Raw genomic sequence first — 72,089 nt, 5'->3', positions numbered from 1 at the left:
AATGATCTGCTGAAAGGAAGCAGGAGCCGGCCAGAAATCCCTCCGGAGGTGAGAGGTGAGCTGTGGGAAATCCGTAATGGGGAATCAGGCTTCGTCCCCAGAAAGAGACGTATATGGACTCATAAAGGGTCTTCTAGTCAGATCAGGGAGTCCGTGCCTCAGTCTCCTCAAATGGTGACCCCTATGGTGGTGTTCCCAAGCCTTGGAAGAATAAGGACGGAAAAAAGACAGCTCATGGGAGAGGGCTGCGTTCCGGAGGAGACGGCTTGGCTGAACGATCGTCTTGCTGTCTGGACCAGGCGGACAACCTAAACCCCGAGGATAACACCTGTATGCATCGAGACAGGTGAGCAGCCAAGAAACTTTAGAGACTTTGAAAGAATGAAAGTGTGTACAGACAGCAGCCAATTGTATGATGCTGCCGCGGAGGGGAACACCGTGTCGGGAATGCATTTAGCACCTTGGTGGCAAATTCTGACTCCTCTTTGCCAAGTGTGGACTAATTCTACTAACGGTGCTAAACCAGAGGAAGCTGTAAATTCCACCGACAGCACGACTCTTCTCAAGACACCGTCAGCGATGGCGATTCTGTCCACACCTCCTCTGCCCCCAAAGCTTCTGTCACTGACTGCAGCGACCCTCACAACACAGGACCAAGCACGGGAACAGGACAACTCGGACAATGATTTTATTGACCCTGAGAAACCTTTTGATCCAGGTCCTATAGATCTGGAAAAGGAGCTAGACCTTTCCCCCACCCCCTTGTCTCTCCTGATGCATTGATTGTATTTTGGGGGAGGGAGAAAGGGGGTCTGAGGGACTGGTGGCAGGAATGCAAGTGGGAAACACTTCAGTGATGGGTTTTGGGAGTCGCTAGGGCATGTTCAGTATTTTGTCAGACAAATCAACCTGCAGAGCGGCAGCCTGTGCAATACGAGGCTGTTAAAGGGTTAAGCAAAGCAGTGCGGGAAGGGAGGATTTATAATACATTTGCTGTGTCCCTTCTTGAAGTGATGGCAGAGCCTTATACACTCACACTGCATGATTGGAAGTCATTGCTTTGTATGGTACTAACTGATACAGTATATGATGTGGTTATCTGATTTTTGTGAGCTATGTGTAGTGGCCTTGACTGAAAACCTTAATCGGGGAATTGCTGTTAACTATGAGCAGTTGGCTGGAGCAATTAACTGTGCCGATTCTGTGACTCAGGCAAGGTATGCCAAGGACAGCTGTTTGCAAATGAATGAGACGGCTATTAAGGCAGTCAGGATGGGGGAGTCTTGCCACAGTCTTGCAGGGTCCTAGAGAGTCACTAACTTTAATACTAACTTGATTGATTGGCTTCAGAATATTTTGCAACAAGTCGAACATCAGGAAGCTCAAGGGTTGCTTTTAAAACAACTAGCTGTGATAATGCCAATGAAAATTGTAAACGGGCAACTTTCACAATCGCAACCCCAACATGTGTCAAATGATTGTAACGCAGAACTCACAGCAGACTGTAATTCTCAGGCTGAGTTCTGGAATGCAGCATAACACATTTTTGCTTCTCTACTCTCTTCTGTAAGAATAGTACACGCTTTTAACTTGCTTAGTAAATTAGGCTGCTAGCTTGCTAAACAAAGTAATACTACAAATACTATTATTTTTTTCTGGCTTATTAACAGATGTTGATTCTGTCCATCATATGTTGCTACAGAACCGAGTTGCTATTGATTTTCATTATTAGCACAGGGACACAAGTGTGAAGACTTTGATAGGATGTGTTACGTGAATCTGAGTGACCACTGTGAATTAATTTACAAAAGTATACAAAAGTCAAAAGCCTTAAAACAAAGCTCTGCAACAGAGCCAGGGGCGGGATGCCTTTGGTCTCTTCTCACGGCTGGGAAACTTTGGGCCATGACTCAAAAGTATTACAGCTTTTATTATCTTTAACCACCTTATTGATGTTTGCCTTATGTCTCCCATACCTTTTTTTCCTGTATTCAGTGTTTAGTTGATTGTAACATAAATCAGGTCATGGTCACCCAGCTACACACAACCATTGCCTTGTTAATTGCTTGTTAATTACAAGCAAAAAAGAGGAGGATAGAGAATGTCTGAAGTGTAAAACTGTACGGAACAAAGACAGTGGGTTATTTTGACATTGATAATATGTCTTAGTTGGTTTTTTATTTGTTCTATTTCTTGTGCCTTGTTTTTGCTCGGTTTCAGGGGTTCTTTTGTGCAACAGGAAGGGGGAGATGCAGGAGCAGGCTGCAAACTAGGACCATGCGTGGCAATCAGTTAACTGAGGGGAGTGTGCTCGAGCTTGTCTAGACAGCAATCAACATGATGAGCTTGTCTAGACAGCAGTTAACATGATGAGGCCTGTTTGCAGAGCACAGGGGGGCGGGAAACGGATGGCGCCAACGTTGGAGCCAAGGAAAGGCAACACCTTGCTGTTAATTAACCACCAATCAGGGATTGGCTAGTATGCAAGCCTTAGCCTCAAGAACCAATTAGTTTAAAACGCGCAGCTTCTGAAAGTGTATATAAAGTCGTGCTCCTGTACAATAAACCGACATTTGCTTGCATCAAGCTGCGTCCCGTCTCCTCATTCGCCGCAAATTGGTGACCCCGACGTGATGCGTTTAAGGATCTAACGTGAAGGGCTCTCGAATCGCCTATCTGAGCGACATGCAGCGAATCCCACAGAACTGTGAATGATCTGCTGAAAGGAAGCAGGAGCCGGCCGGCCATAAATCCCTCCGGAGGTGAGAGGTGAGCTGTGGGAAATCCGTAATGGGGAATCAGGTTTCGTCCCCAGAAGGAGACGTTTATGAGCTTATGAAAGGTCTTCTTAATAAACATAAGAAAAATATCTCTGGACAAGACCTTAAAGCAATGCTCAGGTGGGTGCAAGTAAATATGCCCACAGTGACTGCATCTACAATTTTTACGCGGGAACTTTGGGACGACAGAGGGGTGAAATTATGGGATTCTGCAACGAAAGGCAATATTGAGTCCCACCGTCTGCTTTCTTCATGGAGAGTTATTTTTGAGACTATGAAAGCAGAGGAAGGAGAGGAGGAGGAATCGCAAGCTCCTACAGCTCTTTCCTCATCAGCCTCTAAGTCACAGTGCTCTAGACCCCTGGGTGTCAATGCAGTGGGGTATCCACCAGAAGAAGATCCTTTTGACCCAGGACCGATAGACCATGAAAAAGAACCTGATTTACACCCTCCTGATGTACGTGATGTGTGGACAAAAATAAAGAAACAAGCCTTAAAGGAGGGGGATTTGGACATGGCTAAAACTATAGTTGCTCCGGTCTTGTATTCTCAGGGTCGGGCAGGGGGAGCACGATGGGAGGCTCTTTCTTTTTCGGTTGTTAAAGAACTGCGCCGCACAGTTACGGAACATGGTATTTCTTCTCCCTATTTTATAAGCCTGTTATCTTCTGTGTTTGATACTTATATCATGACTCCTCATGATTTGAAACCTTTAGCACGATTGCTGCTAACCCCGACTCAGTACACGTTATGGGAGTCGCACTGGAGAGGAGGACTGCAAGCACTCCTGCTCACGTACGTTAACCGTAATGATGCTGCATTAGCTGCACTGACAATAGAGCATCTTATGGGCACCGGGGCACGTGCTGATCCGGTAACACAGGCTCAACACTGCCCCCGTGCGGCTCTCGAGGCAATTAGAGAAGAGGCAAAAAAGGCTTTTTTCCAGGTTCCTGATGTACAAAAGCCACAAAAACCTTTTACTAACATCACTCAGGAGTCTCGAGAACCTTATATGCAGTTTATTGATAGACTAAAACAGGCTTTGGAACGTCAAGTAGATAATGCGGAAGCTTGGGATATATTGCTAACAAAACTAGCTGTTGAAAATGCTAATGCTGATTGTAAAAGGCTCTTGAAGTCTCTTCCCAACCCAAACCCCACTCTGGTGGAAATGGTGGAAGCATGTAACCGAATCGGTACGGTTGACCATAAGTTTGAAGCTATGGCTGCTGCTTTTGCAACAATGCATGGTGTGGGGAATTGCTATGGTTGTGGTAAGCCTGGCCATTTAAAGAGAAATTGTCTTGCGCGGGCTGCAGGGCATAAACAACAACCTCCTGGTCCTGGAGTTTGTCCGACATGTCGGAAAGGGCGTCATTATGCTAATCAATGTCGATCTAAGTATGATTTCCAGGGACAACCGATACAGGGAAACCGACCACAGAGCGCGGGGCAGCGACGCGCGCAGACACAAGTGCCACAGCTGACATTTCAACAAGCTCGGAGAGAAGCACCGACACCTCAAGTCTCTGTCCAGCAACCTCAGGCAGCGCAGGATTGGACCTGGCAACCTCACACACAGTAACGTTGCTCGATTCCTTGGTTCATTTATTATCAACAAATGTCAAAGGACCATTACCCCCTGATACACAGGCTCTATTAATTGGTAGATCTTCCACAACATTGTCTGGTCTATTTGTTTTACCAGGTGTTATTGACTCTGACAGTGTGGACGAAATCAAAATTATGGCATGGACTCCATTTCCACCTTGTACAATACCTCAAGGTAGTAGAATAGCGCAATTGATTTTGATCCCGGCAGGGGTGAGCTCTCTTAGCTCTGATCACCCTCCGCAGAGGAGAGGAGGTTTTGGATCTACAGGGTTACCTCACATTTTGTGGGTACAATCTAATTCTCCACAGCGACCTATGTATCAGTGTACCCTTATTTACAATGACCAACAAATAGCACTAAATGGGATCATTGACACTGGAGCTGATGTCACAGTAATTTCTCAAGCCAAATGGCCTCCGCAATGGCCACTGACTAATGTCTCTCAGGCACTGGCTGGGATAGGGGGGACCGGTAATAGTCATCAGTTTAGAACTAATTCAAATTCAAGGACCAGAGGGACATGTGGCTTCTGTTAAACCTTTTGTGCTACCTGTCCCTATGGTTTTGTGGGGACGTGATGTATTGTCACAATGGGGAATGTCTATCCGTACACATTTTTAGATGGGGCCATTGAAGTGCGTGACACCCTAAAAATAACCTGGAAGACTGATGTTCCTATTTGGGTGGATCAATGGCCCCTTCCTTTGGAAAAACTTCATGCACTTCAAAACTTAGTCTCAGAACAACTGTCCAAAGGACACATTGTGCCCTCTACCAGCCCATGGAATTCACCAGTTTTTGTTATTAAAAAACAAACTGGCAAGTGGCGCTTGCTCCATGATCTCAGAAAAATTAATGATGCTATGGAAGATATGGGAGCCCTCCAACCCGGGCTCCCGTCTCCAACTATGATCCCTCGACACTGGCATCTAACTGTCATAGATCTTAAAGATTGTTTTTTCAGTATCCCGTTACATCCAGATGATGCCCCGAAATTTGCCTTTTCAATTCCAAGCATCAACATGCAAGCTCTGTTGCAGAGATATCAGTGGGTTGTACTGCCACAAGGTATGAAAAATAGCCCTGCAATGTGTCAATGGTATGTTGCGAAAATACTCAGTCCTGTCCGAAATGCTATGCCTACTGTGTTATTGTATCATTATATGGATGACCTTTTAGTGGCAGCACAACATCACGAAGTCATGGAGAAAGCTGTAGCCCTTGTCACAGATGCCGTGAATTCGGCAGGTCTCTGTATAGCAACAGAAAAGGTCCAAAAGTTTCCCCCTTGGAAATATCTGGGCTGGCGAATAAGAGCACAAACTATTGTTCCTCAACCATTGCAGATCAATACCAATGTAAGAAACCTGCATGATGCACAAAAATTACTGGGAACAATAAATTGGGTTCGACCATTATTGGGAATTTCTAATACAGACTTGGGTCCTCTGTTTGACCTACTAAAAGGGGACACTAATCTTTGTTCTCCACGTAATCTTAACCCTGAAGCAGATACATCTTTACAAAAAGTTGCCTCAGCTATCGCTTCTCGACAGGCCCACCGATGGGCCCCTGAACTACCTTTTTACTTGATTATTTTAAACCCTGTACGACAGCCATATGCCCTGATATTTCAATGGGACCTTCAGAACTCAGACCCCCTGTTAATTATTGAATGGATCTTTTTACCTAACCAGCCTACAAAAACTATTTTGACACAACATGAAATGTTTGCCTCTCTGATTGTTAAAGCTAGATCACGCCTGTTAACCTTATCAGGGAAGGATTTTGTCTGTATTTGTCTACCAATAACAACAGTATACTTAAAATGGCTTTATCAGCAATCAGACACCTTTGTTATGGCACTTGCCGACTATACAGGCCAAATAACTTCTCATCCACCTTCACACAAACTGTTTAACATTGATTTTCGTCTGATGTTAAAACCCAGAAGAAGCGAACAACCCTTACAGGCGCTTACTGTCTTTACAGATGGATCAGGGAAATCACATAAATCTGTTCTTCTGTGGTGGGATGATCAACGGAGACGATGGGATTCGGATATAGAGACAGTCTCCGGTTCACCTCAAACAGTAGAACTGAATGCAGTTGTTCGTGTTTTCCGAAAATGGAACGTACCACTCAACCTTGTTACTGATTCTGCTTATGTTGCAGGTATTGTTACACGAGCTGAAGCTTCTGTGCTGCGGAATGTTTCACATTCACAACCCTTTACCCTGTTACAGGAACTTGTTTTCCTTTTGGACTCTCGATCTGCGCCTTATTTTGTTATGCATATTAGATCTCACACCTCACTACCTGGTTTTCTTGCAGAAGGCAATCGACAAGCTGATCTTTGACGTTACCAGTTCAAGTACTGCCAGACCGTATTGCACAACTAAGTCACTCTTTTTTCCATCAAAATGCTGGAGCTCTTAAGCGACAGTTTGACCTTACTTCTCAACAAGCATCAAATATTATTGCTGTCTGTCCTGATTGCCAAAAACATTCTTTCCCATCAATTGCTACAGGAGTTAATCCTAGAGGATTACAAAGCCTACAATTATGGCAAACAGATGTCACACATTATTCTGAATTTGGTAACCTTAAATATATCCACTCTTCCATTGATACATTTTCAGGTGCCTTGTTTGCCTCGTGTCACACAGGAGAAAAGGCACGAGATGTTCGTAGACATTTAATGCGTGCTTTTGCTACATTGGGTATTCCCTTAAAGATAAAGACAGATAATGGTCCAGCTTATGTTTCAACCACTATAAAAACCTCTTTTGCCCTATGGGGTATAATTCATATTACTGGCATTCCTCATTCCCCCACCGGTCAATCTCTCATTGAACGGTCTCATCAGTCTCTAAAGCGTTTATTACAACAACAAAAAGGGGGAATGGGAATGGCTATTCCAGAGGAACGGTTACAGAAAGCATTGTATGTTTTTAATTTTTTGAATTGTTCTTTAATAGATAACAACCCACCGATAGTTCGACATTTCACTGCAAATGCCTCCTTCGAGGCACGGGTTAAAGCCCCAGTATTGGTCCGAGATCCAGAAACAGGTAAAATTATGGGACAATATCCTCTTGTTACATGGGGAAAAGGTTATGCTTGTGTCTCTACAGAAAAAGGACCTAGATGGATCCCAGCGAAGAATGTACGACCTTTCCGTGAACCTTTAATTCAGACAACTGATACCGACACCGACCCTACAGAATGAAATAAAAACTGTGTGAAGATTACTGTTTAGATATATAGTTATGTAACTACATGAATGGTTTCTGCCCTGACCCTGGTGGCGCATACAGCTGCGGTTTGTGTCCGGGCTCAGAGATGTAAATAGGGGCTTCTCTGTTGTGGTAAAGTGTCTCTCTTTGCATAAAAAAGAGAAGGAATGAAGGGAATGACCCAGGGGTATGTTCAGAGAAGGCATGCGATGTTTCCAAATTTTCGATTGAACCAGTTCTTGTTTGGAGTGCCCTTCCATCTATGTATAATGTTAATTTAAAAGAAGCTGATATTGTTTACACTTTGTCGATAATTGTCTTTCTGTAGATGCTAATGTAGTAGGAGGCTATGATGGGAACGTGTCGCACGGTTCTTCTCTTATCCAGAGTAACAGCAGGGAAAGCATTAAAGAGTTAAATCACCTTGTTTGGTAGACAGTTAAGAATGTGAGTCAAAATTGCCACTGCCTTTGTTGTTGGTTCAGGGACATGGCTGTGAGGATTTTGATGGTATGTGCTGCGTGCATTTTAGGCGCCCCATTACAGCAACATGTTATCAAAATCTGAGAAAATTTCAGCCTTTTTGGCATCCATTCACTCAATTGGCAGTATTGTTTGTTTGCTATTACCTTGGTTGCTGTCATGTTTGCAAGGGCCCTGCAGAACATGGCAAACCTGGTACTAGCTGTTCAAAAAGCAAAAAGTGGAAATTGTAAAATTGTACGGAACAAAGACAGTGGGTTATTTTGACATTAATAATATGTCTTAGTTGGTTTTTTATTTGTTCTATTACTTGTGCCTTGTTTTTGCTCGGTTTCAGGGGTTCTTTTGTGCAACAGGAAGGGGGAGATGCAGGAGCAGGCTGCAAACTAGGACCATGCGTGGCAAAGAGTTAACTGAGGGGAGTGTGCTCGAGCTTGTCTAGAAAGCAATCAACATGATGGGGCATGTTTGCAGAGCACAGGGGAGCGGGAAACGGATGGCACCAAAGTTGGCGCCAAGAAAAGGCAACACCTTGCTGTTAATTAACCACCAATCAGGGATTGGCTAGTATGCAAGCCTTAGCCTCAAGAACCAATTAGCTTAAAACACGCAGCCTTTGAAAGTGTATATAAAGTCGTGCTCCTGTACAATAAACCGACATTTGCTTGCATCAAGCTGCGTCCCGTCTCCTCATTCGCCGCACTGAAGAGAGAGATAGGAGAGGAAGCTGGAGAATATTTGACCTAACAAGAGATGAGAGAACAGCTAGGTATTGTGAAGGAGACTAGGAAAGATAAACATGGTTATCTAGTGTCTAATAGGTGTCTGCATGCTTGTAGTGATACATAGCTATGTAACTACATGAACGATTCCTGCCCTGAGCCTGGTGGAGCATACAGCTGCGGTTTGTGTCCGGGCTCAGAGATGTAAATAGGGGCTTCTCTGTTATGGTAAAAGTGTTTCTCTTTGCATAAAAAAAAGAGGGAATGAGGAGACCCCAGAGGTATGTTCAGAGAAGGCATGCGATGTTTCCAAATTTTTGACTGGACCAGTTCTTGTTTGGTGTGCCCTTCCACCTATGTATAATGTTAATCCAAAAGAAGCTGATATTGTTTACACTTTGAATGTCGATAATTGTCTTTCTGTAGATGCTAATGTAGTAGGAGGCTATGATGGGAACGTGTCGCAGCGGTTCTTCTCTTACCCAGAGTAACAGCAGGGAAAGCATTGAAGAGTTAAATCACCTTGTTTGGTAGGCAGTTAAGAATGTGAGTCAAAATTGCCGCTGCTTTTTGTTGTTGGTTCAAGGACATGGCTGTGAGGATTTTGATGGTATGTGCTGCGTGGATTTTAGGCGCCCCATTGCAGCAACATGTTATCAAAATCTGAGAAAATTTCAGCCTTTTTGGCATCCATTCACTCAATTGGCAGTATTGTTTGTTTGCTATTACCTTGGTTGCTGTCATGTTTGCAAGGGCCCTGCAGAACATGGCAAACCTGGTACTAGCTGTTCAAAAACAAAAAGGGGAAATTGTAAAATTGTACGGAACAAAGACAGTGGGTTATGTTGACATTGATAATGTGTCTTAGTTGTTTTTTTATTTGTTCTATTACTTATACCTTGTTTTTACTCATTCGGTTTCAAAGGTTCTTTTTGTGCAACAGGAAGGGGGAGATGCAGGAGCGGGCTGGAAACTAGGACCATGCGTGGCAATCAGTTAGCTGAGGGGAATGTGCTCGAGCTTGTCTAGACAACAATTAACATGATGGGGCATATTTACAGAGCACAGGGGAGTGGGGGGCGGATGGCGCCAAGGAAAGGCAACACCTTGCTGTTAATTGCTGGTAGTTAGCCACCAATCAGGGATTGCCTAGTATGCAAGGCTTAGCTTCAAGAACCAATCGGTTTAAAACGCGCAGCTTCTGAAAGTGTATACAAACTCGTGCTTCTGTGCAATAAATTGACATTTTCTTGCATCAAGCTGCGTCCCGTCTCTTCATTCGCCGCAAATTGGTGACCCCAACGTGATGCGTTTAAGGATCTAACGTGAAGGGCTCTCGAATCGCCTATCTGAGCGACATGCAGCGAATCCCAAAGAACTGTGAATGATCTGCTGAAAGGAAGCAGGAGCCGGCCTGAAATCCCTCCGGAGGTGAGAGGTGAGCTGTGGGAAATCCGTAATGGGGAATCAGGCTTCGTCCCCAGAAAGAGACGTATATGGACTCATAAAGGGTCTTCTAGTCAGATCAGGGAGTCCGTGCCTCAGTCTCCTCAAATGGTGACCCCTATGGTGGTGTTCCCAAGCCTTGGAAGAATAAGGACGGAAAAAAGACAGCTCGTGGAAGAGGGCTGCGTTCCGGAGGAGACGGCTTGGCTGAACGATCGTCTTGCTGTCTGGACCAGGCGGACAACCTAAACCCCGAGGATAACACCTGTATGCATCGAGACAGGTGAGCAGCCAAGATTTAGAGACTTTGAAAGAATGAAAGTGTATACAGACAGCAGCCAATTGTATGATGCTGCCGCGGAGGGGAACACCGTGTCGGGAATGCATTTAACATCTTGGTGGCAAATTCTGACTCCTCTTTGCCAAGTGTGGACTAATTCTACTAACGGTGCTAAACCAGAGGAAGCTGTAAATTCCACCGACAGCACGACTCTTCTCAAGACACCGTCAGCGATGGCGATTCTGTCCACACCTCCTCTGCCCCCAAAGCTTCTGTCACTGACTGCAGCGACCCTCACAACACAGGACCAAGCACGGGAACAGGACAACTCGGACAATGATTTTATTGACACTGATAAACCTTTTGATCCAGGTCCTATAGATCTGGAAAAGGAGCTAGACCTTTCCCCCACCCCCTTGTCTCTCCTGATGCATTGATTGTATTTTGGGGGAGGGAGAAAGGGGGTCTGAGGGACTGGTGGCAGGAATGCAAGTGGGAAACACTTCAGTGATGGGTTTTGGGAGTCGCTAGGGCATGTTCAGTATTTTGTCAGACAAATCAACCTGCAGAGCGGCAGCCTGTGCAATACGAGGCTGTTAAAGGGTTAAGCAAAGCAGTGCGGGAAGGGAGGATTTATAATACATTTGCTGTGTCCCTTCCTGAAGTGATGGCAGAGCCTTATACGCTCACACTGCATGATTGGAAGTCATTGCTTTGTATGGTACTAACTGATACAGTATATGATGTGGTTATTTGATTTTTGTGAGCTATGTGTAGTGGCCTTGACTGAAAACCTTAATCGGGGAATTGCTGTTAACTATGAGCAGTTGGCTGGAGCAATTAACTGTGCCGATTCTGTGACTCAGGCAAGGTATGCCAGGGACAGCTGTTTGCAAATGAATGAGACGGCTATTAAGGCAGTCAGGATGGGGGAGTCTTGGCACAGTCTTGCAGGGTCCTAGAGAGTCACTAACTTTAATACTAACTTGATTGATTGGCTTCAGAATATTTTGCAACAAGTCGAACATCAGGAAGCTCAAGGGTTGCTTTTAAAACAACTAGCTGTGATAATGCCAATGAAAATTGTAAACGGGCAACTTTCACAATCGCAACCCCAACATGTGTCAAATGATTGTAACGCAGAACTCACAGCGGACTGTAATTCTCAGGCTGAGTTCTGGAATGCAGCATAACACATTTTTGCTTCTCTACTCTCTTCTGTAAGAATAGTACACGCTTTTAACTTGCTTAGTAAATTAGGCTGCTAGCTTGCTAAACAAAGTAATACTACAAATACTATTATTTTTTTCTGGCTTATTAACAGATGTTGATTCTGTCCATCATATGTTGCTACAGAACCGAGTTGCTATTGATTTTTATTATTAGCACAGTGACACAAGTGTGAAGACTTTGATAGGATGTGTTACGTGAATCTGAGTGACCACTGTGAATTAATTTACAAAAGTATACAAAAGTCAAAAGCCTTAAAACAAAGATCTGCAACAGAGCCAGGGGCGGGATGCCTTTGGTCTCTTCTCATGGCTGGGAAACTTTGGGCCATGACTCAAAAGTATTACAGCTTTTATTATAATTATCTTTAACCACCATATTGATGTTTGCCTTATGTCTCCCATGCCTTTTTTTTTTTTTTTCCTGTATTCAGTGTTTAGTTGATTGTAACTTAAAGCAGGTCATGGTCACCCAGCTACACACACCCTTTGCCTTGTTGCAATTAACAAGCAAAAAAGAGGAGGATAGAGAATGTCTGAAGAGAGAGATAGGAGAGGAAACTGGAGAATATTTGACCTAACAAGAGATGAGAGAACAGCTAGGTATTGTGAAGGAGACTAGGAAAGATAAACATGGTTATCTAGTGTCTAATAGGTGTCTGCATGCTTGTAGTGATATATAGCTATGTAACTACATGAACGATTTCTGCCCTGAGCCTGGTGGAGCATACAGCTGCGGTTTGTGTCCGAGCTCAGAGATGTAAATAGGGGCTTCTCTGTTATGGTAAAAGTGTTTCTCTTTGCATAAAAAAGAGAAGGAATGAAGGGAATGACCCCAGAGGTATGTTCAGAGAAGGCATGCGATGTTCTGAACTTTTTGACTGAACCAGTTCTTGTTTGGTGTGCCCTTCCACCTATGTATAATGTTAATCCAAAAGAAGCTGATATTGTTTACACTTTGAATGTCGATAATTGTCTTTCTGTGGATGCTAATGTAGTAGGAGGCTATGATGGGAACATGTCGCAGCGGTTCTGCTCTTACCCAGAGTAACAGCAGGGAAAGCATTAAAGAGTTAAATCACCTTGTTTGGTAGGCAGTTAAGAATGTGAGTCAAAATTGCCACTGCTTTTTGTTGTTGGTTCAAGGACATGGCTGTGAGGATTTTGATGGTATGTGCTGCGTGCATTTTAGGCACCCCATTACAGCAACATGTTATCAAAATCTGAGAAAATTTCAGCCTTTTTGGCATCCATTCACTCAATTGGCAGTATTGTTTGTTTGCTATTACCTTGGTTGCTGTCATGTTTGCAAGGGCCCTGCAGAACATGGCAAACCTGGTACTAGCTGTTCAAAAACAAAAAGGGGAAATTGTAAAATTGTACGGAACAAAGACAGTGGGTTATTTTGACATTGATAATATGTCTTAGTTGTTTTTTTATTTGTTCTATTACTTGTGCCTTGTTTTTACTCATTCGGTTTCAAAGGTTCTTTTTGTGCAACAGGAAGGGGGAGATGCAGGAGCGGGCTGGAAACTAGGACCATGCGTGGCAATCAGTTAGCTGAGGGGAATGTGCTCGAGCTTGTCTAGACAACAATTAACATGATGAGACGTGTTTACAGAGCACAGGGGAGTGGGAGACGGATGGCGCCAAGGAAAGGCAACACCTTGCTGTTAATTGCTGGTAGTTAGCCACCAATCAGGGATTGCCTAGTATGCAAGGCTTAGCTTCAAGAACCAATCGGTTTAAAACGCGCAGCTTCTGAAAGTGTATACAAACTCGTGCTTCTGTGCAATAAATTGACATTTGCTTGCATCAAGCTGCGTCCCGTCTCTTCATTCGCCGCAACCACTGACTTTTGGACTCGGCTGGAGACAAACTGTTCCAAGGCACACCCATGCACAACTCCACCGGGGAAGGTGCCAGGAGAGAATTCTTTGGTAGTCCTCACACAGCCCTGGTAGCCAGATGAAAGACACCGCAAAAGTTCTTTTCCCTGCTTTCTGGGCTGAGATGGGGAACTGCTGAATTTTGGACTTGGCTGGAGACAAACTGTTACAAGGCACACCCCATGCACAATTCCACCGGGGAAGGTGCCTGGAAGGAATTCTGCTTATAGTTCTCATACTGCACCGTTAGGCAGCTGAAAGGCACCACAATAGTTGTGCTACCTGCTTTCTGGGCTGAGATGGGGAACTGCTGACTTATGGACTCGGCTGGAGACAAACTTTTCCAAGTCACACCCATGTACGTCTTTATCGGGGAAGGAGCCAGGAAGGAATTCTTTAAGTAGTTCTCACACTGCCCTGGTAGCCAGATGAAAGGCACCACAAAAGTTGTTTCTCCCTGCTTTCTGGGCTGAGATGGGGAACAGCTGACTTTTGGACTCGGCTGGAGACAAAATGTTCCAAACACACCCCATGCACAACTCCACCGGCGAAGGTGCCAGGAAGGAGTTCTGATGGTAGTTCTCTAAGTACCCTGGTAGCCAAATGAAAGACACCACAAAAGTAGTGTTATGAAGTAAGAAATTTATGTAGTAAGAAAGTTAACCAAAAAAAGGTTAGTTTTATGTTAGGATTAGTGTATGGGTTTGGGTTAGGTTTAAGGTGAGGGTTAGGGTTAGGTTTAGGGTTGCGTACATGCCATGCACAGCTGAGGTTTAGAGTTCTGGTTAGGATTAGGCCACTTTAGGGTTAGGTTTAGGGTTATGGTTAAAGATAGGGTTAGGTTTTAGTTTTAGGGTTGGGTTACTGTTATGATTAGGGTTAGGGATAGGGTTATGGTTAAGGTTAGGCCTCTTCGGGTGAAGTCCTTTAGGCCTAGGCCTCTTAGGGTTAGTTCTCTTAGGATTAGGGTGAGGGTTTTGTTAAAGTTAGACCTTTAGCATTAGGTCTCTTAGGGTTAGGGTTAGGATTAGGGTTAGGGTTAAGGTTATGGTTAGGTTTAGGGTTAGAGTTAGGGTTAATGTAAGGCCTCTTAGGGTTAGGCCCCCTAGAGTAAGGGTTAGGATTAGGTTTAGAGTTAGGGGTTAGGTTTACGGTTAGGGTTAGGGTTCCCAAATAACTAATCCACTACTACAACCAAAGATGAGGTAAGTCGTAACAAGGTAAGTGTACCGGAAGGTGTACTTAGTATACCAGGGCCTAGCTATAAGACTAAAGCACTCAGCTTACACCTGAAAGATGTCTGTCACCAACCAGATCGCCCTGAGCCTCCTCTAGCCCAACCACAACACCCAAAAAATTAATTAAAAATTCACCCCTCCATCACTAAACTAAAACATTTTTTACCTTAGTATAGGCGATAGAAAAGGCCCACTGGGGCAATAGAGCTTTGTATCGCAAGGGATAGGTGAAATAAAAGTGAAACCTCAAGCAATAAACAGCAAAGATATGCCCTATGAGGCACAGAAGAAAAGTTCTGCTCCCTGCCTTCTGTAGTGAGCAAAATTAACCTTTCAGAGTTGCAGTTGTTATGAACCCAAAAAAGGCACCTTGGGAAAGTACAGCACTCCTCCCATACAGAAGGTACCAGGAAAAAATTCTCTTGCTGTTGTCCACCCTGCCCTGGCAGCCATGTGAGGAACAGCACGAAAGTTCTTCTCCCTGCTTTCTGTGGTGAGAACATTGACCCAAACCTTTTGCACTCATGCAGAACTAAAAGAAAAAATAAGTCTTGGGAAAGTGCAGCACAGCTCCCCTGGAGAAGGTGCCAGGAAGGAATTCTCTTGCTGCTTCTCACCCTGCCCTGGCAGCCATGTGAGGCACAGCACAAAAGTTCTGCTCCCTGCTCTTTGGGGTGAGAAAATTGACACAGCACATTTGCAATAATACATAGATTTGGACACCCAGTCATTTCATTCATAATAGGGGGAATCTAGATGGAATAGACCTTCCCATTCTCTTTCTTCAACGATTTCCTGACTTGCTGGTCTCCTTCCCTCCTTCAGGTGCCCACCTTTTCTTTTCTAGTTAGTCAGACTAGATGCCTTTCTCAACACAAACAGAGCATTGCCATTTATTAATTTATTTATTAAGACCTTGAGCTGTTTCACAGGTGCAGCAGCTGTTTCTTGGCTTTCTCCCCACCCTGGGCTGGGCCCCTGATGGTCACGGTGTCACTGCCAGAGCCCTTGGTGGGGAAGTGGATGTGGACTCCACCACAGTCCTCCAGGATGGAGCAGACAAAGTGGCCTTTGGCACCAATGAGGGAACTGTGCAGTTTGGAAGGAATAGAGACCTCCACCTCTGTGCTGTTGGCCTAAGGGAGGACAGTACCAGCCTCTTGAGTCAGGATGCAGAAACGTGTTTGCACCCACTCTGCTTACCCTCTTAACTCCCACCTTGCTAGGAGCTTTATAGATCTGGAAGAAATGCCTGAGCAGAGGGCTTGGAGACTGGCTACTCCTGACAGGAGCAGTCACAAACTTTGGTTTACAAGTCAAGAACAGATTGAAACGTTTGTCTCCACCCTCCCCTCACCCATTACAACCACGTCTGTATCTGTGTCTTCTAGCAACATAGTCAAGTCCCTGAGCTACAAAAGGCCAGTTGCTTCACTAACCAGCTCCTTCTGGATGGCAAGAATCCTGTGGCAAGCAGCCTCACAGTTTGCCCTCTTGCCTGTGATAGCAATCGTCTCCGAGTTGCTGTTCTTTGCTGGGAGATCAATTTTGGTGTTGCTTTCTTTACGGATGTGCCACAAAGGAAAAAAAAAAAAAATCATCTCAGAAGTGTCCCATGTCAGAAGAAAAGCCCTTGCAGGCTATATTGGACATCACCAATGAGCAGGAGAGAGCATCCAGTGGGATTTTGCTGCAGGCAGTGATCATCACGAGCACTTGAGTTAGGAACAATATCTCACCTTCTTGATGTTGGCACCTCCTTTCCCTATGATGTTCTTGTGGAACTGTTTGAAGATGGGGACAGAAATAGAAAAGCTGTTTTCAACCTAAGGGAGAAAGGAAGGGAGAACTGAAGATGACACTGTCGTGGCAAGTGAGGCCCGACTTCAGGAACTCTGATAAACGAGCTTTTGAAAATAGGCTTAGACCCAAGGAAGTTGTCTATACGAGGGACTTGTAAGAATAAACAAAGGCAAGTACGTTCCCCTATAGCCTTCACATAACAGGTACTACCCCCCTGCCTCCATTCAGCCAAAACAGCGTCGACAGCTCCCTCCTCTTGAGGTGTTTTCGCTCTACCCAAGCCAGTAGAGCTCTGCTTTGCCCCAGGGTTATCCAGGCACGTAGGAGGGAACAGCAGGCAGAAGACCTCCTTACCAGGTCTGCCACCATCTTTTGCATGTACTCAGTGCACTTCTCCACCTCATTTTTGGGACCTTGGAGCTGGACGATGTCACTCTTGTGTGCAGGGTCTGGGAAGTTGATGATAACCTGCAGGAGTGGTCATTTATAGTTAGCTCAAGCAAAAGCAAGAACCCTTGTGTCAGACACATGCAGAGGTTGGGGGGATCCTACACATCCCCTTTTCCCATTCAGAAAAGGGGAACCGTGTTAGCGGCCTCTGGCAAAAAGAGCTATCTTCTCAGACACTTGCGCTACAGAGCCACTAAAGTTACGACTTCTGTGACGACAGGCCTACTACCCATGTAGGAAAGAACCCCTCTGGATTCCTCATCTCCTAAAAAGCCTTACCTCTGGGAATTTCTCCCGGATTTCCCAGATCCGCTCACCCTTCTGCCCAATGATGGTCCGGTGGAATTTCTGCTCAATGATTAGGTCCGCAGTGTGTTCATTTTCCTGATGGGAACAGAGGGCACACCCCTAGTACGGAGATGGATTAGATGCAACTGCTAACGCCCCAAAAACAAAACTCACCCCTAAAAAAACCCACAAAATAAGTCATGACTATTCTCGCCCCGCAACTCCCTGGGACCTACAGCTTGAAAAATTATTGTTGTACAATTCAACCACGAGAACCTCTAACACCTTTACCACTCAAACCTAGCCTTCTCCTTAACATCTTATATATCCCATAAACACCACCTACCCAACACCTCAACACTAAAATCATTTTAACCCAAACCCCCCAGACACACACGCCCCTAAGACTTTAGGCGCCCAAACAGCCAACGAAACAAACGAAACAAATGAAACAAACGAAACAAACAAAACAAATGAAACAAATGAAACAAACGAAACAACAAACGAAACAACGTCCCCGTAGCTTACAATCCAAAGCGTGGCACTGAAGATGCCAAGATGGCGTACAATATGAAAGCCGAGGACAAAAGACTTAGTCCTAACCTTACAGTTGGCTCCTGCTAGACATATACATGCAAGTATCTGCGGCCCAGTGTAAATGCCCTAGGCCTCTTGCTAAGACCAAAGGAGCAGGCATCAGGCACACACTACCAACTGTAGCCCAAGACGCCTTGCTCAGCCACACCCCCACGGGCACTCAGCAGTAATTAACATTAAGCAATAAGCGCAAGCTTGACTTAGTCACAGCAACCTTCAGGGCTGGTAAATCTTGTGCCAGCCACCGAGGTCACACAAGAAACCCAAGCCAACAGTCACGCGGCGTAGAGAGTGGACTAGAGCCTGTCACAATAACTAGGAAACCGAAACACAACTAAGCTGTCATAAGCCCAAGATACCCCTAAGGCCAACCTAAAGATGATCCTAGTAAACCTGACAGACCAGGCCCCACGAAAGCTAGGGCTCAAACTGGGATTAGATACCCCACTATGCCTAGCCCTAAATCCTGATGTACACCATACCAAAACACATCCACCCGAGAATTACGAGCACAAACGCTTGAAACTCTAAGGACAGGACCCACCTAGAGGAGCCTGTTCTGTAAACGACACCCCACGCTACACCCTACCACTCCTTGCCAGAAAGAGCCTACATACCGCCGTCGCCAGCTCACCCTAATTGAGGGACGCACAGTGAGCACAATAACCACCCCGTTAACACGACAGGTCAAGGTATAGCCCACGGAGTGGAAGTAATGGGCTACATTTTCTAAGACAGAACACTTCAATGGAAGGAAGCATGAAATTCTTTTCGGAAGGTGGATTTAGCAGTAAAGCAGGATAACATAAGCCTACTTTAAGTCGGCCCTGAGGCACGTACATACCGCCCATCACCCTCCTCACAAGCTACCAACCCCAAATAACTAATCCACCACTATAGCCAAAGATGAGGTAAGTCGTAACAAGGTAAGTGTACCGGAAGGTGTACTTAGTATACCGGGGCGTAGCTATAAGACTAAAGCACTCAGCTTACGCCTGAAAGATGTCTGTCACCAACCAGATCGCCCTGAGCCTCCTCTAGCCCAACCACAACACCCAAAAAATTAATTAAAAATTCACCCCTTCATCACTAAACTAAAACATTTTCTTACCTTAGTATAGGCGATAGAAAAGGCCCACTGGCGCAACAGAGCTCTGTACCGCAAGGGATAGGTGAAATAAAAGTGAAACCTCAAGCAATAAACAGCAAAGATACGCCCTTTTACCTTCTGCATCATGGTTTAGCAAGAACAACCAAGCAAAGCAAACTTAAGCTTGCCCCCCCGAAACCCATGCGAGCTACTTACAAGCAGCTGCCCCTGAGTGAACCCGTCTCTGTTGCAAAAGAGTGGGATGACTTGCCAGTAGAGGTGAAAAGCCAACCGAGCTGGGTGATAGCTGGTTACCTGTGAAGCGAATCTAAGTTCACCCTTAGCCTCTCCCCTAGGGACTCCCAACAGCCCAAACTGAAGTGAGCTAAGAGCCATTTAAAGGGGGTACAGCTCCTTTAAGAAAGAATACAGCCTTCACTAGTGGATAACTCAAAAACTTTTTCAAAATTGTAGGCCTTCAAGCAGCCACCAACAAAGAATGCGTCAAAGCTCCATGTAAAAAAATCCAAAAACACGACTCCCTTCAAAACTAGCAGGTCAATCTATCAACAATAGAAGAGCTAATGCTAAAATAAGTAACTAGGTAATCTACTACCTCTCAAGCGCAAACTTAATACCAAATACCATTAACAGAAAAATTAATGTCCCAACTACAACAAGATCAAGCATTCTAGCACGCTGTTAACCCAACCCAGGTGCGCCCACTAGAAAGATTAAAATCTGTAAAAGGAACTCAGCAAACACAAGGCCCGACTGTTTACCAAAAACATAGCCTCCAGCCTGACAAGTATTGGAGGTGATGCCTGCCCAGCGACACTACATTCAACGGCCGCGGTATCCTAACCGTGCAAAGGTAGCGCAATCAATTGTCCCATAAATCGAGACCTGTATGAATGGCTAAACGAGGTCTTAACTGTCTCTTACAGATAATCAGCGAAATTGATCTTCCTGTGCAAAAGCAGGAATAAAACCATAAGACGAGAAGACCCCGTGGAACTTAAAAATCAATGGCCACCACGCACCAAACCTAAACCTATCAGGCACACTACGCCCACAACACTGGCCTATAATTTTTTGGTTGGGGCAACCTTGGAGTAAAACACACCCTCCAAAAATAAGACCACCTATCTTAACCAAGAACCACCCATCAACGTGCAAACAGCAACCAGACCCAATACAGTTGAACAATGGACCAAGCTACCCCAGGGATAACAGCACAATCTCTCGCAAGAGCCCCCATTGACAGAGAGGTTTACGACCTCGATGTTGGATCAGGACATCCCAATGGTGCAGCCGCTATTAAGGGTTCATTTGTTCAACGATTAACAGTCCTACGTGATCTGAGTTCAGACCGGAGTAATCCAGGTCGGTTTCTATCTATCACAAACCCTTCCCAGTACGAAAGGACCAGAAAGGTGGGGCCAATACTTCCAGGCATGCCCCCTCTCCCCAAGCAATGACCTCAACTAAATTGCTCAGGGGACTACCTACCTCAAACCCCTAAAAAAGGGCCGCTAGTGTAGCAAAGCCTGGCAAATGCAAAAGGCTTAAGCCCTTTAACTAGAGGTTCAAATCCTCTCCCTAGCTCCCCACAACTCAACCATGACCCAACCAACACCTCTAATACACCTTATCATGTTTTCAGCCTATGCTCTTCCAGTCCTAATCACCGTAGCCTTCCTAACATTAGTAGAACGAAAAATCCTAAGCTATATACAAGCCCGAAAGGGCCCAAACATTGTCGGCCCCTTTGGACTTCTACAGCCTGTAGCAGACAGCGTAAAACTATTTACCAAAGAACCCATCCGACCATCAACCTCCTCCCCCCTGCTCTTCACCCTGACCCCAGTACTAGCCCTCCTTCTTGCAATCTCCATCTGAACTCCCCTCCCCCTGCCCTTCTCCCTTGCAGACTTGAATTTAGGCTTACTATTCCTTTTAGCCATATCAAGCTTAGCAGTATATTCAATCTTGTGATCAGGCTGAGCTTCAAACTCGAAATACGCCCTGATCAGTGCCCTCCAAGCAGTCGCACAGACCATCTCATATGAAGTGACACTGGCCATCATCCTCCTCTCCGTAATCATACTAAGCGGAAACTACACCCTAAACACCCTTGCTACCACCCAAGAGCCCTTATACCTAATCTTCTCCACCTGACCTCTCACGATAATATGATACATTTCTACCCTTGCCGAAACCAACCGCGCCCCATTCGATCTGACAGAGGGAGAATCTGAACTGGTTTCGGGCTTCAATGTAGAATACGCCGCAGGTCCATTCGCCTTATTCTTCCTAGCTGAGTAAGCAAACATTATACTAATAAACGCACTCACCACCATTCTATTCATCAACCCCAGCTCCTTAGGCCTCCCCTTAGAACTATTCCCAATAATCCTCGCCACAAAAACCCTCCTCCTCTCCTCTGGCTTCCTCTGAGTCCGCGCCTCGTACCCATGATTTCGTTATGACCAACTCATACACCTTCTCTGAAAAAACTTCCTACCACTAGCATTAGCCCTATGTCTCTGACACACTAGCATACCAATCTGCTACGCAGGTCTCCCCCCCGCTTAAAAACACACCCACATAAGGAAATGTGCCTGAATGTCTAAGGGTCACTATGATAAAGTGAACACAGAGGTCTACCAACCCTCTCATTTCCTTGCAAAACCTTAGGAAGACAGCAATTGAACCTGCACAGAAGAGATCAAAGCGCTCCATACTCCCCTTATATTACTTCCTAGTAGGGTCAGCTAAACAAAAGCTATCGGGCCCATACCCCGAAAATGATGGTTTAACCCCTTCCTCTACTAAATGAGCCCCCTCACAAAACTAACATTCTCCTTAAGCCTGCTACTAGGAACAACCATCACAATTTCAAGCAACCACTGAATACTAGCCTGGACTGGACTAGAAATCAACACCCTTGCCATTATCCCCTTCATTTCAAAATCACACCACCCTCGAGCTATCGAAGCTGCAATCAAATACTTTCTCATCCAAGCAACCGCCTCCGCATTAATCCCCTTCTCAAGCACAATCAACACACAATTCACCAGACAATGAGACATTACCCGACTAACCCACCCAACAGCCTCCCTACTACTAACTACAGCAATCGCAATAAAACTAGGCCTAGTACCCTTTCACTTCTGATTTCCAGAGGTCATACAAGGCTCACCTATAACCACTGCTCTACTCCTCTCTACATTAATAAAACTCCCCCCCATCACTATTCTTTTCTTAACTGCCCCCTCACTGAACCCACTCCTACTGACAACCATGGCCATTGCATCCGCAGCCATCGGAGGGTGAATAGGACTTAACCAAACACAAATCCGAAAAGTCCTAGCTTTCTCATCAATCGCCCACCTAGGCTGAATAACCATCATCCTCATATACAACCCCAAGCTAACATTAATAACCTTCTACCTATACTCCATAATAACCGCCTCCATTTTCTTAGCCCTCAACACAACCAACTCATCAAAACTATCCACAATAATAACCTCCTGAACAAAAATACCATCACTAAACGCATCCTTGATGCTAGCACTACTATCCCTAGCCAGCCTACCCCCACTCACTGGCTTTTTACCAAAATGACTCATTATCCAGGAGCTAACTAAGCAAGAGATATCAACCGCAGCCATAATTATTTCAATACTCTCCCTACTAGGTTTATTTTTCTACCTACGCCTTGCATATTGCTCCACAATCACACTCCCACCAAACACTACAAACTTCATAAAACAATGATACAATAACAAATCCACAGGCACACCAATTGCTACCTTAATTTCCCTGTTAGTCCTCCTTCTCCCCCTTTCTCCCGCGATCTTGACCATTACCTAAGAAACTTAGGATACCCTGCCTACCAAACCGAAGGCCTTCAAAGCCTTAAATAAGATTAAATCCTCTTAGTTTCTGCCCACACCACTAAGGCCCGCAGGACACTAAACCTGCACCATCTAAATGCAACTCAGATACTCTAATTAAGCTAGGGCCTCCACGATAAGCCTAGACAGATGGGCCTCGATCCCATAAACTTCTAGTTAACAGCTAGACGCTCAAACCAACAAGCTTCTGTCTACCGGACTCCGGCACACTCTCAGTGTACATCAATGAGTTTGCAACTCAACATGAACTTCACCACAGAGTCGATAAGAGGAATTAAACCTCTGTAAAAAGGACTACAGCCTAACACCTAAACACTCAGCCATCTTACCCATGACCTTCATCAACCGATTACTATTTTCAACAAACCACAAAGACATTGGTACCCTATACCTACTCTTCAGAGCATGGGCAGGCATAGCCGGTATGGTACCGCCCTCAGCCTCCTTATTCGAGCAGAACTTGGCCAACCAGGAACTCTCCTAGGAGACGACCAAATCATCGTCACCACCCATGCCTTCGTAATAATCTTCTTCATAGTTATACCCATTATAATCGGAGGGTTTGGAAACTGACTAGTGCCCCTTATGATTGGAGCCCCAGACATAGCATTCCCCCGCATAAACAACATAAGTTTCTGACTACTTCCTCCGTCCTTCCTACTGCTCCTAGCATCCTCCGCAGTAGAAGCTGGAGTCGGAACAGGATGAACCGTATACCCGCCCCTAGCAGGCAACCTAGCCCATGCTGGCGCCTCAGTAGACCTAGCCATCTTCTCCCTACACCTCGCAGGTGTCTCTTCCATCTTAGGGGCCATCAACTTTATCACAACAGCCATTAACATAAACTCCCCTGCCTTATCGCAATATCAAACTCCCCTATTCGTATGATCCATACTCATCACCGCCGTACTCCTATTGCTCTCACTTCCAGTCCTGGCCGCCGGCATCACCATACTACTGACCGACCAAAACCTAAACACTACATTCTTTGACCCCGCTGGAGGAGGAGACCCCATTCTCTACCAGCACCTGTTCTGATTCTTTGGCCACCCAGAAGTTTACGTCTTAATCCTTCCCGGCTTTGGAATCATCTCACACGTTGTAACGTATTACGCAGGCAAAAAAGAACCATTCGGCTACATAGGAATAGTCTGAGCTATACTATCGATTGGATTCCTCGGCTTTATCGTATGAGCCCACCACATATTCACTGTCGGAATAGACGTAGACAGCCGAGCATACTTCACCTCTGCCACTATAATCATCGCCATCCCAACTGGCATTCAGGTATTCAGCTGACTGGCCACACTACACGGAGGCACCATCAAATGAGATCCACCGATACTGTGAGCCTTGGGCTTCATCTTCCTCTTCACAATTGGAGGACTAACAGGTATTGTACTAGCAAACTCCTTATTAGACATTGCCTTACACGACACATACTATGTAGTCGCCCACTTTCATTACGTCCTCTCAATAGGAGCTGTATTTGCCATCCTCGCTGGATTTACCCACTGATTCCCACTATTTACTGGATACACCCTCCACCCCACATGATCTAAAACCCACTTCGGAATTATATTCACAGGCGTAAACCTAACATTCTTCCCACAACATTTCCTAGGTCTAGCCAGCATACCACGACGTTACTCAGACTACCCCGACGCCTACACCCTATGAAACACCCTATCCTCTATTGGCTCCCTAATTTCAATAACAGCCGTAATCTTACTAATATTCATCATCTGAGAGGCATTTGCAGCAAAACGAAAAGTCCTCCAAACAGAATTAACAGCTACCAACATCGAGTGAATCTACGGCTGCCCACCCCCCTATCACACCTTTGAAGAACCAACCTTCGTCCAAACCCAAGAAAGGAAGGAATCAAACCCTCACACGCTGGTTTCAAGCCAACTGCATCAAACCACTTATGCTTCTTTCTTATGGAGTGTTAGTAAACCCATTACACAGCTTTGTCAAAGCTAAATCACAGGTGAAACCCCTGTACACCCCTACCATGGCCAGCCAATCCCAACTCGGATTCCAAGACGCCTCCTCACCGATCATAGAAGAACTCGTAGAATTCCACGACCACGCCCTAATAGTTGCACTCACAATCTGCAGCCCAGTTCTCTGTTTGCTGACAATTACACTAGCAGAAAAACTATCCTCCAACACCGTAGATGCACAAGAAGTAGAACTCATCTGAACAATCCTACCCGCCATCGTCCTCATCCTACTCGCCCTACCATCTCTACAAATTCTATACATAATAGACGAAATTGACGAGCCCGATTTAACTCTGAAAGCCATCGGACACCAATGTTATTGAGCCTACGAATACACAGACTTCAAAGACCTAATATTCGACTCCTACACAATCCCAACCACAGAACTCCCTCCAGGGCACTTCCGACTACTAGAAGTAGACCATCGCATTGTAATCCCAATGGAATCCCCCATCCGTATCATCATCACCGCCAACGACGTACTCCACTCATGGGCTGTCCCATCCCTGGGGGTAAAGACTGATGCAATCCCAGGGCGACTTAACCAAACATCCTTCATCACAACCCGACTGGGCATCTTCTACGACCAATGCTCAGAGATCTGTGGAGCCAACCATAGCTACATACCAATCCTGGTAGAATCAACCCCCCTAGCCCATTTCGAACGCTGATCCACACTCCTATCATCCTAATCATTGAGAAGCTATGTACCAGCACTAGCCTTTTAAGCTAGAGAAAGAGGACAACCCACCCCTCCTTAACGACATGCCCCAACTAAACCCAAATCCATGATTCCTAACCATGCTTGCCACCTGAACGATCTTCTCGCTAATCATCCAACCTAAACTCCTACCATTCACCCCCACCAACCACCCCCCAAACAAAACCAACGTCCCTGACAAATCCACCCCCTGAACCTGACCATGAACCTAAGCTTCTTTGACCAATTCTCAAATCCCTGTTTAATAGGCATACCCTTAGCCCTCCTCTCTATTCTCTTTCCCACCCTATTATTCCCCTGCCCCAACACCCGATGAATCAACGACCGCCTCACCACCCTTCAATTATGACTAATTCACCTAATCACAAAACAACTAATAATACCCCTAGACAAAAAGGGCCACAAATGAGCGCTAATCCTCACATCCCTAATAATACTACTCCTTACAATCAACCTCCTAGGCCTACTACCATACACATTCACCCCCACTACCCAACATAAACATAGCACTAGCCTCCCCACTCTGACTCGCCACCCTCCTCACAGGATTACAAAACCAACCCACAGTCTCCCTAGGACACCTACTGCCCGAAGGCACCCCCACCCCGCTTATTCCCGCCTTAATTATAATTGAAACCACAAGCCTACTTACCCGCCCACTAGCACTTGGAGTCCGACTTACAGCAAACCTAACAGCAGGACACCTACTTATCCAACTCATTTCCACAGCCACCGCCACCCTTCTTCCCATCATACCCGCACTCTCCGCTCTAACCATACTAGTCCTTCTACTACTCACCATTCTAGAAGCAGCAGTAGCTCAACACAATTCCTTCCTGGAACCTTCCCCAGTGGAGTTGTGCATGGGTTATGAATTGGAACATTTTGTCTCCGGACAAGTTCAAAAATCAGCGGTTCCCCATCTCAGCCCAGAAAACAGGTAGAACAACTTTTGTTGTGCCTTTCATCTGGCTACCGGGGCAGTGTGAGAACCACCAACAGAACTCCTTTCTGGCACCTTCCCCGGTGGAGTTGTGCATGGGGTGTGCCTTGGAACAGTTTGTCTCCAGCCGAGTCCAAATGTTTAGCTGTTCCCAACCTCAGCCCAGAAAGCAGGTAGCCCAACTTTTGTGGTGCCTTTCATCTGGCTGTTGGGGCAGTGTGAGAGCTAACAACAAAACTCCTTCCTGGCACCTTCCCCAGTGGAGTTGTGCATGGGGTGTGCCATGGAACATTTTGTCTCCAGTCGAGTCCAAAAGTCAGCTGTTCCCCATCTCAGCCCAGAAAGCAGGTAGAACAACTTTTGTGGTGCCTGTCATCTGGCTACCGGGCCAGTGTGAGAACTACCTACACAATTTCTTCCTGGCACCTTCCCCGGTGGAGTTGTGCATGGGGTGTGCCTTGGAACAGTTTGTCTGCAGCCGCATACAAATGTCAGCAGTTCCCCACCTCTAGACCTGGACCCAGGTAGCCCAACGTTTGTGGTGCCTTAGAACAGTTTGTCTATAGCCGAGTACAAATGTTTAGCTGTTCCCAACCTCAGCCCAGAAAGCAGGTAGCCCAACTTTTGTGGTGTCTTTCATCTGGCTGTTGGGGCAGTGTGAGAACTAACAACAGAACTCCTTCCTGGCACCTTCCCCAGTGGAGTTGTGCATTGGGTGTGCCTTGGAACAATTGGTCGCCAGCCCAGTACAAAAGTCAGCGGTTCCCCATCTCAGCCCAGAAAGCAGGTAGCCCAACTTTCGTGGTGCCTTTCAGCTGCCTACCAGGGCAGTGTGAGAACTACTTAAAGAATTCCTTCCTGGCACCTTCCCCGGTGGAGCTGTGCATGGGGTGTGCCTTGAAACAGTTTGACTGTAGCCAAGTCCAAATGTCAGCGGTTCCCCATCTCAGCCCAGAAAGCAGGTAGAACAAATTTTGTGGTGCCTTTCATCTGGCTGTTGGGGCAGTGTGAGAACTAACAACAGAACTCCTTCCTGGCACCTGCCCCGGTGGAGTTGTGCCTGGGGTGTGCCTTGGAACAGTTGGTTGCTGGCGCAGTACGAAAGTCAGCAGTTCCCCATATCAGCCCAGAAAGCAGGTAGCCCAACCTTTGTGGTGCCTTTCATCTGGTAACCGGGGCAGTCTGAGAACTACCAACAGAATTCCATCCTGTCACCTTCCCCGGTGGAGTTGTGCGTAGGGTGTGCCTTGGAACAGTTTGTCTCCGGCCGCGTACAAAAGTCAGCAGTTCACCATCTCATCCCAGAAAGCAGGTAGCCCAGCTTTTGGAACCGCTGACTTTTGGACTCGGCTGGAGACAAACTGTTCCAAGGCACACCCCATGCACAACTCCACCGGGGAAGGTGCCAGAAAGGAGTTCTGTTGGTAGTTCTCACACTGCCCCAGTGGGCAGCTGAAAGGCACCACAAAAGTTGTTCTACCTGCTTTCTGGGCTGAGATGGGGAACCGCTGACTTTTGGACTCGGCTGGAGACAAAATGTTCCAAACACACCCTATGCACAACTCCACCGGGGAAGGTGCCAGAAAGGAGTTCTGTTGGTAGTTCTTACACTGCCCCAACAGCCAGCTGAAAGACACCACAAAAGTTGGGCTACCTGCTTTCTGGGCTGAGATGGGGAACCGCTGACTTTTGGACTTGGCTACAGACAAAATGTTCCAAACACACCCAATGCACAACTCCACTGGGGAAGGTGCCAGACAGGAGTTCTGCTGGTATTTCTCACACTGCCTCGGTAGCCAGCTGAAAGACACCACAAATGTTGTTCTACCTGATTTCTGCGTTGAGAATGGGAACTGCTGAATTTTGGACTTGGCTGGAGACAAACTGTTCCAAGGCACACCCCATGCACAACTTTGTATAATTATATATATAAGCAAATCATTTTCTAAAAAAGTAGTATACCATTCATCACTCATTTTTCGTAGCTCATTATTCAATCCCCCCTGTTCTAAAAACTATCATTATGCTCTCTGATCATTCTTCGACAGCACCAAACAGAACATTAAAGTAATAAGGAGTATGTAATTGCCAATCTATTCACAATACTGTACTCACTTGTTGTACTATTTTGGCACAAAAGTGTGAGTCTCTATTGGAAGAGATTATTGCTGGAACACCAAAGCGGGGGATAATTTCATTTAACAATCCCTTCGTTACCTCTCTTGCTTCTTTTGTTCGACAAGGAAAGTTTTTTGGCCAATCTGAAAACATATCAGACATAACTAATAAATATTGGTACCCCCCCTTTTCTTGGGAATTCGTAAAATCAGCTTGCCACTGTTGCCCTGGATAATTCCCTCTACTAATGTTCCCTAGTTTTATTTTATTTGCTGTATTGGGATTATTGCGTAAACACATTTCACATTGCTGAGTCACCTGTTTTATTACAGTATACAAGTTTCGCCCTTTCAATTTTTGATTTAGACTTTTATATAAAGTATCAGCTCCCCAATGCGTCTTATTAATAATAGGGCTGTGGTCCATATTAAATTGGATGGTACCACTATACAACCATCCCTTAAATAAATCCACTTATTTATTTTTATTTTATCATTCATGTCCTGAATTACCTTTAAGTTTTCTTTAGAATAGTTTGGCTCCTGATCTGTACTTACAGTTTGGATTTTATCGTCTTGTATTAAGGATAATTCCTCCTTTCCTACCTCCTCTGTTACTTGTCTGGCCTCATGGTCAGCCAGGCGGTTTCCAATTTCCAAATCAGTGCCTCAATGGGCCATCTTATCTTCTTCCTTCCTGGATGACCCTCTTATAACAGAGGGGGCCATTCCTCACATCAAGGTCTGGCATGGCACATGTTCCCACCGCTCAACGCCTACTGGGTTGCAGCCAACAGCGGAGCTCAAGATTCTTCTTGGTGGCAAACACAGAGGCCAACCCAGTCTTGCCCTTGACTATGGTAGGAGGCACCCGACCAACCTTATTCCTTGTACTTCGTTGTCAATGCAGAGTTTCATCTGCGCATCCCATAACAAGTCACTGTCATGGTAAAACACACAGATTTACATTAGTAGAACTACTACAGAGTGTATTTTATTTCACTTTTTCTGCCAATATCCCCCACAGCCTTGCTGACCAAGGGATATTGTTATATCTGAACTGGGCAGGCCTCCCCCTTATCATTTTTACTGTAACAGGTAAAGCATTTTTCACCTTTCCTGGAATTTATTTTCAGATACACCTGGTTAAAAATTTCTCTTACTTCAGGGAGGTCCTCTTTTCCTCTTTTATGCTGAATTAAAAATAAGCTCAATATTTCAATTACTTGATAACTTTTAGTTTCATTTCTCCTTCTTTAAACGTCTAGATGTTCTAATAAATCTCATCCCAACAAAGATTTTGGTGAATTTGGCATTATTTGTTTTCTTAGTTTGTACTTTAAAGGTTTCAGGATGTTTTCCTGGTGGCCAGCAGCTCCCACAACTGTAACAAATTCTGTTCACTGTAGTTTAACACCAAGTAAGTTGGTTTTGTATTCACTAAAATTCCACCTCATTTTTCTTAGTCCCTAGTTCACCAGAACCCCTTGATAGTTCTTTAGCTTAGGGCAATCTCGCTTCCAGTGTCCACTTTCCCTACAATATGCACAGTGATCCGATCCCATAGGAGAGGGATTCACTTTTCACTTCAGCCTGACATTCCTCCTGTCTCTGCCTCATCTCCTCTACCAGTTCAGCACGACCCAGCTCTTCTTCTCTTACCTTCTGTACACGTTCCCTGTTCCTTCTATCAACTTTTTTATATCACACTTACCTAGTAACTCGAACCTTTACCTAGGCCTATTAGATCATCCTGACAAATCTTCCATAACCAACTTTCAAACATCTAAATTTCCCATCAAAGACTCACCTTTATTCTCCTCAGACCCACTGCCTGCCCTAAAGGGGCCGTTACCGGTCCTGTTGTACTGCAAATGCTGCAGCAATCGGGGTGACATTGTCAGGTCCTTCTGCTCAATTGTCAGCAACAGCAACCCCCTCCTCCTCACCATCAGAAGGATTCGGGGCAGGAGATGCTCTTCCTGCTCTGCAGGTTACACAAGCCTGCCTCTGCAACAGCACTTCTGTTTTAACTCTTTCTGACCCTGAATGCAAATCTGCTACTTGTTGCTTTAAGTCTGTTATTACATATCATGCCTTTGCAGGCAAACAGCAAACATCCTGCCATGCATCCCAGCATGATTCAGTCGCACCTTCGAGGGGGTACGGGGGTTTGTACAAACTCACCCCAATACTTCAACACTTTCACAAGGTCTTTGATTCTCCACCCACCCCCGTCTTCAGGTTTTACATACATTAGTACAAGTTTTTATCTTACAACGTGTTTCATTCTGGTTGCTCCACAGAAGGAACCGCAACCTGAGCTTTTTAACACAAAAATTTCAACAAGAACATCTTTCTAGTTTAGGTCTCAGGTTTTTTTCTATCCTTTTCGGGAGCCATAATCAAAGATCAGGTGATGTTAATCCCGCACTCTTTCTAGTGCTAGTACCATAGGATCCCGAGGGGGTACTAATCCACAGTCCTTTTGCCACTCGGGTTTGTCCCGGAGGATGAAGAACATGTCTGCATATGATACTTTGTCCCATTTTCCCTCTCTTCTCAGAAACAACATTAATTGCAGGAGAGTGTTGTAATCTAACGTTCCTCCCTCCTGAGGCCATTTCGCATCACTCCCCAATTTATACAAAGGCCACCACTGATTACAATATTTAATCAATTTAATTCTATTTTCGGTACCACCCTGTCCTACGATATCCCTCCAATGTTTTAATATACAACCCAAGGGCGATTTTTCACAGGGCTTACTCCTTCCATTTCTTATTTCGCAATTTTAATTACTTTGTTTTTCTCCGGCCGCCTTGACGTGCGGAATTAGACTCTATAACTCGAAAGTTATAAAGTAGGTATGTTTATTGCGCGCAGATGCACAGGGATCGCTCCTCCACAAGTGTGCATACCCGAAGTGAAGAACCATCTCACATTTATACAATAAAAGAAATGAATAATCAATTAACGCCTATACATATTCGTTACCTAAACCCGCTTACTCTCGCTTTGTATGTTAATTAGCTTATCAGTCCATTGCCTAGAATGTGGTGGTCTTGCAGGTTTGTAGGTGATTCATGTTCATGTGACCATCCGATCTTCTCCAGCAAGGAGACTTAGCACTCCCTTCCTCTAGATAACATTGAAATGTCTCTCATCCTTTTCTCCTTTTTATAAATAGCCCCTTTGTTAGAGAAAGAAGGGTAGGTGTCTCCTCAAAGCTGTGTGACTATGTGACCATACACCACACCCATGACCAGTCACCATACCCACATTCCTTGAGCAGACATATACAATCACGATCGATGTCCATTGTCCCCATTTCACACTATTTCTCCATATCAAGACAATAAAGGAGTTAGAAGAGGAGCCAGTGTGTCCCATTCAGTATTCTCTGTGTATCTGCGTGCACCGCTTCCCCTGTTTGGTTTCTGATCTAGACGGGAAGGACAGGGAGGGTGTAAGGACATTGCAACTCTCGAGAGAGAAGATAGGCTTTTGTGCTGGCTTCAGCCAGTTCTGAGCTCTTTGGGGCTTAAATCTCCCCAGAATGGGTGTGATGTTGAGTTCGTCTACTCCAGGGCAAATGGAGAGGAGGAGGGGCGCCTGGAGGGAGGACCACTGGCGCAGGTGACACCCTGAGCATCAGAAGTTGTTGGAACCACTGATGACTAGAGCTGTGAACAAGGGGGACCTCTCAGATTTCTCTGCATGGGGTACCCCAGTTGCTGGGACATACATTAAGCAGAGATTGTGCCGTGTGGTGGGAGGGTGACTTGGTTTGCAAAGGGGGAGCTCAGGCCAGGCCCCTGCAAGGCAGGTAGAACTGCAGATCCTCCCTGTGCTTCGTGTTCACCTTGCCTGTGACAACCTGCTGCAGAAAAGCTGAGCACAGCCCTTTGCTGATACCCAGCAGCTTGTGCTCCCTCTGAAATTTTTTGGTTGATCGTTATTTCATGGAGAGCTCTATTGTCCCCCCAGCCAGGGATACTGCAGCAATAGCAAACCAGGGCTTCTAGTTACTCCCGGACGCCTGCCTTCCTGCCCCCTCTACATCTCCCCAGCTCTCACAGAGGAGGGGTTGCCAGTGGTGCCTTCTTCAGGCAGGGCAATCTGCAGCTTCCCATTGAATACCCTCCTTTCCTTTGAAAGCCCTGCCTCTTTCTGGCGGGTGGGGTTTGCTCATTTCCGTGAGCGCTTTTACAGGTGGTGGTGATATGGAGAAATAGTGTGAAATGGGGATAATGGACATCGATTGTGATTGTATGTGTCCGCTCAAGGAATGTGGGTATGGTGACTAGTCATGGGTGCGGTGTCTGGTCACATAGGCACACAGCTCTGAGGAGACAACTACAGTTTTGGGGAGACGCCTGCCCTTCTTTCTCTAACAAAGGGGCTATTTAAAAGAGAATGAGAAAAAGATGAGAGACATTCAAATGCTATCTAGAGGGAGGGAGTGCTAAGTCTCCTTGCTGGAGAAGATTGGATGGTCACAAGGACATGAATCACCTTTTCTTGCTGAAGAAGATCGGATGGTCACAAGAACATGAATCACCTACAAACCTGCAAGACCACCACATTCCAGGCAACGGACTGATAAGCTAATTAACATATGAAGCGGGGTTTAGGTAACGAATATGTATAGGCATTAATTGAATATTCATTTGTTTTATTGTATAAATGTGAGATGGTTCCTCACTTCGGGTATGCATACTTGTGGAGGAGCGATCCCCCGTGCATCTGCGCGCAATAAACATACCTACTTTATAACTTTCGAGTTATAGAGTCTAATTCCGTACGTCATTTTGGCGAGCCAGGCAGGAGGATTTCTGCTCGGCTGAGGGACCAGCTGCGGAGCGGACGCTCCTAGGCGCGCCCCGGGAGATTTCCTCGGAGGAGCCTCCTCTTCTCAGCTGTTCACCCGGGAGCAGAAGAGAAACCCCTGGATCCACGGATAAAATGGTATGTTTAGTAACGGGGCGGCTGGTAAGACACACGGAGACGTCCAGCACGCAGCGTAGTCCCCAGGAGGAAAGGTACCTTGGGAGGGGGTTTGCTGACCAAGGGGTGGCCGCTAGCAATCTTGAGGGCAGATCGAGCAAACCCGAGGTTACTGCCATTCCTAAAAGCCCGGAGGCCTCGTGACGGAAAGCGGGGGGCGGGACGGAATAAGGCGGAATCTCACAGGAACAAGAGGGACCTCACAGCAAAAGTAAAAGGGAAACTTTTGCATAGGAAAAAGAGGAAGCTAAAAACTTCCTTTAGGTTGTCTTAAGAATTGGGGAATTCCTGGAATGTAACAGCTGAAATAGCGCTCTGTGTCTTGTTTGTTCTATGTGTTGTCTTGTTATATGTTCAAAACTCGGAGTTATGAAATGTATGTTGAAAAATATTAATATTCTGGTAATTCGTGGCAAATAGCAGAAAACTTTAATCTCTGCTTAAGACCAGGAAAAATTGGGTTTTATTTGTTGTTTGTTTTTTGGCAATTGTTCATTGAAATGCATACTTTGTGAACTGTTAGTGTTCCTAAAAGTTGTACGTAAGTGCACGCTACCGTATAACATACTGCTTGTGTGACTGAGGGCTGCCCAGAGAGTGTGAATGGTGTGATTGAGATGCGCATTTTGATTTTCCGTGTATAGCTTAATTATTTTGACTAAGTGTGAGTGCAAGAGTGCTTGAGACAGGTGTTTGAGTGCAAAACGAGTAAGAAGCTCTATCCACATTTCCAACCTTGGGTGGCTAAGGCGGCCGGAGAAAAACAAAGTAATTAAAATTGCAAAATGGGAAATGGAAGGAGTAAGCCCTGTGAAAAATCGCCCTTGGGTTGTATATTAAAACATTGGAGCGATATCGTAGGACAGGGTGGTACCGAAAATAGAAGGAAATTGGTTAAATATTGTAATCAGTGGTGGCCTTTGTATAAATTGGGGAGTGATGCGAAATGGCCTCAGGAGGGAGGAACGTTAGATTACAACACTCTCCTGCAATTAATGTTGTTTCTGAGAAGAGAGGGAAAATGGGACAAAGTATCATATGCAGACATGTTCTTCATCCTCCGGGACAAACCCGAGTGGCAAAAGGACTGTGGATTAGTACCCCCTCGGGATCCTATGGTACTAGCACTAGAAAGAGTGCGGGATTAACATCACCTGATCTTTGATTATGGCTCCCGAAAAGGATAGAAAAAAACCTGAGACCTAAACTAGAAAGATGTTCTTGTTGAAATTTTTGTGTTAAAAAGCTCAGGTTGCGGTTCCTTCTGTGGAGCAACCAGAATGAAACACGTTGTAAGATAAAAACTTGTACTAATGTATGTAAAACCTGAAGACGGGGGTGGGTGGAGAATCAAAGACCTTGTGAAAGTGTTGAAGTATTGGGGTGAGTTTGTACAAACCCCCGTACCCCCTCGAAGGTGCGACTGAATCATGCTGGGATGCATGGCAGGATGTTTGCTGTTTGCCTGCAAAGGCATGATATGTAATAACAGACTTAAAGCAACAAGTAGCAGATTTGCATTCAGGGTCAGAAAGAGTTAAAACAGAAGTGCTGTTGCAGAGGCAGGCCTGTGTAACCTGCAGAGCAGGAAGAGCATCTCCTGCCCCGAACCCTTCTGATGGTGAGGAGGAGGGGGTTGCTTATGCTGACAATTGAGCAGAAGGACCTGACAATGTCACCCCGATTGCTGCAGCATTTGCAGTACAACAGGACCGGTAACGGCCCCTATAGGGCAGGCAATGGGTATGAGGTGGAATTTTAGTGAATACAAAACCAACTTATTTATTAAACTTCAGTAAAAAATAAATAAATAAATAAATTTGTTACAGTTGTGGGAGCTGCTGGCCACGAGGAAAACATCCTGAAACCTTTAAAGTACAAACTAAGAAAACAAATAAGAATGCCAAATTCACTAAAATCTTTGCTGGGATGAGATTTATTAGAACATCTAGACGTTTAAAGAAGGGGAAATGAAATTAAAAGTTAAATATGATCAAGTAATTGAAATATTGAGCTTATCTTTAATTCAGCATAAAAGAGGAAAAGAGGACCTCCCTGAAGTAAGAGAAATTTTTAACCAGGTGTATCTGAAAATAAATTCCAGGAAAGGTGAAAAATGCTTTACCTGTTACAGTAAAAATGTTAAGGGGGAGGCCTGCCCAGTTCAGATAAAAACAATATCCCTTGGTCAGCAAGGCTGTGGGGAATATTGGCAGAAAAAGTGAAATAAAATACACTCTGTAGTAGTTCTACTAATGTAAATCTGTGTTTTACCATGACAGTGACTTGTTATGGGATGCCAAATGAAACTCTGCATTGACAACGAAGTACAAGGAATAAGGTTGGTCGGGTGCCTCCTACCATAGTCAAGGGCAAGACTGGGTTGGCCTCTGTGTTTGCCACCAAGAAGAATCTTGAGCTCCGCTGTTGGCTGCAACCCAGTAGGCGTTGAGCGGTGGGAACATGTGCCATGCCAGACCTTGATGTGAGGAATGGCCCCCTCTGTTATAAGAGGGTCATCCAGGAAGAAAGAAGATAAGATGGCCCATTGAGGCACTGATTTGGAAATTGGAAACCGCCTGGCTGACCATGAGGCCAGACAAGTAACAGAGGAGGTAGGAAAGGAGGAATTATCCTTAATACAAGACGATAAAATCCAAACTGTAAGTACAGATCAGGAGCCAAACTATTCTAAAGAAAACTTAAAGGTAATTCAGGACATGAATGATAAAATAAAAATAAATAAGTGGATTTATTTAAGGGATGGTTGTATAGTGGTACCATCCAATTTAATATGGACCACAGCCCTATTATTAATAAGACGCATTGGGGAGCTGATACTTTATATAAAAGTCTAAATCAAAAATTGAAAGGGCGAAACTTGTATACTGTAATAAAACAGGTGACTCAGCAATGTGAAATGTGTTTACGCAATAATCCCAATACAGCAAATAAAATAAAACTAGGGAACATTAGTAGAGGGAATGTTCTAGGGCACCATTGGCAGATCGATTTCTCGGAACTTCCTAGAAAAGGGGGGTATTGATATTGGTACTAATGGATACCTTTTCAGGTTGGCCAGAAGCCTTCCCGTGCAGAACTGCTAAAGCCCGGGAAGTGACCAAAATACTACTCCAAGAGATAATACCTAGGTTTGGAGTCCCAGCAGTAATGTCCTCGGATAGAGGACCACATTTTGTGTCCAGAATAGTACAACAGATCAGCCACCATCTAGGAATAGATTGGCAATTACATACCCCATACCGACCACAATCGAGTGGCCAGGTGGAAAAGATGAATCATCTAATCAAACAACAGATTGTCAAGTTAGGTCAAGAAACAAATCTAACTTGGCCCCAGTCTTTGCCATTAGCTCTTACATGAATTCGAACTAGACCAAGAGCAAAAGAGGGGCTTAGCCCATTTGAAATTTTATATGGACAACCCTATGGGGTACAAAAGGGGATGTCTTCACAGACTGGTGAAGAAACAATGACTTCCTATATGGTGGCACTAAACAAACAATAAGAATTGAGAAGCATGTGATGGGAACACGCAGTAGGGGTCTGGATGGACCTGTTCACGATATACAACCAGGGGACTATGTATACGTTAAGTGTTTTGCAGATAAAACCCTGGAACCACAGTGGACCGGACCTTTTCAAGTCCTACTCACCACCTACACTGCAATCAAGGTTGAGGGTCAGAATTCTTGGATTCACCATACCCGGATTAAGAAAGCCCCTGCAACTTCGTGGAAAGTAACCCCAGATAAAAAAGAACTGAAACTCAAATTTACTCGGACAAATGGGAACAATGTGGGTGGCAAGTAAGTGAACCTGAGCGGTTGCGGATCCACCATATGGGAAGGGCACCACAACAAACAATATAGAACAAGAGTCGGGGACTGAGCCAGTGGCCAGTCTTGCCCAACTTGTTATCAGTAAGCCCCAACTCAAACAAAGATATTTTTGATCAAAACAGATTTTATATGTATATATGAGGAACGTTTAGATTCTTAAAATGATCAATAGTGGGTTTAAACCATTTGTGGTTTTTTGTACCCTCTCTCTTGCCTACAACCAAGAGTTTGATAACTGGCCTTGGAATCATGCCCAGAAAAAACACACTGGAATAATGGGAAAGGTGGACTCAAAGACAAAACTAGCTGTGGTGTTTTTTTCTGAAAATGAGGTATACCAAAGGAATCAATGGGACCGGGAGGATGTACACAAAGTCGACCAATTATGGGGAAAATTAGGAGATAGGATAAAAGTAGGGTGTCAAACATATAATGAAAAGGATAACACCAAGATTACGGGAGACACCCTGATTAATGTCAGAAAGGTAGATAAGAAATTTACCCTTCTAAATACAACCATGTGCTTTAATTCACGGGAATCACAGGATGCGATTTTAGTTACTCAGCCCCAGTAGTGTCTCATCAATTCTTAAAATCCAACTTTACCCTATCACAGATGATAATTCCTACCCCCATAGGACTAAATATAAGTAGTATAAAAGAACTATTAAAACATGCAGATTTACAACGTATACTGGAAGAAACCAAAGAAAAGGGACACGAAACTCTTCTTATGATCCATCATGATGTAGAGGGGATCAAGAAAGTTTTAAAAAAGGTAGAACAGGATGGAAACCATAATTGGTGGGATACTCTCTTTGGCTGGTCACCTTCTGCAACAGGAATTCTTAACACTCTGGTACACCCCATTGTGATCTTATTGATCAGTCTAGGAATTTCCTTAATACTAACCATTATGTTATATTTGTGGGTTTGGAGAATGCTTAAAAGGGTAACACTTATGTATGATGCTTTATATCATTCGGGAAGGCTGCTTAAGTAAAAGAATTTACTTAGTTTGATAGAAAAGGGGGGATTGATATGGAGAAATAGTGTGAAATGGGGACAATGGACATCGATTGTGATTGTATATGTCCGCTCAAGGAATGTGGGTATGGTGACTAGTCATGGGTGCGGTGTCTGGTCACATAGGCACACAGCTCTGAGGAGACAACTACAGTTTTGAGGAGACCCTGCCCTTCTTCCTCTAACAAAGGGGCTATTTAAAAAGAATGAGAAAAGGATGAGAGATATTCCAATGCTATCTAGAGGGAGGGAGTGCTAAGTCCCCTTGCTGGAGAAGATCGGATGGTCACAAGGACATGAATCACCTACAGACCTGCAAGACCACCACATTCCAGGCAATGGACTGATAAGCTAATTAACATACAAAGCGGGGTTTAGGTAACGAATATGTATAGGCATTAATTGAATATTCATTTGTTTTATTGTATAAATGTGAGATGGTTCGTCACTTCGGGTATGCACGCTTGTGGAGGAGCGATCCCCTGTGCATCTGCGCACAATAAACATACCTACTTTATAACTTTCGAGTTATAGAGTCTAATTCCGTACGTCACTGTATGAGTTCAAAAGTGCTGTGTCAATTTTCTCACCACAGAAACAGGGAGCAGAACTCTTGCGCTGTGCCTCACATGGCTACCATGCACGGTGGGAAGCAGCAAGAGAATTCCTTCCTGGTACCTTCTCCAGGGGAATTTCCCAGTTCCGGAGAGACTCCTGGCACCGGCTGCAAGGGGGCTCCCAGCCGAAGGGTGGGCCTGGGTGTTGTTGGGGTGGGAATTGGTGATGTCTCCTTTCCTTAGTCACGTTAACACTTTGCAAAAACAATTGGATTCTTCACCCCTATTGCTCTTTTATCATATCGCTCACAGTAACTGCTACTGGTTCCTTTTATCATATTGCATGCTATTTTCTTTTATTGTAATATAAGAAACTGCGTTTGATATATTCCATCATTTGATATATTTGATAGATTTGATTATATTTGATGTAGAGTTCAGCTTTGCTGTGTATCCAGTCAGTCAGCAAAACATAATTTGGCGTAGTCGGCATCGTATGAAGTAAAACTCTCTCTATTTAAGAAGAAAAAATGTTCCTCGACTTGCTATTGGCAGGTGGGAACCATTGCCTTACGGTGTTTGGGCCAGAGTGGTCTGGTGGTGCTGGGCAGTTGGGCCGTGCCAGGGACAGAGGGACGGGGGCAGGGGAGGGGGCGGGGGGAAGGGGTTTAGGGACGGACGGGTGGGAATGGATGAAGGTGTTTAGGGATGGAGCGGGGTGTGTGGGGGTGGGGCAAGGATGTGTGTTTGTGGGAGTGGGTGTGGGGGGTGGGGGGAGGTGTGTGTGTGTGTATTGATAAAACGGGGGCGTGGGGGGGGTTGAGGGTGTGTGTTATTTAGAGAACAGATTGGGGGGCCTGGGGGAAGGGTTTTAGGGACGGACGGGGGGTTAATGGAGGCCTTTAGGGAAGGACCGGGGGGTTGGGGGAAGGCCTTTAGGGATGGACCAAGGGTGGGGGAGGGACTTGAGGGCTGGACCAGGGTCTGGGGGAAACGTTTTAGGGACAGGGCGGGGAGGTGGAGGTGGGGGATGATTTCAGGAAGAGCCAGGGTGGAGGAGGGGGTCAAGGGAAGTCTTTCAGGGTTGTTTGGGGGGAAGGATTTTAGGGACGGATGTGGTGTCTGGGCGGACGTTTGATGCCACCGTATAGATTCCACTGTATATACGTTTATGTCCAGGGATTCTGTTAAGGGAAGGCTGCTGGCTCGGCAAAGGGACAAGATGTCTGAGCTCCCCAGTTACCACACTGATTTGGTGTTTAGCTCTACGTTAAACACACCTGCGCACAAAGGTTAGGCCAAGCTGACTCTCTAAAGCTGTTAGAAGTGACAAATTAAGGGACCTCTCATCCAGGGAGTCAGCCTTGGGAAGGATGGGGAACAAAGAATGGATGGGGAAAAGATCTCCGTTCTCTTCAGTGATGCAGAAAGAGCCTCCGGGTGAGGACGTTGTGGCCACAGGAGGAGACAAGCCGATAGAGTGCTGCGATCCGCAGAATGTTGGTTGGAAGTCGGGCAGAGGTAATTGTTGTGGGGGGAGATCGCGACCTCTGACTCAGATAGCCCCCCGAGAGAGGGCAAGGCCCCGCTTGGGGAGCACGGGGAGCTAGTAAAAAACCTCAGCAGTGCTGTCTGAGGGTGTGTGCTCATTTGTATTAAAGCAAGAAACTTGTAACCCATCCTGTGCCTGACTGAAAATGCATGTGTAATGCGCTATGAGTGTGCAAGTGCTCTGCTGTCCATAGCGCGTGCCCTCGAGTAACTGGGTGAGCACGCTCAGAGGAAACATTCCCCTGTGCTCCCAGCACTGCCATAAAGAATGCCTGCCTTCTGAAACTTGCAAGCAAGGCTTAGAGGGTTTCTCTCCATGACCGACTTTATGGTATCATTCCCACCATACTGGAGAAAGCAAATCTTTTATTGTTTGGTGGTGAAAGCAGCTTGGGCAGTGTCACTGATGTGCAGCACTTTTTTAACCTCAGGTCTAAAGTGCCACCGGTCCCACCGTGGGGTACATCCTTCCTCAGGCTTTCACCAAACGGAAAGGATGCATCAAGCCCACCCCGCAAAGACGTCCTGCGCTTTTTTTATCTTTCCTGGAACGTGGGGACATGACCCTGCTGGGCCATCAGTGCCACCTGCCTGGGAGCCAAGGTGGTGCCTTTACATTCCAGGCTAGGAACTTACCTTCTTTTTTTCCTTTTCAGCAACTTTAGAGCCATCCTTAGGGAGGCTGGTTAAGCTGGTTTACTGCACAGCTGGTCGCCAGTGGAGGGAAATGGTAAGCTCCGCTGTTGCCTTTGGTGTTTACTTGTTACTGTGTCGCTCATTTGAGTGATCTTCTCATGCCCCGGCAAGCAGAAGGTATCACTCCACTTTAGGCCTTGGTCTAATAGTCATGCAAAGCAATATTGAAAGTCATTCTGAGGTCTGGAACAGGCCCCAATATGCATTTTATAAAAGTGCTTCTTGGCTGCTGTTTCTCTTTGTATGGGGTTTTTTCCCATTTCCCCAGACTGCTGAAGCTCTGAAAGGCGCCGATGAGCTGCTCTCCCTCAGTTTGCTCCTTTGCCTTTGGGGAGTGCGGTTCATGTTTTCTTCATGGCTTTGCAGAGGAGAAAATCCATGAATACACCACCTTGCTTGAATTGATCTTGCAGGAAAGTGGTCAAAAGCTTATTGCTGCCCCATCTTGCAAATGGCATACATTCTGGTTCTCATTTGATGGGCAGCGTGTCGGCTTGTCGGATAACTGTAGAACAATTCAATTGCTCAAAGCAGCAATGCTGATAGGGAGAGTTTACGTACTTCATTGCACAAAGCGGTTTGGGCTTTTTTCCCTCTGCGTGTGTTTCTGTGCAGACATGTGCATGAAACACAGGTGTCTCTCTGTGCCACAGGTGGGACTGATGACAGCTCTTTATTTCATTTCAACCAGAATTTAAACAAAGATTGTGCCTGCAAAAGAATTTGAGCAGCTGTCCTTGTTTCCCAGAGCAAGCATCCAGGCGCTGGGGAGCAGTTGGCAGGATCAGAACCTGAGCCTGCTCTGGGTGGTAAATCCTCAGGAGAGGAAAGAGAAACCCCACTTTTTTCAATACAGGTCTAGTTCCCTTAATATTTCGAGCAGCAGAGGGGGGTGAGATGGGGCGGTGTGGTGGCAGGAGAGGGACAGGAGAGGGACAGAGGAATGAAGAGAACAGGGGTGGAGCTGGGCAGGGAGTGGAGGAAGGAAACCCCTGCTGAAGAGCCAGCAAACCATGAAGTATTCCTATGTGCTAAATTTCATCACACCAGCCTGTTTCCACAGCAAAGGCTCCAAAGTTACCCAAAGAAGAAGGAAAAGAGCAACTGGTAGCAGTGATGGCAAACACGATGGAGTTTTTGGCAGCGTGAGGAAGTAGATAACCACTGTAGGAAGTTCTGCAACCTACCCTGATGTAAACAAATCTCTGAACCATTTACGGCAGCTATTGCATAGTTTTTCTGTCTGTCTGACTATCTATCTATCGATCAATCTTGCAGAAGACTAAGTTGCAAGATCTTGAGAACTATACCTCGGTTCCTGGTAATAATACTTAACCTTAAGACTTAACCCTAAGAACTGAACATAAGACTTAACTCTAAGACATCACCCTAAGACATAACATAATGACTTAACCCTAAGACTTAACCCTAAGAAATAACCCTAAGACTTAACTTTAGGGCTTAACCCTAACACTCAACCTTAAGACTCAATATTAAGACTCAACCTTAAGACTTAACCATAAGACCTAACCCTAAGACCTAAGCTAATGACCTAACCAGAAGACTGAACCCTAACACTTAACACTAAGACTTAATCCTAAGAATTAACGCTAAGACTTAACCATTAGACCTATCCCTAAGACTTAACACTAGGTCTAAACCCTAAGACCTGACCGTAAGGCTTAGCCCTAAGTCTTAACCCTACGACTTAACCCTAAGACTTACTCATAAGACTTAAGCCTAAGACTTAACTCTAAGACGTAACCTTAAGACTTAACCTTAAGACATAACCCTAGGACTTAACCCTAACACTTAACCTTAAGACTTAATCATAAGACCTAACCTTAATAATTAACCTTAATACTTAACTCTAAGACTTAATCCAAAGACATAACCTTAATACTTAACCTTAAGACTTAACCCTAAGACTGAACCCTAAGACTCAGCCTTAAGGCTTAACCCTAAGACTTAACTTTGAGACTTAACATTAAGACGTTACCATATGACTTAACCCCAAGAATTAACCCTAAGACGTATCCCTAAGTCTTAACCATACGACTTAAAACTAAGACTTAACCATAAGTCTTTACCCTAAGACTTAGCCATAAGACTTAACCTTAAGACTTAACCCTAATACGTAACCCTAAGACCTAACTCAAGACTTAACCCTAAGTCTTAACCTTAAGACTTAACCATAAGACTTAACCCTAAGACTCAACCTTAAGACTTAACCTAAAGACCTAACCCTAAGACTTAACCTTAACACTAAGAATCAACCTTAAGACTTAACCTAAAGACTTAACACTAAGACTTATCCCTAAGAATTAACCCTAAGACACAACCTTAAGCCTTCATCTTAAAACTGAATTCTAAGACTTAACCCTCAGACTTAACTCTAAGACTCAACCTTAAAATTTAACCTTAAGACTTAACTCTAAGACTTAATCCAAAGACTTATCCCTAAGACTTAACCCTAAGACTCTACCTTTAGACTTAACCCTAAGACTTAATCTTAAGACTTAACCATAAGACTTAACTCTAAGTCTGAACCTTAAGACTTAACCTTAGAACTTCACCTAAAGGCTTAACCCTAAGAATCAAGCTTAAGACTTATCCCTAAGACTTAACCTTGAGACTTAACCATAAATCTTAACCTAAAGACCTAACCCTAAGACGTAACCCTAAAACTTAACCCTAAGACTTTAACCTTAAGACTCAACCTTAAGACTTAACCCTAGAGTCTTAAGGTTTAGTCCTACCGTCAAGTCTTAGGCTTAAGTCTTAAATATTAAGTTTATACGGTAACCCCAACGCTAACCCTACACCCTAACCTAACGCTAACCCTAACCCTAAACCTAACCCTAACTCTAACCCTAACCTGAACCCTAACGAACCCTAACCCTAACCTTTCCCCCACCAAGTCTTAGGGATAAGTCTAAGTGTAAAGTATTATGGTTAAGTCTTAAGGTTGACTCTTATGGTTAAGTCTTAGGATTCAGTCTTAAGGATAACTCTTAGGGTTCAGTCTTAAGGTTAACTCCTAAGGTTAAGTATTATGCTTAAGTCTTAGGATTAAGTCTTACGGTTAAGTCCTACTGTTAAATCTTAGGGTTCATTCTTAGGGTTAGGTCTTAGGGTTAAGTCTTAAGGTTATGTCTTAGTGTTGAGTCTTAGGGTTAGGTCTTTAAGTTAATTCTTAAGGTTATACCTTAAGGTTAAGTCTTAAGGTTGAATCTTAGGGTTAAGTCTTAGGATTAGGTCTTCCGGTTAAGACTTAGGGTTAAGTCTCAAGATTAAGTTATAAGGTTGAGTCTTACGGTTAAGTCTTAAGGTTAGGTTTTAGTGTTAACTCTTACGGTTAAGTTTTAGGGTTAAGTCTTAAGGATAAGTCTTAGGTTTAGGTCTTATGGCTAAGTCTCCATGTTAAGTCTTTGGGTTAAGTCTTAGGGATAATCTTATAGTTAAGTCTTAGGGTTAAGAATTAGTGTTAAGTCTTAAGGTTAAGTCTTCGTGCTAAGTCTTAGGGTTAAGTGTTAAGTTTAAGTCTTAAGACTTAACGCTAAGACTCAACCTTAAGAATTAACTTTAAGACTTAACCCTAAGACTTTACCCTAGGACTTAACCTTAATACTTAACCCTAAGACTCAACCTTAAGACTTAGCCTAAAGACTTAATCCTAAAACTTAACTCTTAGACTTAACCCTAAAACTCAACCTTAAAACTTAACCTTAAGACTTAACCCTAAGTCTTAGTGTTTAGTCCTGCCGTCAAGACTTACGGTTAAGTCTTAAATATTAAGCTTATTGGGTTACCCTAACCCTAACGCTAACCCTAACTTAAACCTAACCCTGTCCCTCACCCTAACCCTAGCCCTAATACGCACGCGCAATAGTGTTAGTGGCAAACTAAGGGCAGCGCCTGCGCAGAATGGCCTGACGCCTTGGGGCGGGGTTTCCGGCTACGTGCGCGTACGGGCTGCGCGTACGGCCCGGGGGTGGTTCTTTGCCGGCCGGCGCGGCGGTGGCGGTGCGGGGCTTCCCCGGGAGCCCGGAAGACTTTCGCGCCGGGATGTGCGGCGCCGCGCTGGGTGAGCGGTCGGGCTGAGGGCGGCCGGGGGACGGTGGGCGAGCCCGGGCGCGGCCGTCGGGCCGCGGCCGGCTGGGGGGGACGTGGCGGGCCGTCGGGCGGCCCGGCCCGGGCCCGGCGGGGCTGCCGGCGGTTCTGGTCTCCCCGGCAGTGACGGTGGTCAGCGGGCTGCTCACGGTGCTGCCTTTTTTTTTTCTCGGAGCTGCGGTACTGCCTCAGCGAGGAGGCGAGGCGGGGCGGCCCCGGTGCTCCCTTGTGGCGGCGGGGCCCGGGAGAGGGGTCGGCCCGCGGCGCCCTGCCGCCCCCCCGCCGCCTCCGGGTGCTCGGGCAGCCGCCGCAGCCGCCGCAGCTCTGCGCGGGGCTTTGTCTTTCCCCCAGCCGCCGGCCGGGGCCGTGGCAGCGGGCTGGGGCCGCAGGGGCTGCATCGGGGCCCGCGGTAACGCTGTCGCAGGGGGGCGGCTCAGGAGCCTCTGCAGCCCCTGCGAGCGGGCAAGGGGAGGAAAAGCAAGCCGGCGGCGGGATCCCCACCCCTCGCCCGCGACTGCTGATTTCTCTAAAAAGTACTGCAAAGGGCAAGCGTTTAACTGCCGGGGAGGGTTGGGAGGCAGCAGCTCAGGTGTCTCGCTGATCCTGTGTCGTGACAGTCAGCTCCCGTGCGGGAGCAGCCGAGGAGAAGAGGCCTTTGGATTTGCTTCCCAGTGAAACGGGGCTCTTTCTCATTCCGGATGAATACAAAGAAAAAACAATGTACGCTGACAAATCAAGGGGAGCTAAAGTGAAGGTCAGCCTAGATGTTACTTTCCACATATGCCTTGTGCTTGTGAGTCGCACTGCTGACTGGAGGGATAACTTTTGTACTTGCCGAGGGCCCACGAGGCTCCGTGTGCCCGCTGCTTCCGAGTGCTGCGCTGCTGCTTGGGCAATAATTGGACTGTAATGCCAATGCCACTTGTTAGCCTTTCTCCAGAAGTTATAAAAGCAGAATGAGCATTAAGAATCTGATTACCTTTTAACTAAATTCAAAACAAAGTTGCGGGATGAAGTGACTGGAAGCCCTGCAAGTCTGACTGGGTATTGCTGCTGTGCATGTTATCCGCCTGTCTACCAGTCGCTCCTGCCTCTTGTTCTGTTGTGGTAATTCCTTTGGGTAATGCGTTGGGCTCTAGATGTAGTGCATCTTGACTTCCTCCTGACCCCCCCGGAGATGTTATCGGTCTTTGCCTTCCTCATGTTTCACAGGGCGTGGGAAGGCCAGAGAGACTGGAAGCCTCGGCTGTTGTGTGCGGAGAAGCTGTCAGCCTTCTAAGAGAGCATGTAGCCAGCAAGCGCATCGTGGTGCTTCGGTACCGAGCTGATACCACAGGCCTCCATCTTTTTGTGAAAAGGGATCACAAGGAAATGTGCTGATGTTGAAGGGGGAAAAGTGGTGGGGGAAGAGGTAGGAGGCAGCTTTTAGCCACTTCTAGGCTTAACTCCTGTGTTCCTGAGAATGGTTCTGGGCTTTGAGGGGTTTGCTTTTGGCTTTTTGCCTTAAGTGCCTTTTCTTGGAAGCGTTACTTGGGTAACGCTTTCTTGGAAGTTGGAAACAGTCCTTTTGGACACCAAACCAAACCCCATACCTGGGAGGGCCATTTAGTGTGCTGCACCTTGCGTTTTATTCCCTGTCAATCACTTGGCCCTAGCTGTACACGCTCTCCCAGTTTGGCACGTTCTTATCCTGTTGGCTGAAAGATTCTGTCTTTTCATTTCCTCAGCTTGTCAGAGGCCATAACACTTGTGTGTTCATAGACCACTTTCCTTGCTCGCTGCTTTCAGATTTGAGCGTCGATGCCATGGATGTAACAGGAGAGCAGCAGCAGGACGTAGAGCACAAGCCGTTTAAACAACATTTGGATAAAGCTGCCAATCGTGTGACTCCAGAAACAGAGAGACATGGTAAGATGCTATTCTGCCATTCTTGGATGGATGCTCTCATATCCTTTCCATCACTGTGTGCCTGCTATGAGATTTGTGGGAACAAGGGACGGCTGAATTCACAGCGTTTTAAACACCACAAACTCCTGAAGAGTTTATAGGACACAAATCTATTACACTGGCAGATCAGACAAGCTCCTCTGTGTGTGTGTGTATATATACATATTATACTTGGTACTTTTGCGAGGCAAGTCCCTCTGAAATTGGGACAAGGACTCATTGATGCATTTCAGGAGCAAAGCTGCTGCGTGAACAGGCTTTTCCTACTAGAAATCAAGCAGCTGCTCTGGCAGAACTTGATTTTGGTTGCATCTTTAAATCCTAGGAGGCTGACAAATCGGACGAGCTGGTTAAAGAGCCTCTTTCCAGGGAAGGCTCCACTGACTTGACCCTTAAGCCTAAATTTGCGTCTTACTATGTTTGCTTTGTGTGTGTTAATGCATACGCGATTCATAGATTTCAGTTGGTTGATCAGTTACAAGTTGGAGTAAGTGGTCCTTGGCTACATAAACCTCTCCTCTGCATTTTTTTACATGTTATGACTTACTGTTGTACTTCAGTACAAACCGGGAATGATTCTGGTAGTGTTGCAATCTAACAGTAATGCTGTCCTGACTTTGCAGTCTGCGTGTCTTCAGAACCTTTGGTCACTATAGAGTATGAGCAAATGCCTCTTGCTTGCTTGAAGCTGGTACGTGGGACAACACTGCCAGTCCTGATGTGAGAGGAGACTTCTGGGAACAGGGTGTGTGTTGGGATGTGAAGTCAGTACCATCAGATCTGGATTTTCCAACACCTGTGTCAACAACAAGATGTCTGAGAGGTCCCAGACCACTGAATTTGCCAGAGGGGCTAGCAGGTCCATTGAGCCTTGCGTCTTAATTCTGATTTCCTGAGCTGTGGCTTGTTTGGAGTATCAAGATTAAGAGCTGGAAACACTTCAGATCTTTTTCATCAAGGTGAGCTAAGTGTTGTCTTCTAGCTCCTATGGTACTGGCTTGAGTAGTGTTCCCAGTTGTCAGTGCTGCATGTTGTACCTGCGTGAGCACCCGATCTTCCATGTCTGCCCACCAGTGCTGAAATACCTCTTCCTAGGCATCCATCCTAACGCAGCCTCTCCCTCCACTCTCACCCACATATACATTTTTGGTCAGGCATCCCAGGGTAGAGAAACTGTCTTCTGTTAACTAGAGTTGTAACTCCTTTGCTGAAGTGCCCTCGTGTGTTCCATCCTTTGATGCTCCACTACTCTACCAAGGAAAGTGCAGGCTTCTTTCAGACCTTGTTCCCTGCTTCTCCCAAGGTGTGTGCCATGTTGTCACATGAAGGGGGGGGGGTGGGGGAGCAGTACACAGTCCTCTCAACCCAAGGTGTTTGATCTGTCTGTTAGCGCCCCAGGAAAGCAGAGACCCTTGTTCCCAACCAATCTGTCAGCATCCAAATACAGGGACCCTTCACTGAAAAGTCCCACTGGATCGAAGGGCAATTTGACTGTAGCAGCATTAGGGGGACCCCTCAGCGGGTCTTCCCACTTTGTTTGAATGTGTTACCCGCTGCCGGCAACTGCCAGCACCCACAAAGGACTCACACCAACAGTTCACGGAATAACACTCTTTATTAATAGGAAATTGTGACAAATCAAGGTTCGTGATTGCCAATGATAGGGCCTGTCTGCAAAAACAAGCTTTGAATTATATACAACTAAACTACATACAAGTAAATTATAGCTAATAACAGCTAGCATGAGTTAGTTATTTAGTATGCATAAAACAAAGTTCTTACCTGATAGGTGTCCCTATGGGGGAGAAGACCGGTTCAGCCCATCGACGGATCCCAGTTCTGATGGAGTCTTCCCTAATTTCTCCCTTCATCTGTCCACTTTTATACTTCATAGTACATTGCATATTCATTCATCATACACAGGATTAGTTACAAGTTTCTGGCTTCTAATACAAATTAGTACGTATCCCCAGATAGCACTGCTGAAGTTCTCTGCTAACTACACATGCTCCTCAGGCGGGGTTTTGCTCTCCTTTGGGGGGGCTGTTTGAGTTGGAGATTGTGATCTCCCACTAAGAATAAGGTAATTGTCTTTGTCTTATTTTCAACTAATTTTCTGTTGATGTCAGTGGATTGCAACACCTTATCATCCCGTTTCCTATCTTGAAGGTTTCTTGCTGCATAACTCTCAATAACAGCATTGTTTTCATACCTGTTCTTTGTTTCTCATCCTCCCCAAGGCTGACTACCTTGGTGAGAAGTCCCTGCATAACAACTGTAGAGAGTGAGTCAGCTTGACCTAGCTTTGTGAACACTGAATCAGAGTTGGGTAATCGGGGAGTTCAGACAATCCCCCCCCACCACCTTTGGACTTACTTCAGTCCAGGACCAGTCCATTCCCATCACATTTAGGCGGAGCTTGAGTGACTTTAGTCATGCATATTGTTGTTACTAACTGATGTTGTGTGCCCAGTGAGGTGTAGTAGTACCTTGGAGGCAGGCAGCTTTGAGATGGAGGTGTGTGTTAGTATTACAGTGGGATTATTTCAGCTGAGGAAAGTAATTTCACCATAACGGTTGGCTCAGCCACAGACATCTGGATTCTTCGTGTGACAACTGGTGTGCAGCTTATCAGCTGTGTGGTGCTGTCTGGTTCCCTTTCCTGCAGGGAGCGCGACAGGCTGGCTGTGGTGTCTCCACTCCGCACCGTCCTCTGTCACCGCTATCTATGTGCGCTGAGCTGCTGCTTAGGGAACTGTGGTGATACAGATTCTGTGCATGCCAACCATCCTGAAGGCCATAGCTGTATTTTACCCTAAAAAAGCTTTCCGCAACGCTACGCTTCTTTTAGGATGCAATTTTCTCAAATTCCCGCCCCCCCCCCCCCCCCCCCCCCCCAGGTGATTTTCCCACACACCTGCAGGCAGCAGGACTAATGTCATCTCCTTTTGCCCGCTTGGGCTTGGGCTAAAATCCCTTCCCTGACTATTCTTTAGCTTTTACAGCCTTTGAGCCTTCCCTTGGGCCTGGTTGATAGTCCTTTGCCATTTCAGCCTGTTCACAGCCAGCGTGAGTCTAGGTACAGACTATCTCAAGGAATTTCAGTTACACCATAAACCTGCTTTTCTGTAAATTATTTTTAGCATTTTAATTGCTTTCAAAGGGAACTACGGGAAATCCTGTCTGCATGGTGGCCTAGCATAAGCAATGATGGAAAGGTGCATCAGATGTGACCTCCGTGTCAGCTCAGTGTGCCTCAGACAGACTGCATTTGGCACTCTGTGGCGTGCTGCGCAGCTCCAGAAATTAATGCTAGGGAAAAAATGGGCAAAAATAATAGTCATGTAGAAACATGAGTTAGGAATAAATGCTATAAATTGGGTATTTCTGTTGATTGAGGCAGTTGATCTTGCTTTGGATCTTTGGGGTGTGAACTTGATGCTGAACAGCTCGTTTTTCATTTGACATGCCTTGAGTTATTTTCCAAGAGATAGAAGAGAAGCTTATGAAATAGAATAGGTTATTGAGTCTTCCTAAAACGCTCACAACGATTATGTAAAAAGCCAAAGTGAAGGATGATGGAATAAAATTCTGTGCTTTATAAGTAAATACAGTACACTTAAACCTGATCTCCGTGCAGAGTCCTAGTTATTTCTGTTTTTAAAATCCAAAAGAAGTTTAGGAAGTCTTAGAGGTTAGTATTGTGGGAAGTAAATGGCTCTTCCACAAAAAATTCCATGTAAGCAAGGCTTTTTAGAACCAATTTCAAAAAGAATTGTTCAACTACAGCCAGTTAGCAGTTTAATGTTGAAATGTATGCTTGCTCTCCTATAAAGCAGTATTTCATTTGCATTTCAGTGCTTTGAGTCATGACAAATTTGGGAAGAGCCTGAGGGAAACCTTTCATCCTGCGATACAGAAGGTAGGAGGTGACTTCTTTTTTTTGTTTGGTTGTGGCTTTTTATTATTTTCTGGAAAAATAAGTCATTACGTATAAATGCTAGTGGTTTGTTTCTTTCAGTAGCAGGATAATAATGAGGAGTAGGGTTACAGTTACAAAAGAAGCTGTCTTTATCAGTTGAACTGGCTACTTTGAAATTAAACCACTATAAGAGTACGTTACAGGGGGTTTTGTGCTGTCTTCAGTACCGGTGTGCTAAAGATATTTTTTATAGGATTTATTGGCTCTTGAAGAGCAAGAGGTAAATGTAAACTTTTCACTCCTAGCACTCACTTGGTGATGTATAACGACTTAGATAGCAATTGCTTATTGCAGTAAAAAAATGTGGCATTTCTGTGCAACACATGAGATCAAAAATCATTTTAGGCACCGGCATAATATATCATATTAATAGATGACCAACTTAGTAATATCATAAAATTCATAACCTATGATCAAAAGTAAATTATTAGGTATATGCTACTTGAGGATGTAATGGAGCTGGTATGAAGTGTATACTCCTGTGTGTAGGACATACACAAAAGATGTATATAAAAGTCCTTAGAGGAAACATTATTTTAGGTCTTTTGTTTGATTGTCTGTTTGTCCTGTAATATTTGGTTTTATTTCTCAGGGACCTGTGAATTTTAAATTTGGAGTCCTTTACGCTAAGGATGGGCAGCTTACAGATGATGAAATGTTTGGCGATGGTGAGTTTTTCACCTTTTCCTTGGCTGAAGGTTGCATAAAATATTGAGCTTCCTTGTGAGTACAAACATTCGCAGTTGTGACCCTCTTAGAATTCATCTTGGGAGCCTTGAAGATTTGTATATAAATCAAATTGTTATACTGAATGAACTGTTTCTTTTTCTCTAGTGGGCGTTCCCACAATTAAGTGGTGTGGAGCTGAAGGGGATTACAATGTAATGGTGATGGAGCCGTTTGGACCAAGTATTGAAGATCTCTTCAGTTTTTGTTCAAGGAAATTTAGTCTCGAGACAGTCCTATTACTCGCTGACCAAATGGTAGGAAACTGCTTTGTTGATACAATGGTGCAGTATGTTGGAATATTAAGATTCCTCAAGAGACCAGAACCAAATACGTTGTTTCTGTAATTTAGAGGTGAATAGGCCTGTATCATTAAAGGAAAGACTCAAAATTGGTTTTCTCTTAAATACAAAGTGCCCCATCTAAAGTGATTACAAAGTCTTCATTGATTTTTAAAAAGCAGACTTGCGCTGTTTGCAAACAGTCTGTTGCACTGCTCAAAGACAAAAGAAGTTCGCCCGAGAAAGTTTTTGGAAACAAATGTAAAATAGACACGGGGAAAGAGCTGGAGAGGTTTATGTGTTGTCTATTGAATTATGTTCTCTTTAATGCCCTTACATTTTACAATAAAAAGTTTCATTACCTCTTTTAGTGTTAAAGACAATGTTGCTAGTGTTTTTATATGGAAAAAAGTGTATGCCTAGTCTGTCGAGTGATACTTTTTTTCTTTCCACTTTATCTAGACTAGTTGAATTGAATACATTCACTCTAAGAACTTCATCCACCGAGTTGTGAAGCCAGACAACTTCATAATGGGCCTTGGGAAGAAAGGCAATCTTGTCTACATAATAGACTCTGGATTAGCAAAGAAGTATCGAGACGCTCGAACTCACCAACATATTCCATATCGTGAAAATAAAAACTTAACAGGAACTGCCTGTTATGAATCCATCAACACACATCTTGGAATCGGTGAGCTGGAGAAAGCAGTAAATAGAAACTTTAGTAGTGTCGATGCACATAATTTTAGCACAAGTAGATGTTGCTTTAATGAGGCATAGAAGACGGTCCTTACTTATGGCACTTAACAGTGCAGTGTGCTTGGCCTCTTATCTCTTGATGGGGTGGGATTTGGTCAGATTGTAATTCTCGGGAATTAACACATTTTTTTTAATACTTGCAAGGGTGATAGGTTTTTTCTTGTACTGGATGAGTTTATCATGGGCATAGTAACTCTCAACTATCTCTTGTTTTTCAGAGGGTTTTTATGAGTCTTGTTGCACAGTCTTTTGTTTTTCTAGTACTCTTAATGAGTCCACTTTTTTATACTGTTGTAGAGCAATCTTGCAGAGATGACTTGGAGTCCTTGGGATATGTACTGATGTATTTTAACCTGGGCTCCCTCCCCTGGCAGGGACTGAAAGCAGCAACAAAGAGGCAGAAATAGGAACGTGTCAGTGAAAAGAAAATGTCTACACCCGTTGAGGTTTTGTGTAAAGGATATTCCTGTAAGTTACTTTCCCGTGGCACTAGGCTTACATGTTCGTGTTTTAGTGGGATTTCTTTTTGCTTTACACTGAATTCTACTAGTCTTTTTACTTGTGTTTCTCTCTCTTTTTTTTCTTTTTTTTTTTTTTTTTGTAAATTCCCCCAACCCTGCATGATTAGGCGTGTCTGTGATAAAGATACTGTGCTTTCAAGACCAGGATCTTTCTGTTCATAGACCATTTCTAATTATCCTTTGTCCTAACTATTAGTAAACAATCATTGAGGTGCCCTCAGTTCATAGGGTAGCTTAGTACATCTGATTTGCACTGTGTTGTGTGTGCATGTGTTGGTGTTGGCTGGATAACTCTTGACAGCAAATAGCATTTTGAGAAACTACCCATTTCTTCATATGGGTGGGTACTGTTTCTTGAATTAATTGGATTGCAGTCAGATGCACCTATTGCAGTTGTTTCACTTGAGAATTGTCATTCCAGGTTCATGTAGTTTGGCCTCCTGATGGTCAGCATCTGTGAGAGGTGTAAGAAACCCTCCTATATCCTAGCATCGTGCTTCAAACCTTTTCTGTTTCTCAGTTTGGTATTTACGCCACAGTAATAATGAGGTGGTTTTAAGCCCTGCAAAATGGTACTTAAATCGATTTTAAAACTTGTTAATGTTAGCTGCCATCAGGGAATATTGCTGATCTTTGTAAAAAGGGTGCTGTCTCTGTTCCGTCCACACTCTTGGCTTCAGCAGCTAGGTATGACAATGAGAGCTATGGTTTCTGTCATGGTTGTGTGAAAACTTACTGTCTTTGATCTGTTTCAGCTGTCCTTTCATAGGTATTCCTTTACATTCATTAACTGTGCTTTTTCTCTGGGGTTAACAGGCAGTAAAGACATAATCAACTTTTCTTGTGCTCTTTGTTAGAATTTCTTTCTTAACGTAAATTACTAATATATCATTTCAGCCAGAAAGACTTGAGCTCGTTAGAGAAAATTTGCTTTTAATTTTCCCGGTTCTTGCTTACTCCGTAGCAGGCGAGATGGCTCATATTGTTGCAAGTTTTCATAGCTTGTGCTCTTACTATCTTCATAATGTTAAAGTAATTCTTCCATAATCAAAACGCATCCTTAGATGTTAACCGGGTTACCAATTAAAGTTACGGTTTTCCCATTATCTTTATACCTTGTTCTTAGTCAGGAAAACCTCAAGTATCCGGGTCACGTGGCAAGGTTATCAAGGAGAATTTTGATTGGCTAAGTGTAAGACTATAGAAAATCATTCATACCGCTTCTTACCAGAACAGTAAAGAACAGCAGCTGTTTGTCCATACCCGTTCCAAGTGTGTTAGTTTCCTTGGTAAGTCTTAAGTAAATACGCTGCTGCTGTTCCTGTTTCAGGAAGCGTTTAGACCATACTCCTGGTAGAAAGCAAAGTTTGCTATGCAGATCTACTGATGTCTTATGTTAAGGACTACGTTTTTTATTTATAATTTGATAAATCAGTTTTGTTTTACTTGGATGCCTTCGTTTGCTAAGGCAATGCTGCATTTGCAATCCCCAGCTTTCGTCATCTAGAGGAAGGGCTACTGCCTGTTGAACTCTGGGCAATGGAGATTTGCAGAAGTTACTCGGAGAAATAATGAAAGCTGTGTACTTCTAGGTAGAGTTCTTAAAGATGACTCCGCATTTTTATCTTTTTTTTTAAAAAAAAAAAATTAGTTCCGATTAGTTCGGTCTGAAACTGAGAACTAAGTCTGGGAATGTAGCTAATAGGAATGAAAATTCTCTTATGGAAAATACGTCCCTCCCAGAGAAATTTAGTACTCGGGAAAATGGTAATTGGTAAGGATAGCAAAGTGTCATGTATATTCCCCACCTCCAAGGTATTGTCCAGGCAGTACCTAAATTATTCTCATTAGAAAGACTAGCGCTTTGTAACACTAATGAGGGTTTATTGGAGTATCAGCTAGCATGTCTACAAAATGGTTCATGAAACTTCAGTGTTGATAAGGAAATTACGTAAATTCGATGTGTCACGTTATTTGGTAGTTCTCCTGATTATATGGAAGCGAATGCAACAGCTACAAACCTGCAAGTTGTGAGATGTTTGACAGTGATAAATGTTAGAGTTGAGCAGTCAGGTAAAGCCTATTCGAATAAAACGTGTGTTACTGCAGTACTCCAAAAACTGATCAGGATGATGAAGTGGAGCCCATTGTCTCGTATACGGGAACTGTATCTGTGGTAAGCGATGACTGAGGAGGCTTTAGGTGTAATGGTGGAGGGGTTGGTGTGATGTCATAACAAAAGGAGTAACTTCATCCTTGAATCTATGTATGGTATAGTAATGAACAGAAATTGAGACATGATTTCATGTCATTAATGAGACAGATGCTGGAATATTATGCTTAGTTCAGTTCTCAGAATCCTAAGTTCTTGGAAAACGGTATGTAACACAGAGAAGAGGCATAAAAGTTGAGCTTGGGAAAACAGGTTGTACAATGCAAGAGTTTCAAATCAGCGTCTTTCAAGTTTGTCTGAAAGGTAAGAGATCGTCTTAAGTTAGTTGGTGTAGTATTTTATAAATTGATTTTAACAGGAACTGACATTTATGCAAAAGACATATGTGAAGAACCTATTGCTTACTACTAAAACCATTCACATTTTAAAAAAAGTGAAACTGAGATCTAAGTGAAGGCAGTTAGCCACTGAAACAACTTCTTTTAGAACATCTGTCCCCTTTGCTTTTGCATCAAAACTGGATTTATTTCTAGGTGGTGTATTCAGGTCTAAATTAAGCCTAAGTTGCAGGTCTCTGAACTACAGCGCAGAGAACCCCTCCATAGACAGCATTCTCAAACGAGAAATAAATGCACGTATGATTTTGTTACATATACAAACACATAACGTTAGGCATTATATGTTGGTGATGTGGTAATGTGATGGCTATTTAACAATGATCCTTTCTCATCAGGAGAAACAGGATTTCTCTTGTTTGGAGATAGACACAGCTTTGAGGTCAACCCATGTCTTCAGACAGCTTACATTTTTCTGGACTCTTCAACTTCAGCAATGGCAATGAATCTAAAAAGTAAGCATCATATCTTTCCCTTTTCACATAGGCAAATACGATTTCTAAAAAACACAGAAACAACCAAAGGAAAGCAAAGCCAGATACCGTTAATGATATTCACAGAGGAGGAATGTCTCACTTAGTCCTCAGAGCAGACTTTAGGGGACAGAAACAGCAAACAATTGTTACCAGTATTTATCCTAGCTAGTGCTAGCCAAGTGGGAACACCTCATTCTGTAAGAGTACTTGGTGATACCAAGGGTCTGCTAAATGGCATTTTTGGTTCCTCCTTTCATCCAATTCAGCCACCATAATTCAGAAAAAACTGCTCAGCTGTTTCTCTTTCTCAGCATTTATTATTGATTCCATTCCTATAATAAACTTTGCCGTCTGAGAGAATGGCTGCAGTATCCATTTTTACTCGCTAGATGGCAGCAGCGCTCCAGCCAAACTAAGGGCAGCGCCTGCGCAGAATGGCCTGACGCCTTGGGGCGGGGTTTCCGGCTACGTGCGCGTACGGGCTGCGCGTACGGCCCGGGGGTGGTTCTTTGCCGGCCGGCGCGGCGGTGGCGGTGCGGGGCTTCCCCGGGAGCCCGGAAGACTTTCGCGCCGGGATGTGCGGCGCCGCGCTGGGTGAGCGGTCGGGCTGAGGGCGGCCGGGGGACGGTGGGCGAGCCCGGGCGCGGCCGTCGGGCCGCGGCCGGCTGGGGGGGACGTGGCGGGCCGTCGGGCGGCCCGGCCCGGGCCCGGCGGGGCTGCCGGCGGTTCTGGTCTCCCCGGCAGTGACGGTGGTCAGCGGGCTGCTCACGGTGCTGCCTTTTTTTTTTCTCGGAGCTGCGGTACTGCCTCAGCGAGGAGGCGAGGCGGGGCGGCCCCGGTGCTCCCTTGTGGCGGCGGGGCCCGGGAGAGGGGTCGGCCCGCGGCGCCCTGCCGCCCCCCCGCCGCCTCCGGGTGCTCGGGCAGCCGCCGCAGCCGCCGCAGCTCTGCGCGGGGCTTTGTCTTTCCCCCAGCCGCCGGCCGGGGCCGTGGCAGCGGGCTGGGGCCGCAGGGGCTGCATCGGGGCCCGCGGTAACGCTGTCGCAGGGGGGCGGCTCAGGAGCCTCTGCAGCCCCTGCGAGCGGGCAAGGGGAGGAAAAGCAAGCCGGCGGCGGGATCCCCACCCCTCGCCCGCGACTGCTGATTTCTCTAAAAAGTACTGCAAAGGGCAAGCGTTTAACTGCCGGGGAGGGTTGGGAGGCAGCAGCTCAGGTGTCTCGCTGATCCTGTGTCGTGACAGTCAGCTCCCGTGCGGGAGCAGCCGAGGAGAAGAGGCCTTTGGATTTGCTTCCCAGTGAAACGGGGCTCTTTCTCATTCCGGATGAATACAAAGAAAAAACAATGTACGCTGACAAATCAAGGGGAGCTAAAGTGAAGGTCAGCCTAGATGTTACTTTCCACATATGCCTTGTGCTTGTGAGTCGCACTGCTGACTGGAGGGATAACTTTTGTACTTGCCGAGGGCCCACGAGGCTCCGTGTGCCCGCTGCTTCCGAGTGCTGCGCTGCTGCTTGGGCAATAATTGGACTGTAATGCCAATGCCACTTGTTAGCCTTTCTCCAGAAGTTATAAAAGCAGAATGAGCATTAAGAATCTGATTACCTTTTAACTAAATTCAAAACAAAGTTGCGGGATGAAGTGACTGGAAGCCCTGCAAGTCTGACTGGGTATTGCTGCTGTGCATGTTATCCGCCTGTCTACCAGTCGCTCCTGCCTCTTGTTCTGTTGTGGTAATTCCTTTGGGTAATGCGTTGGGCTCTAGATGTAGTGCATCTTGACTTCCTCCTGACCCCCCCGGAGATGTTATCGGTCTTTGCCTTCCTCATGTTTCACAGGGCGTGGGAAGGCCAGAGAGACTGGAAGCCTCGGCTGTTGTGTGCGGAGAAGCTGTCAGCCTTCTAAGAGAGCATGTAGCCAGCAAGCGCATCGTGGTGCTTCGGTACCGAGCTGATACCACAGGCCTCCATCTTTTTGTGAAAAGGGATCACAAGGAAATGTGCTGATGTTGAAGGGGGAAAAGTGGTGGGGGAAGAGGTAGGAGGCAGCTTTTAGCCACTTCTAGGCTTAACTCCTGTGTTCCTGAGAATGGTTCTGGGCTTTGAGGGGTTTGCTTTTGGCTTTTTGCCTTAAGTGCGTCCTCCGTCACCACTATCCATGTGCGCTGAGCTGCTGCTTAGGGAACTGTGGTGATACAGATTCTGTGCATGCCAACCATCCTGAAGGCCATAGCTGTATTTTACCCTAAAAATGCTTTCCGTAATGCTATGCTTCTTTTAGGGTGCAATTTTCTCGAATTCCCCCCCACCTCGAGGTGATTTTCCCACACACCTGCAGGCAGCAGGACTAATGTCATCTCCTTTTGCCCGCTTGGGCTTGGGCTAAAATCCCTTCCCTGACTATTCTTTAGCTTTTACAGCCTTTGAGCCTTCCCTTGGGCCTGGTTGATAGTCCTTTGCCATTTCAGCCTGTTCACAGCCAGCGTGAGTCTAGGTACAGACTATCTCAAGGAATTTCAGTTACACCATAAACCTGCTTTTCTGTAAATTATTTTTAGCATTTTAATTGCTTTCAAAGGGAACTACGGGAAATCCTGTCTGCATGGTGGCCTAGCATAAGCAATGATGGAAAGGTGCATCAGATGTGACCTCCGTGTCAGCTCAGTGTGCCTCAGACAGACTGCATTTGGCACTCTGTGGCGTGCTGCGCAGCTCCAGAAATTAATGCTAGGGAAAAAATGGGCAAAAATAATAGTCATGTAGAAACATGAGTTAGGAAGAAATGCTATACATTGCCAGACTGTCACAGAACAGGGTGATTCCTGTAAGCCATTTGGTGGTTCTTTAGTCTTCAGTTTCTACCTTGGTTTTGCTCATCCTCTCCTTTTACTGTGGTTTTACTCTTGATGACAATATCATTAATATCTACCTTACTATATTTAAGTGCCCTTAGCACAGAGGAACCCAAACAAAGCTAATTTCTGTTTGTTTTAAAATTTATTTTCTGGGAAGTTTTGCACCTCCTTACTTGCCACCGTATTGTACACAAATTAACATTGTCTCAGTTTTCTTAACCACATGTCTTTACAATAGTATTATGTCTGAATGAATTACAACTGCTTGTATAGACCTGGAAGGGGTAAGAAAGAATGAGGGAGAAGGTAGTACATTACCTTCTCATTTAAGCTGAAAGGAGTCTTTGTTCGCAAAATGGTTTCATCTATGTTCAGGTCCAAAGAATCAGTTATTTGCTTAAAAATGGACCTAGAGGAAATAATTTAAACTATACTTAGGTGACACCAAACTCATAACTGGTGGCTGCAATGCAGGAAAGGAACATTGGAGTTCTCTGATGATTATCTTTATATGTCAGCTCAAAATACAAAAATAGCCAAAAAAAGCCAATAGAGAGCTGGACATTTCAAGAGGACCACTGAGGAGAAAAAAAAATAAGAAAACCCCCACCATGTAAATAAATGTACAGCAATAGAAAACCTCATCTGCAATCAGATAAAAGCATTGTGCGCTCACACCTTCGATGCTGTGTGTGGTTCTGTTGCCCAGCCTCAGCCCATCCCCATCCTCCGGAGATGCCTGATGCCCAAGGCTGGGGCTGCCCCCACTGCTGTAGGCGATCATGGAGGCGGGCAGTGTCAGAAGGTTCAAAAAATGAATGGGTAGGGTTTTAGGTGTCAGGCTGAGAGGTACCAGTAGGAATGTGATGTCCCTATCATTGCTAACCCAGTGACAGTGGATGCTGAGGGCTGCCAGGGGGTGCCCTGCAGACAGCAGCCAAGCTGGTGTGCTCCCCTACTGCTAGAGACAGAGTGGTTCCTTCAGTGGGTCACTGATTTGCCCACCACACATTTGCTCTGCTTTTGTGAAGGGACAGAGGGGTATCACATCCACTCCAGAAACTCCAGCAAATCTGGAAGAATCTTATGTCAAAACAGCTGATAGTTGTGGTCTTATCTATGGCATTCAATCCTGCCCTTGGTAGTGCAGGTTCAGGAGTTCTTGCTGCCTGCCATTGGTCCACCGTTGCCTCAGTCGTCAAGTTGTTCACATTCAACAGCTCCACTGCTTCATGTTGCACCTTCATCCAGATGTGCTGAGGAACCCACAGTGGCCTCAGACTCCTAGCTGCAGCATGACAGTGAACTTCCCAAGTAGCAAAGAGTTATTTCAACCACATCTCTCTTTTGTGCTTCTTCTGAGAGCAGAAGCAGATGACGCCTCATGAGAAGAGGCACTCTGCTGCTTTTTTACACCTCGTGCTGACATTATTCTGGAGAAGTGCATTGTAATGGCTCCCTGGTCTGAAGAGTGACCATATCTTTCCTTTAATTTCCTGGCTGACATTAGTACCAGTTCTGCCTTCCTCTTTACCCTACAGTTTATAAGCCTGAAGGACCAGAAAATAAAAATCCTCCATCACTGTACTTCTCTTCCTCTCAGAAAGGAACAAACACCGTAAGAGTAATAAGGCGTTCTCACACACATTGCCTGCACAGCACAAGCATGTCAGAGAATCCCAGAACTCCTTAAGTTACACAGAATGTGACAGTTTGATGCTGTCCCTCCACCTCAACTGCAAAGTTCTTTTCCGTATGTCATGACAATTATGTGAACGTGAAAAAAGGGGACAATCACCATTAGATAACCTTTCAAATTGCCTCATTTAATCAGCTCCTATTGCTGATCACTTAAAAACATTTGGACTACCTTCTCTTTTTGTTGTTTTTTTTCTTTGGGTTTGGTTTTTTTGTTTTGTTTTTTTTTTTTTTTTCAGAAAATCAGCTGTGATATTTTCCACATAAAGCAGCAGCAGAGTGGAAGCGTTGCCTGTGGTATTCTTGGTCGGTATGTGCACTGGCCACCAGCTCACTTGGAGCCAGCCTGCTGGCTGGGCTAATGGGATTTCCAGACCTGTCTCCACTCCATACGGTTGCTGTTCCTCACATACACTCAGAGCTCCCAGAAAGCATGCCAGAGAAGGGGTTGCCCTTCAGACAAGCTGATTAGAAAAGGAGTTTAGAGGAGGAAGATGAATCTGTACTTCCCCAGTCTTTAAATGAAGGCAGTGCCCTCTCCATCCCCAGGACCGTCCTTTCCCAGCCTAAGCATAGTGAGTCAATGCTCTCAGTTTCAGCACTGAAGCTGTCATTTGATAGTGGCTTGGGCAGTGCAATCAGTTGACCCCTAGAATGCATTCCCTGTGCCAGACTTGGGATTTGAAACTGTGCATATCAGGCTGACCACATGCCAATCCACTCTTGGTATGAAGATGCAGCCAGAAACTAAAAAATACAAGTTTGTGAGGGTTTGCAAGTATGAGAAACAGAAAACAGCAGAGGAGGTATTGATTTTTCTGCATTACTTTCAAAAAATTCATAAAGTTCTACATGCTTACTCTAATGTATCTTTTAGCATATTAAATAACTATATTCCTGGAAATTGAAGTCAGACAATATTGGTTATTAAATGATAGTCAAAATAAACTTCAAAATCTGAATCTTATACCAAATTCAAGGGGCATTTTACATTTCTGCCAGTGGCACAAATATATGTCTTTGGATGTATTCCTTTATGCCTCCTAAACATTAGATATAGGTCTAACCAACTGCTGTCCTCACTTACCACACAGCCTTACAAAAAGTAATGACATGGTGATGGCTGGTGCTTTATTCCTTCAGCAACCATGGACTCTTCAAACACAGCTGAATATCACCTAGTTGTATTGACACACCAACACAAAGGAAACAAATCACTGTTTCTATACTATATAGAAACATTAGTTTCTATATAGTCACATTAAGTGACTATATTCAACATTAAGTCATGATCTTCCAGAAGCACAATCTACATATTCCACAAATAGTAGGCTGACTCAAACTCATTGACATTATCTATCAGCAAAAGAGTGGCAAAGGACCTCAATACTTTATGAACATGTTACTTCTGTAGATATGAAGCAAAAAAGCGCATTTGTAGCATGCAAAGGGCCTTGGTAACTGGCTGAAAGTCTACTTGTATAATTTTTCATGTTAACTGCATCACAAATTATGGCTGATGCTTCTGCTGCAGCCTATACCCTTTGCATGAAATAGTGCCAAAATATCAAAAAGACCCACATTTTCTTTCTAATGGGTTCTGTTCAACTGCAGCTTCCCAAAAATGTTAACTCTGCAGGGTTTCTTCTCTCTAATTTTGCAGTGACAGATGCAAATAAAGAAACATATTCCCAGTTGTGGTCATTGTTATTTGTTTAGATTATTAGAACTTAAATAGTTATTTCAAAAAGAATGTTTGTGAAAAAAGTGATAACAAAATACCCTTTAGTAATATTAAATATAAGGAAGCACTAACATGAGAAATCCTTACTTACTTGCCTTTTAAAAGCTTTTTTTACTTTTCAAGGATTATTTAATTTTTTAAAGGCAATAGATACCTACAACCTCTCCTCAGCTTTATAACATTAAAGATTTCATGCGAAGAATGATGGGGTCCTAGAAGCAAATAAGGTGGTATTTTTGTCCATGAACAAATGCACACAATGGATTTTCTACTACATAAACTGTGGCCATAGCAAAGGTTTTGGTGGAACTAGGGAAAAGCATTTGACAAAGTTTTTTCTCAAAATCTCGAGTGTCTTCTAGTCATTCAGGGGCTCCACATTCTCATATGTACATTTCTTCATGACTTTTCAACATATGTAAAAAACCCTGTATCATATATCTGGATCTGCTCTGCACTCTTTTCACAGATCAGCGTCTCTTCTGAAGTCTCAGTCTCTAGAACTGAAAATTATTTTCCAGCTTAGGTCACACTAGCTCTGAGGATATCAAAATATTAATTTTTCTATCTCATATATAATAGTTTTATGTATTGGCACTTTTTTGGAGTAAGATCACATTTTTGATGTGTTGACACGAAATTTTTTTTTTTTCAATATGTAACATACATACATATATATATATATGTAGGTGGATGTCAAATTACATTAATTAGCCTCATGTTAGACAGGAAAGATAAATTTCCTTATTTGCGTGGTGCTGATGACAGTATTTCTACATAGTGCTGTACTTTGAAGATAGTCTAATAGGGGTCCTTAAACTATGGCCCAGGGGTCCTTAATCCGGCCCCCGGTATTTACAGAACCCCCCTGCCGGGGGTTGGGGGGGGGAACCAAGCAGCCCCAGACGGCTTCCTGCCACTGCATCTGCGCGCCGGCCCCCTGGTTAAAAAGTTTGAGGACCCCTGGTCTAATTAGTCTGGACATTTTTACCTGCAGACTCAGTGGGCAGGTGGGTGAGTGGATCAGAGAATAAGTGAAATTTCCTTCAGCAGACATTTTTCACAGTGAAACATGTCAGGATTGACCTGGCTATGTTTGACACTACCTCAGGGGAGACTGAAAGTGATAATAAATCCTGAGCTCTTCATGTCTTTAAACCTCGCTTGTGGTGATTTGGCCACAAAGTGGCTATAATTTAGTTGTCACTTCTCAGCCTTTTCATATTAAGAAGACTGTGCCGTTTGTAACACATCTGGGGCCAGTTGACCTCGATGTCACGTTAAGGGAGATGAAGTTTAGGCAAGAAAAACAGACTTTTGAAGAAGATAAGGACACAGACCTTTACAAGGCAATGTAACACAGTTATGAAATATGATGCAATGCTGAAATGATTATTGGAATTTTTCCTGAAAATCTGTCAATATACATGAAATGCTACAGACATGACGGTAGCATTGAATCAGATGGGCTTCATTTAGTTTTGTAGCTGTGACAGATTTCAGCTAAGAATCCCTCTGTGCCTTCGGAAAGTATGTCAAGGTATATCCCAGCATATCGCATCTCCGTGCATTGACCATGTGACCTACTTTAATTTTGGCCTTTTACATCTATAATGAAAATACATCTAACCGCTATGTTTACAATGTCTGTACAGTGCATGGCGTTCTGTTCAATCCTTTTCACACAGGGAAACTGGACCGCCTGAGGCACACTTGACCTGAGAATCAAGGGAAGGACTGACATGGTCTCGGGTATGATTACAGTTCTAAGGGCAAGATGTAGGCATCTAGCTCCCTGTATGGAAATGGAACCCTCAAAGTAACCCTCAAATGGAACCCTGAGAAAGGAACCCTCAAAGCTTGCATCATTGGAATCAAACATTCAAGAAACATGATGGGGGAAACAGAGGCATCGGCAGATGGCAGCTTTCTTGACCCAACCACTAGATGAAAAGCAAATGTATCAAGAGCTCTGACGTCAAATGGCAGGCATCTTTCCAAGAGAAATTCTGTCAGAACTTAATATAAATCAAAAGACAGATTGTGAATCTTTTTATTGGCAATTGCACTTGTTCATGAAGATAAATTAATAGGGAGCAAAAAGGTAAGCCAAAAGGCATCTTTATTTTGCAGACCTTGCCTTGCAGCTCTGGAATTTCCTGGACTGACAATTGTAAAGAAAATCCAGGAATGGTACGTCCACATTTGATTAGCTGCAAAGAAAATTAAATTGCCATCACAAGAAGTGCTTCCTAAGTAGATATTTAGGTGGAATTTGAGACAAAGGAAAGCATGGGGAAAAGGTTCATTTCAACCAGCTTTGCATTTCTCTAACACCGGTCACAGCCCGGACGTTAACATGAAGGAAATTTAGAGCTTTTCTAGACTACTTATGCCTTTGGATGGCTTTCTCTGAGTTTTATGGTGGCATATAGTTCGGCCAGGAATGTAAATTGTGATCTTGGGTTCAAAAACTCTCTGGAGACTTTTCCAGACTGTCGCTGCTATGACAATTGGAAAGCAGACAAGTCGTTCAGTAACAACAGTCCGAGGGACAGTCTGTCCTCAAAATCACTGCTGCAAATGCAACTTTATTTGCCCAAGCCTAGATTGTTTCTCCAAGAAGGAGCTGACAGAACTCACAGACAGCAGATAAAAACTACAGCTAGTACGTCAAAAATTATCTTGAAGAAGGCAAAATTTATTGCTATTTGAATGTCTAGTCAAGCCTGGCAGTTTTAAAGTACCTGAAGAAAAAATAAAATAAAATGGTTACGTAGTTTTCCTAGCACTGCAGGACAAATATTCTTGAGTCCACATTTTTTCTATTCAAAATGATATCACTAAACAAAATCTAGTAAAGAACTAATAGACAGGTACTGCCAAAGAGACGTTTATCTTTTCCTCAGAGGGATAGCCTCCCAAGGTGTCCCCCTCTCTCTCTCTCTCTCCTTTGACTACAGAATCAGAAATCTGCAGAGGAAACCTGAATTTAGGCAATGCACTTCAGGTCTGAGATGCATTTTTAGACCATTTATACTAGAAACTGCTGATGAAAACACATCATAACATTGCCTTCATGCTTACATGTCCTGCATATACCTGTGTTATCACGCATGGGTTACATTTGAGTTGACAGTGTCATTGTTGCACCTGCTTGGTTCTGTGGGAGAATTTTTTTTCTTCATCTATTCTAAACAAACAGAAGCATTTGTATAAAGGTTTTATTTTTACCTGGTTTTCCCAGGTATTTTGTTTTCATCCTAAATTATTTATTTTTTCTGTTTTACAGAAACGAAACCTCAAATTTGGAAAAATGCATAATGCTTGTAATTAAAAATTCTTGGGTTTAGGAGATCATTGCTCTTGAGGAAAATCTCAAACTCTGCAACAAACTCCTGAGTATGGAGACCTAAAACAGAAAATACCTATTGTCTAAAGAATGAGTGTTTATGAAAAATCACAGAACTAGAGAAAAGTTAAGAAAAACTTGATATAACCATTCAGGAAATACTGTTAGACCTATAAATTGGAGTATTATTATCATCGCATTTCTTATTATTATCTTATTTATGAATAATAAATCTGTGTTATAGCTAAAAATGTCCTGGTGAAATTTCATCAGCTGAGAATATGCTATGATTAATTTAATTCAATATAATTTTAAATAATAAGTTTGCTGGGCAGACTTAGTAGAAAAATCTGTGGTGTTTTAACACACAGCATTAAAAACAGAAACAAGATTTGCAAAGATTTCAGAATATGCATCTTCCTCATTATAAGGGAATATCACATAGATGCATCCTAATTTTAATTACAGACTTTCATCAGGAAGGTCACTATATTTTAGGTGCTTGACATAAAGATGTAAAAAAGAAAAAATGGGGACTACTTGGTTACTTCATCTACCCAAACACCAAAACAAGGTGTTTTCTACAAAATAATCTTTGTGCCCATGACACTTTTGTGTGAGTTCATCTGGAGTCCTTCAGGTGGGTATGAACATTTCCTAGGTCTTACCCACCTCTTCAACAACATGAGGAACTGCAGTAAATGACACTGACTTAGCTGGGCCGACAACGCAAGACTTGATTCACAGAAAATAACATAGTTTGTGGCTGCCTCTTTTGCTTGTTGAGGAATGATGAAGTTCACAACAGCAGTGTCTGAATTATGATCAAGGGCCCTTGCTGAGAGGAACAGGCAAGTTTGTATTTTTTGGAACTGCTCCCTGGAGCTTTAACATTCTTCACAGTTTCTTAGGCATTTTTACATTAGTTGTGAAATATGTTCGCCACGTATGTTTGGTAGCTTTGTAATTTTTAACTTTAGCACCTGTGATTCTCATGAGGGCTGGAAATCTATTAATGTGATATGCTTTTCTGGTACAGACAGTTTCCACCAGAATGGGTCAGATGCTCCCAGTCAGCCACAGGTGATAATAAAAGCTCCTGTCTGTTGATGCTGAGACAAGGGGAGCCAGTGGGAAGCAAACTTTGGCTTGGATGGCATGGTGGGTGAAGGGGGACTCAGTCTCGGGTACACAGGTCAGTTAACTCCTCTGTACTTTTATTTGTTTGATATAAGCACCTAGAGAACAGATACAAAACTGCAGAAAAATCAAGAGAGAAGGCAGATCAAGGAAAAGACAGCGGTGTTTTCTCCAGAATGAAGAATGTGTTCCTCTTCACTACTACCATCATTAACACTGAAAGTGAATGATTCGTGAAACGCAGCAATGACAATGCTGGTCTTCCCTATGGTTTGTGTGTACACTTCTCTTGCTTTAAATTCCACTTCATCTTCCCAAGTCTGTATATAAAACATGTTGTAAAAGAAATGCTTCTCACCTGCACAGTTAACAGTGTTGCTAAACGTTTAGAGGGAAAAGAACACCATAGGATACTTACACATTTACATACCTACCCACATGAATCCTACTCAGAGGTGTCTAAGTCTACACTGGTACTGCAGTCTTGACCTCTTGGCTATTCAAAACCAGAAGATGCTGAAATGCATCACACTTCCCTTCCAGCCTGCTCAGCCAGGAAATGGTGTGCGCACAGGTCTCAGCTCAAGCATCACGTAGGCGTGCAGATGGGGCATACACAGAAGACCAGGAGCCATAGCCCAAACAAGGAATAGGCTAATTTTTCCTGAGCCTAGATATCAATTTCTGCATTTGAACTGTTTTCCAGACCTCAAACACGGCAATGCTGACATACCTATTTCCTTTTGAGGCTGCAGCCTTCAATAGCCCACACCCTCCTGAGATTAACAGAAATATAATTAACATCCTAATTACACAGATAGGAAAGTGAGGTGCAAAACTAAGGCTGCTGTTCTCTAAATCCTTCAGGCATTTGACATTCAGCTGGCAGGAATAAAACTGACAGACTGTTATACCCTAACCACTGTTCTAGCCCACTTTTGGGGGGTTTTTTTCTCCTTTTTTCTCAGACATAAGAGATTGGTTTCAGCTCTTCTGGGGCCATTGACATTGGCTTATGAATACAAAGCAGCTGTCCCAAAGACTGTCTGAATGCCCTCAAAACCTACAGAATATTCTACTCTGGTCTGAGCCCCTTGCAGCTGAGATGCAAATACAGCTTTTTGCAGTGATCAGTGCACTACATTTGAAAGCTGCTTGTGTAACTAATTGGATGTGACAGAGCATAGTTTACCATTTCTTACAAAATTAGATTTTTATAATTACTACCTCAATGCAACCAAAATGTTACAAACAAAAATGCTCCAGCATTTATATCATATTTATGTATTAAACATTCCATACTGACTGCATTTTCCTGTTCGCTGGGATCTAAATTCTTTCTAAATTCCAGGCAAGGAATAAAAGTTACTGGAATGTAAAGGTATTAGAAAAATGAATTTAAATCAAGTGAAGCATGAGAGAAATTAAATAAATTGGTCTTTGCTTCGTAATGAAAGTCTACAGCTGATTGAGAGGACTTAAAGGAGATGGGAGGGTGAAGGATACTGTAATATGCTGAACTTGGAAATATTGGCAGCTCTTCAGTGTTGCAGACAGACTGACGCACTTCATCTTTACGCATACATAAGAGAGAAGCAGCAATAATTTATTGGTACAAAACAGCAATTTAACAAAGTTTCACAGTAAATGTGACAGTGGTTTAAGAAGATCCAATAGCAAGATACACTTTATTTACTGCAGAGAGGACAGGGTCAGACAAAACTGTCAGTGAGACCCTCCCATTGAATCATGAGGTTCAGAAACAATCCCTTTGCTTTCTAAACTCCTTCTCAGAGGGGATTTCATGTGCAGATGGATCCAGACTTAGTCTCAGGCTTGGTCAATGATTTATATCTAAAGGATTATATGTGCACAATCAATCCTTTATACCACTTAGCTAATGTTTCAAAGTTTAGCATGCTAAATCACTTACCAAGAATCTGTTGCAGCAAGGAATCTCTCAGCCTTAAGGAATAACCTCAGAAGATGTCCCTACTGAAAGGGACATCCTGACATGCAGGAATAGAGCTCAGTGGGCCCTGGGTCATCCACTATTTATGGAGTAAGATAATTGACTTGCAGTCCTATTCGCCCACTGACTACTGAGGTCAGTTTCTTTCAAACTTGTCTTGAGTCGGACCCTGACCAGCCCTGGTAGCTGGGTGCATTGTTCAAATTAGCCCTTGGCTATTGCATCTTTATCTGTCTCACCTGAATCAACTTTGAGTCATATACAGCCATGACAATCAGATGCAGCCATCACAACTTCCAGTGGTGGTTATCACCTGTGCAGGGTTACTGAAATAAAGGCCAGGATGGCAAGGGCAGGGAGTACGCCACCACTTTTAGCCAGGCAAGAGAAAATTTCTGCAGTGAAGATTCACCACTGTGCACAGTATCTGAGTGTAACAAACAAACAGTAAGTATGGAAAAGAAAGAAATTGCCACCTTATTTGTGCCATGTGGTTTTATAAATAAGCTACTTACAGAGCTAGGTTTGAGTCATTCAATTCTTTGCAAGATATAAATTAGATATAAGTATCTATTGTATCAATAAATCCTCTTGGCTGCCTTCCTACCTGTAATCTCCCAGAGTTAACACACACATCTTGTGAAACACACATGTCGTGAAACACTGCTACCCATGCCCTTAACTTCTAGCAATTCAGACAATTTCCTCAACTCGCCATTTACTTGCAGAAGGGGTCAACATCAAATTTTAGCCTTCTTAAATCTGAAGTGGATTGGACTTTGGAAAACTCTAAAATGTATTTGTCACAAAACCGCTGGCTTAAGCGCTGCATTTAACGCTGATTTATGTTAAAATTTCACAAAATAATAGTTTGGATGTGCTCATGTAAAGTGTTGATGGGCTACTGTAAGGGCCAAAGTGTATCCTTACCTGATTTCATCCATAAAAGAGATTAGTTTCTTCCGGATAATAGTTGAGCATTTTTTCCTGGCTTGATATGTCTCTGGCTCGATATGTCTCTGGCTCAATCTCTATCTGTAATCCAGACAAGGTTTCATATGTTTATGAATCTCTACACTGTTTCAGGCAGCAGTTGATGTTTGTGAACTACTGAATATTATGTAAAATATATGAAGTCCACTATCAAGTAAAATAAAGGCCATAAAATATAAATAGGTAGTATTTTAAAAAGTTTAAGAATAGTATTGAAATAATTAGCACATTAGGATGTTATATACATATTAAGATGGATAAAAACCTGGCTGGATGATCAGACTCAGGGGGTGGTGGTGAATAGGTCAACTCAATGTGAAGGCTGGGAACGAATGAAGTATCAGAGTGGTCTGTATTGGCACAGTGGGTTAGCTTTGGCCTGCAGCCAGACACCCACCTCTCGGTCAGTCCCCCTCCTCAACAAAAAGCAATAAATAGGATGGGAAAGCTTGTTTGGTGAAAATAAAGACAGGATGATTGCTTACCAGCTACTGTCACAGGCAAAACAGACTTGAATTGAGGAAAAATAATTTAATTTACTGACAATCCAAATACATTTGGGCAGTGAGAAACAAAACAAAAAACCCAACACCTTTCCTCCACCTGTCATCTTTTACCCAGAGGGGTTGCCCAGAGTGGTTGCACAGTTTACATCGTCAGAAGTTTTCAAGACTCAGTTGGTTAAAACCCTGAGAAATCTGGTCTGACCTCAAAGCTGAAGCTACTTCAAGTTGACTGGACTAGAGACCTCCCAAGATCCTTTCCTGCCTGAATGATCCTACGATCCTTTTATCCTAATAATTATAGTAAATTAAAAAGCCAAGCTTAAAGGAAATGTAATCATCTGACAGTTATGCTAGCATGACTCACAGCACGAATGCATGCAGTGATAAGTCCCATTCCCACTGACATCAGTGGGAATCCTGCATTTCAGATAGTTTCTTACTCAGCATGAACATAAGGAAATGCAAAATTTTGACTCCTGAAAAATGTAGTAATGGCAAAATAAATGGCAGAACAGATTAAGTACTGAAAAAATATGTTCACTCCAAAACATCTTAAGGTCTAACAAAGACCTTTTACATTATTTAAAAATGTAACATGATTTCTTAGTTTAAGGAACATAAGGTTTTATCCCAAATGACAAAAGCTTCATCTTTTCTGAATAATATCTTGTCTTTCTTGAGCTCCACCTCTGAGGATTCAGATGTGTCTACCACTACCTTTGGAAGCAACATCAAAATCCTGTAATAAAAATGGTGGGTGAATACCAAATATTCTCTGTGTGTGTTCCTGCTACGTTTTTTCCTGCAAGTGAAATGCAATCAACCACTTTATTTTTTCCTCCTGTGAACAGTTTTAAGTTTAGAGAGATTTTTAAGACAAATTCAGCTGTAGTACT

At 44.2% G+C, this 72,089-nt stretch overlaps 3 protein-coding genes across 3 annotated transcripts; 2 read left to right on the top strand and 1 right to left on the bottom strand.

The window, feature by feature from the left end:
* Nucleotides 1-15,850: 15,850 nt before the first annotated feature.
* Nucleotides 15,851-19,299, bottom strand: LOC129736187 (vigilin-like). The gene is given in 6 exon segments (XM_055711992.1): nt 15,851-16,060; nt 16,364-16,485; nt 16,654-16,750; nt 17,082-17,195; nt 17,457-17,585; nt 19,174-19,299. Coding segments are annotated over 6 exon segments (798 nt in total).
* A 5,773-nt stretch (nt 19,300-25,072) lies between these two features.
* LOC129736169 (cytochrome c oxidase subunit 2-like) lies at nt 25,073-26,571 on the top strand. Its single transcript, XM_055711858.1, is given in 1 exon segment — nt 25,073-26,571. A coding segment is annotated over 1 exon segment (663 nt). The 5' UTR covers nt 25,073-25,092; the 3' UTR covers nt 25,756-26,571.
* Nucleotides 26,572-45,509: 18,938 nt separating this feature from the next.
* Nucleotides 45,510-68,092, top strand: LOC114017861 (casein kinase I-like). Its single transcript, XM_055711859.1, is given in 9 exon segments — nt 45,510-45,654; nt 46,298-47,091; nt 51,486-51,549; nt 52,202-52,277; nt 52,444-52,592; nt 53,079-53,307; nt 56,803-56,919; nt 64,919-65,334; nt 67,818-68,092. Coding segments are annotated over 7 exon segments (696 nt in total). The 5' UTR covers nt 45,510-45,654; nt 46,298-47,059; the 3' UTR covers nt 64,948-65,334; nt 67,818-68,092.
* The last annotated feature ends 3,997 nt before the right edge of the window (nt 68,093-72,089 follow it).

The sequence above is a fragment of the Falco cherrug genome, chromosome 5 (genome assembly GCF_023634085.1).
Source record: "Falco cherrug isolate bFalChe1 chromosome 5, bFalChe1.pri, whole genome shotgun sequence".
Taxonomy (NCBI): Eukaryota; Metazoa; Chordata; class Aves; order Falconiformes; family Falconidae; genus Falco; species Falco cherrug.
This window is presented reverse-complemented; position numbering and strand designations above follow the sequence as displayed.